The 60,729-nt window shown below is 51.8% G+C and overlaps 1 protein-coding gene and 1 pseudogene across 1 annotated transcript; both read right to left on the bottom strand.

The window, feature by feature from the left end:
* Window positions 1-6,907: 6,907 nt before the first annotated feature.
* On the bottom strand, window positions 6,908-43,397 carry GYG1 (glycogenin 1). Its single transcript, XM_066347394.1, has 7 exons — window positions 43,257-43,397; window positions 40,901-41,036; window positions 38,870-39,044; window positions 38,274-38,436; window positions 24,221-24,347; window positions 9,496-9,715; window positions 6,908-7,690 (listed from the first exon to the last, which is right to left on the bottom strand). The coding sequence occupies exons 1-7, from the start codon at window positions 43,261-43,263 to the stop codon at window positions 7,517-7,519; spliced, it is 1,002 nt and encodes a 333-aa protein (XP_066203491.1). The 5' UTR covers window positions 43,264-43,397; the 3' UTR covers window positions 6,908-7,516.
* A 6,380-nt stretch (window positions 43,398-49,777) lies between these two features.
* LOC136379771 (elongin-B pseudogene) lies at window positions 49,778-50,182 on the bottom strand (annotated as a pseudogene).
* Window positions 50,183-60,729: the final 10,547 nt, after the last annotated feature.

The raw sequence follows: 60,729 nt of genomic DNA, 5'->3' as shown, positions 1-60,729 counted from the left end.
AAAAAATATGTTTTTGTATAGTTCTGTTCAAGAAAAAACAAGTTGAATTCATCCTGAGAACATATATAAACCACTGGAATGAAAAGCTCACATTATGATGCTGTACCGTTAATTGTTTCATTATTATGTAGAATAACAGCTTTAGAAATATGTTGAAGGTATTGTATTCCCAACTTGTGGTTCAAACAATTTTATTTGAAATTTAAAAATCAATAAAGATTTCAAAAATTTATTAGCTTTGTCAGTGCCATAATTTTAATGACTTTTCTTTACAGAAAATTTAATCTTTCATGAATATTAAACTTCTATGAAGATGTCTATATTACAGAATTACTTGGTTTTTACTGACTATAAATAAAATATGATGAGTAACATATTCCTACCACCTTTTTTTTCTTGCTCAATTTAACTGGATAAATTTCTTGTTCAGCAGTCATAATTATACAATTTTTTAGTTTATGCTAAATGTCTTGATCTTCTAAAATACTAGTTCCAGTTATTTTTATGTCTATGATACTACACAGAGGTGTGGTGGTATCATGAAGTCACATGTACTCTGCCTTGTAGATTTTGCCCTAATGACAGCTCTACGGTGGGAAATAGTTAATCAAGAAAATCTGGTTATTACCAGTGAGTACCAAGGAAATTATCCTTCAGAAGTGCTTGCTTGTTTGTTTGTTTTTGAGATATCAAAGGCACTGGTGTATTTTTTCTTTGTTTTACTCATAATACTACTCACTGGGATTTGGAAGATGCATTAAAAACACAAGGACAAGTTTTATGTTTGGCTTATTAACAAAAACTCACATTTTTAATCTGAAGTTTTTAATTATATTAACTTTAAAATATTTGTGAAATATGTAATGTAACAGTTTACCCTAATTTAGTTCATTGAGGCTATCATCATCTTTCTTACATATTCTGGATTCTGGGTTTCGTACCTCATTTGTGTGGTACTTCTGAATAAAAAGCCAAAAATACTGGTGGCTGCATGCAATTGGGGCCTGCCCTGTGGTGACACCTGCTTCAAAGGGACCAGGGTTGGAAGCCCTGCTGTACGCAGGCATATCCAGCAGGCATGTCGTCTTTGATGTTAACACATTTCCACTTCTTGTGCAGTAATAAGAGGGAGCAGTCTTCTATATAAAATCATAATTTTCTCCTTTCAAATGTTGACTCCTGCCTGACCTGTGGTGGCGCAGTGGATAAAGTGTCGACCTGGAACACTGAGGTCGCCGGTTCAAAACCCTGGGCTTGCCCAGTCAAGGCATGTATGGGAGTTGATACTTGCTGCTCCTCCCCCCTTCTCTCTCTGTCTCTGTTTCTCTCTCCGTCTCTCTTCTCTAAAATGAATAAATAAATAAAAATAATTCAAAAAATAAATAAGAAAATGTTGACTCCTTTTACATGATTTTTTTTAAAATCTGGTATTTTAATTGGTAAAAATGGGATATTTTTCTCCCATCCAAGTACTAACCAGGCCCGACCCTGCTTAGCTTCCGAGATCAGACGAGATCGGGCGCGTTCAGGGTGGTGTGGTCGTAGACGGGATATTTTTCTCTGTTCCAGCTCTCAACCTTCCTGATAAAGAATGTTCTGACATTAAAAAAAAAAATTAAATTCATTTCTTTTAAATTTGTAAATTGATTTCTATGTGAAAAGACAATGTTAATGATAATGACATACATAATTTAATGTACATGGTTCATTAACCTGAGCCAGGTATCCAAAATTTGATAACTAGGCTACATTGGGACTTCTTTACATTTAGAACAACAGATGTCAAAATGATTTCTTAGACTGGTAGTTAAATTCTAGGGTGTGTCTTTGCACATTTGAAACCGGTGTGATCAGAAGTGATATGAGTTATCAAAGAGATCCATGGGTAAATGTGTGCTCTGTTGGCTAGAGCAGAGATGCTGGTCTAATGTTTTAGGGAGGTATTGACCCTTTTTGTTAGGGGAGGGGAGGGTTCCCTAATAGTACACTAGGTTTTTAAAATATTTTGCACTGGTATCAATAGTTGATAAAGGAAAGTTCAGTTCAATAGTTCCTGAGAAAAGGTCTAATGCAGGAGACTTAATATGCTTCTTGCAGATCCGGGTGTAAGGAGAATTAAGATAAACACTTCTGGAGGGGGGAGTGTGTCTCATGGAGCGAAAAATACTGTAAATACCTAACAAATACTTGTTCCTCTTTTGGCTTTCTTACAGATTTTTAGTTAAAGGAGGTTGCATTTTACTCTCTGAAACTCAGAGAACAGTTATCAAATAACATACCCACGTTTCAAGTCGATTGTAACCCACTTTGTATCTAATAATCAGAGGAGAAAAGCAAACCATGCAGTGTTCTAGGTCAGGCAAGTCTTCCTTAGCTTAATGCCCCGTTTCAGTGAGAAAGGTCAACAGTGCACGGTTCATTTGTAGATGTTATTTAGGATGTTTCCTGTATCGCTCAGCTGAGACTGCCTTCTGTAAAGCCTTCATTCATTGGAAGTTGAGTCCCCTGGTATGCAACAGGCAACCATCTTACCTCTTCATGCACCTGCTGTAAGCCTGACTCCCTGCTGTAGTCGGTGTAAATGTCTCCTTAATGCATCAAGTGTTCTCAAATGTCCCTGCAGTGCTTGAGAGTTACTTGGAGTGGAGGTTCTGTGACCTCAACTCAAGCTGTTGGCTAGACCCTGTTGAGGCAAGCCCCAAGGAACTGTACTTACAATTGGGTCTGATGTTTTTAGGAGCAGCCAGTTGGGGCCTCGGGCCCATCATCTTCCATTGCTCCCTTTTCCTCACTCTTCACATCCAACCAGCAGCAGCTTTACCGCTGGCACCCTGGTGAAAGGCATGCTGGGCCACTGTCTCTTTCCAGGACCCCCGTCTCTTTCCAGGACCCCCTCAATAAACTGGCAGGCCATCAACTCTTGTCCTCACTCAAACTATTTCCCACCAGCTGCGAAATGCAGTGTTCTTAAAACGTCTCGGAGGTAAAAGCAATCAGACCGTCTTTAAGAAAAGCCGCAATGGATGAACAAAACAAGACTGAAACTTACTACTTCATAATGGCACTATTACAAAACCCCCTTAAACTACTATGGTCACCTTTGAAGAATGCTAGGAAACCAGTTCCTTATTTTGCACACCTGGGAATGAAGGGAAAGAACCGAGCATTTATATAGAAACATTTCACCTAATCAGAACATCACCATTTTGAAATCCCTGATGAAATAATGTATTTAGGTTAGTGGTTTTCAACTGCCAGTCCATGGATCAAGTATGTCTGTGAGTGTAGACGCTATCATCTATTTTTTTTTTAATTTTATCTTTTGTGACAGAGACAGAGGGACAGATAGGGACAGACATACAGGAGAGAGATGAGAAGCATCAATTCTTTGTTGTGGCACCTTGTGTTCATTGATGGATTTCTCATATGTGCCTTGACCGGGGGGCTACAGCAGAGCTAGTGACCCGTTGCTCAAGCCAGCGACCTTGGGGTCAAGCTGGTGAGCCTTGCTCAAACCAGATGAGCCCACACGCAAGCTGGTGACCTCGGGGTTTCGAACCTGGTCCTCCACGCCCCATTCTGATGCTCTTAACACTGTGCCACTGCCCCGTCAGGCTAGATGCTATAATCTTTATGTAACATCATAGTGGTTAATGCTTTTGTGGACTGGCTGTTGTAAAACATTGTTCTAGGTAACGATTATCAATAGTTAGTATCAGGTAACCAGTGACTTGGAAGTAGCTAACATCACTACAAAGTATTTCTGAGAAACACATTATAGAGAAGCATCGAATTCCAGTCAACAAAATGCAGATGTGGGTGACTACAGCACAAATAATCGGGTTTCTACAAATACACGGAAGAAGACAAGGAACGAAAGGTTAAGGTAAGGAAATGAGATTCCACTAGAGATGTGTCAGCCAGTTGTACCGTATGGGCCTTACTTGGACCCTGATAACAAAGTGGAAATAAAACAAAAAATAATGGAAACCTTTTGGCATAGATAGCTTTTTTGGTGTGATGATTTTCTGAAAGATATATATGGAAATAGTTTGTGTGAAATTTCTTCCATGGGATTTGCTTCCAAATAGTCTGGTGGTGGCAGGTGGGGGAAGGGCTGATGGGTATAGAGATGTAACAATGTTGAAGATGGGTGAGGGGAGTTCTTTCTACTCTTCTGTTTACTTTCACGTGCATCTGTCATTTCTCTTTCATAAAAAATTAGATGTATGCCTGACCAGGCGGTGGCGCAGTGGATAGAGCATGGGACTGGGATGCGAAGGACCCAGGTTCGAGATCCCAAGGTTGCCAGCCTGAGCGTGGGCTCATCTGGTTTGAGCAAAGCTCACCAGCGTGGACCCAAGGTTGCTGGCTTGAGCAACGGGTTACTTGGTCTGCTGAAGGCCCGCAGTCAAGGCACATATGAGAAAGCAATCAATGGACAACTAAGGTGTCGCAACGAAAAACTGATGATTGATGCTTCTCATCTCTCCCCATTCCTGTCTGTCCCTATCTATCTCTCTCTCTCTCTCTGTCTACATCTAAAAATTAGATGTAGATTACATGAAAGAAAGGTGAATTGCTATTGAGTTTAGAAGGAAGTCCAAACACATCCCGTCCCTTGGCCTAGGAAACCCCTTCCTACCTCTCCATCCCGTCTCGGAGTCCTGTCCCTGAGCAAGTTCTCACCTGCTCCAGGCCTCTGCCCACGGGAACCTCCTTCCCTCCTCTCTGGTATCCCAGCACCTCTTTCTGGGTCATTAGTATTTTATATAGGAGGGCTTGCTTGACCACCCTGAGGATGGCTTTTGCCTGTTAGCGTCATCAGTGTCCTTTAGCATAATTTGTAATCACGTTGGGTTTCTTTTTGGCCTGTGTTCCCGACTAGACTGTAAGGAACTATCTGGTAGTCCTGTGTTTCTGCTGCCTACACTCTGACCTGGTAAGTACTTAGTGCTTGTTGAATGAAGTAGTCTGTGGTGTCCGTCTTAAGCGTGTAGTGAAGCCACGGTGACTGAATACTTTGGTAGCTGTTACTTCTGGAATAAGCTCGGGTACTTGGTGGGAACCAGATGTCTTTGACCGCTGGGATTATGAAAACAGAGCTGAAGTGAACTTGGAAATCATACACAGACTGTCCAGAAATAAAGGCTCGTTTGTATGATTTGCAAATTACTTGTAATGAACTTAATTTCCATCTTTTCTCTCACTGGATTCCCCTGGAAGAGCTCAGCCTGCCCACAGTGCTGAGATCCCCAGGCAGGAGGATGCTGGGTCCACGGGGCACAGCCTGGCGGGGAGGCGCTGAGCACTCCAGACGGGAGGGGGCGGGTGCGCGGGGAGGCACCAACCTCTTTGGACTGGCTGGGGAACTCGAAGGGAGGCACCAACCTCTTTGGACTGGCTGGGGGAACTCGAAGGGAGGCACCAACCTCTTTGGACTGGCTGGGGGAACTCGAAGGGAGGCGCTGAGCTCTCCAGACGGGAGGGGGCGGGTCCGCGGGGAGGCACCAACCTCTTTGGACTGGCTGGGGGAACTCGAAGGGAGGCACCAACCTCTTTGGACTGGCTGGGGGAACTCGAAGGGAGGTGCTGAACTCTCCAGACGGGAGGGGGCGGGTCCGCGGGGAGGCACCAACCTCTTTGGACTGGCTGGGGGAACTCGAAGGGAGGCGCCGAGCTCTCCGGACGGGAGGGGGCGGGTCTGCAGGGAGGCACCAACCTCTTTGGACTGGCTGGGGGTATTCGAAGGCCGCAGCAGCTCGCTCTCTACCAGTCCACATGACTAGCTTTTCTTCAGAAATAACTAGATTTTACAATTTTAGGTGAATCCACAGGTTGAGCTTTCTTGCCTCCAGGACTCCCTACCCTTGTGGTTATCTACACACCCAACAGGGCTGCCCTGTGTAGCCAGTGGGGCAGTGTGGACATAAAGGAGGCTGACCTTGAGGATTAGGTCATCAAAACAATTGCAACTTTTGCCCAATTAAACTGCTGGAGTTTCTTTTTTTTATTTTATTTTTATTTTAATTTTTGTGAGAGGAGGGGAGGCTGAGACAGACCTGCATGCACCCTGACCTGGATCCACCCAGCAACCCGTCTGGGGCTGATAATCTGCACATCTGGAGCCGTGATCACAACTGAGCTATTTTTAGCACCTGAGCGGAGGCTCCATGAAGCCATCCTCAGCACCCAAGGTCAACTCACTTGAACCAATTGAGCCATGGTTGTGGGAGAAGAAGAGAGAGAGAGAAGGGGGAGGGGTGGAGAAACAGATGGTCGCTTCTCCTGTGTGCCCTGACCGGGGATTGAACCCGAAACATCCACATGCCAGGTCAATGTTCTACTACTGAACTAACTGGCCAGGACCAAGTTTCTTCTTGCAATGGTCTGTTTTCTTCAACAGAGGGATTTCTGCATAGTCACTTCAGCTTTAAAAGGTCACTGATTCCTGCCATTCCCAACTCTGCCATCCTTGCCGCCTAGAATCACCTCTACATCTAATAAACGTGCTTTTAAAAGTTTTTATAATTTTTTCACAGATAAACGCACTAGGAGATACTGGGGCCCAGTGCTGAGTCTAGCAGCCCTGAAAGATGACTGTGTATGTTCAGACTGACCGTGAATTGAGAATTGAATGGCTCTAACATTCTAAGTCTGAATAACCCATGTAATACGAGATGCGACGTGGGTGACAGGCGAGAGAAATTCGATGTCACTTTTATCTACCAGATCTGTCCCCGTCACTGCAGATCACCAGATTTAATCATCCTGAGCTATCTGGACCCCAATCTTTAAAGCCAGTATTCCAGTATCAAGTTTCACCCTGGTCTTAAAAACACTGGCAAAGTCCCCACTACGTTCTTTCACGGGGAGCAGGAGTCCCTGACGAAGCGAGACACGGAGCTGCAGCAGTACGTCTTTATTATCCATACAGGCGCCACGCAGGCGGCCGGCGGGGGCACAGAGCTGGCACCGCACTTCCCAGGCCGCCCACGGGGCAGGAGAGCCCGTGAGCAGCTCCCACACTACGACTACGGAGAGCACGTGAACGCCGTGTGCTGACCTGTTTGTGGACTGCGCGGCGCGGTGGCCGGCGGATCCCCCGAGGCAGGACTGCGGTCGCCCCGGCAACCCCGGCACAGCTGTGTGGGGCGGGCTAGCGCGGGGACACAAGTGAGCTGGAGACAGGCACCGCGTCCCATCTGGACACCGACGGGCTTGGTGCCTGGCTCTGTGCGTTCTAAGAGCTGACAGAGCCACCACAACAGCGTGAGACTAGGCTTCCCTGACTGCATAGCTCGGCCATCGGCATAACGGAGCATTCCTGAAACGTGAGCTGCGGGAGTGCAGGTTAGAAAACAGAACACCGTGCCTGGGACAGGACCGCTGCCCAGCCCTACCCCCTGTCTACAAAACCCCTCTGCCGGGTTCAGTGAAAGCCTCTAGCAGCTGGAACAGACCCAGCGAGTGTCGGGGCCTGCCACGTGGGCGTGTCCACGGGAAGGCAGTGCTTCTACTGGAGGTACGTGTCCAGTTTCCTCTTGATGTTGTCAAAGGAGTCTGCGCCCATGTAGTCAGCCTGGCCCTGTTCCCAGCGCTCCTTCCGTTCTTCTGAGGACACAAAAGGCTGTGCTGTCGTCGGGCTCTCCCCAAGGGACAGATGTGACATGGCTCCTGAGACACCTTCCTGGAAAGGAGAGCAAAATCAGACTCCTTGAGCGCTGACATTCAGACTGTTCGGAACGCAGCACACTGAAGGCGGCGAGCGCAGCCAGGAGGACTTGTCATGCAGTCGCAACAACCGAAAAGCATTACATCAAACAGACGAACAAAAAGACACAGAGACACAAGGGTCGGTGGGTTTTTTTCCTAACAAAATGAAGACGTCTTGACTCGGTGACAACGCTGGGGAACAGTGACTGGGTTGATGTTGAAGTTCTGCGTACCTCTCTCTCTACAGAAGCCACAAGGGGAAGCCAGGGCACAGACCAAGTCTGAGAGCTGCGAACAGTTCATTAGAAAGCGTAAGAGGAGGGACACGCGAACACAAGCCTCACGATCAATTCTGTCTGTGTGGGCTCAGGAGGACTGAGGACGTAAACCGAACGTCCCTTAGAGGCCCAGCTCCAGGAAGAACCTAACCAGAGAGCCGCCCCCCACAGCTGTCCCACTGTAGGAGCGGGAGCGACACTTTCAGACCTGGCGTCCGTCTCATCTGCCTGTCCAAGCTGACCACTACCATGGAGCATCTGGTCCCGCAGCTTCTGCTAGTGTCACCAGCTTAGCGTCCCGCCCGCACCTTCCTTGGTTCCTAATTTTCAGTCTTTGGGTTGTGGAAGGCACGAAGGAAATGGAGCACCCCACCCTCAGTAGACTCTCATCACATGTAGACATGCAATGAGCTGGAACTGGACCACAAAGCAGCGGTCGACAACCCTTTTACACTTGGGGACCCCTGAAAATAGGAGCATAAGCGAATTCGACTAAGGTCACTGGGTCTGTCACCTTCATACAGCACCAGGTGGCTAACTCTTGCAGACTGGCACGAAATTTCTGGCGGACCAATCCGCAGAGGCAATGAGAGTAAGAAGGGAGGCTCTCTTCCTGTCTCCTTTTCATATTTTCTTCCAAGTGCCAATAAGTGAAATGGCTAAAATCTCCACCAGAGCAAAGAGAACTATCTCTTATAATCTTCTAGTCTCTTATAGCAAGGTTATTAACTGATCAGTTAGACTTGATTATATTTCACCCATTAAGCTACTTTTTACAGCTTAACATGGAATATAAAGGTTTACTTTTAAAAACATTTTTATTGAACTTACTGGGGTGATGTTAGCTGATAAAGTGATGCAGGTTTCAGGTGCACAGCTCTCTCTCTCTCTCTCTCTCTATATATATATATATATATATATATATATATACACACATCATCTGTATTGTGTGTTCACCACCCCAAGTCAGGTCTTCACCTTGTTCCACCTCCCAAATGTTTGATTTCTCATCCCTTTCCAATTCTTTCAAAAGAACCAACCTCAGAGGGAGGCCGTCAGAGAAGACACTACGCAGTTTGCTACTGTAAATTTTACTGTCATCTTTTTCTAACAAGACTTCTTTTTCAGGATTCTATATACGGTGTAGAGTACACAAACATCGGCCAAGTGTGTTTATATGTCACGTTGTTGTAACTTTCACTGGAAGCACATTCTTCTGAGCAGACGGCAAAAATAAAGTAGGTATCTTGAAACGTCTGCAGTTCCAGAAGCACGAAATGTGGCATTCTGTATTTTTATGACTCGTCTCAGGACGCTGGGCTAAGAATGTCCGCTTTGGTTTTTGCTGGTGACGCTTCTCCGTTCGGAGATGGACACTCTTTCCTATCCACAAAATCTATTTCTTTGTTTAAAGTGCCACCAAATACCCAATGACTACTGGCATACCAGGTTTTGGGAAAACACAGCCTTCAGTTAGCTGGAAGAAGGCGGCCAAGCTTACCAGGGTGAGCGCGGAGGGGGACGCCCCGACGAGTCCGAGCTCCTGCAGCTGAGGCAGGGCGCCCGTGGTGAAGGTGTCCCACCACAGGCCGAGGAACGCCGGGTGGCTCACGGCGGGGTCCTGGGGCTCGCCCCTGACGCTCTTTGTTTTAGGATCGTAGGTGTAATTCCACGGTTTGATCTGCCCCAGGAAATGCACCACTTTGGCATTTGCGCCAAACCTGCCGAGGGACACAAGGCGAGAGAGAGGTCAGCAGCGCTCTGGCCGGGGACCGGCTGTGCTCCTGCCCTGCAGTCGGGCTGCCCAGGGAGCCGAGTTCCCTGAAACACTACCTGTGCTTTATTTATTTATTTCTGTATTTTCCAAAGTGAGAAGCAGGAGGCAGGCAGACAGACTCCCACATGCGCCCGACCAGGATCCACCCGGAAGCCCACCAGGGGGCGATGCTCCATTGCTGGAGCCATTCTAGCGCCTGAGGCGGAGGCCATGGAGGCATCCTCAGTGCCCGGTCAAGTTGCTCGAATGGGCCGTGGCTAAAGGAGGTGAGGGGGGTGTGGGGGGAGGGAAGAGAGAGAAAGGGGAGGGGTGGAAAAGCAGATGTGTGCCCTGACTGGAATCCAACCTGGGACTTCCACACGCTGGGCCGACTCCCTACCACTGAGCCAACCAGCCAGGGCCTACGTGTGCTTTTTAAATGATTCCACAGTATGTTAAATATACACAAAAAATTAAGAAAGTATCAGTGGATCAGTGCAGTGACCAAAATACCGCTTCGCTGTGGCCAGTAAAGGCACGGCCTCTTAGAAAAGCACTTGGTGTCACCTACTCTAGTAGAAAGTGCTCACACTCTACAACCCGGAAGCTCGGCCCCTGGGCACCTGCTCTGCAGAAACTCTTACACGCGTGACAGGAGGCGCGAGCAAGCCGTTGGCGGCAGCAGCACTATCTGAAAGGGCATGAAGCACCCATGACCACGTGTGAGGGGAGGACCTTGCTGAGCACCTCTGCCTCACGGGCACTGGGCCTGCTCCCCGCCAGCAGGCCGTGGGCAGTGACGGCGTGCCGCAGAAGGGCGGTGGTGTCTGTTCACCTGCTCTGAGAAGCTGTGACCTCTGTGGGCAGAGAGGCCTGGGCAGCCGGCCGGGTGCGGAACAGGGAGTGTGGAGCGGAGTAGTCACCCCGCCCTGCTGCGGACCAGCCAGGGCAGCCAGTGGTCACCCGCGCCTGCTGCGGACCAGCCAGGGCGGCCAGTGGTCACCCCGCGCCTGCTGCGGACCAGCCAGGGCGGCCAGTGGTCACCCCGCGCCTGCTGCGGACCAGCCAGGGCGGCCAGTGGTCACCCCGCGCCTGCTGCGGACCAGCCGGCAGTCACCCCGCCCCTGCTGCGGACCAGCCAGGGCGGCCGGCGGTCACCCCACGCCTGCTGCGGACCAGCCAGGGCGGCCAGTGGTCACCCCACGCCTGCTGCGGACCAGCCAGGGCGGCCAGTGGTCACCCCGCGCCTGCTGCGGACCAGCCAGGGCGGCCAGTGGTCACCCCGCACCTGCTGCGGACCAGCCAGGGCGGCCAGTGGTCACCCCGCGCCTGCTGCGGACCAGCCAGGGCGGCCAGTGGTCACCCCGCGCCTGCTGCGGACCAGCCAGGGCGGCCAGTGGTCACCCCGCGCCTGCTGCGGACCAGCCAGGGCGGCCAGTGGTCACCCCGCGCCTGCTGCGGACCAGCCGGCAGTCACCCCGCCCCTGCTGCGGACCAGCCAGGGCGGCCAGTGGTCACCCCGCGCCTGCTGCGGACCAGCCGGCAGTCACCCCGCCCCTGCTGCGGACCAGCCAGGGCGGCCGGCGGTCACCCCACGCCTGCTGCGGACCAGCCAGGGCGGCCAGTGGTCACCCCACGCCTGCTGCGGACCAGCCAGGGCGGCCGGCGGTCACCCCACGCCTGCTGTGGACCAGCCAGGGCGGCCAGTGGTCACCCCACGCCTGCTGTGGACCAGCCAGGGCGGCCAGTGGTCACCCCGCGCCTGCTGCGGACCAGCCAGGGAGGCCAGTGGTCACCCCGCGCCTGCTGCGGACCAGCCAGGGCGGCCAGTGGTCACCCCGCGCCTGCTGCGGACCAGCCAGGGCGGCCAGTGGTCACCCCGCGCCTGCTGCGGACCAGCCGGCAGTCACCCCGCCCCTGCTGCGGACCAGCCGGCAGTCACCCCGCCCCTGCTGCGGACCAGCCGGCAGTCACCCCGCCCCTGCTGCGGACCAGCCAGGGCGGCCGGCGGTCACCCCACGCCTGCTGTGGACCAGCCAGGGCGGCCAGTGGTCACCCCACGCCTGCTGTGGACCGGCCGGCAGTCACCCCGCCCTGCTGCGGACCAGCCAGGGCGGCCAGTGGTCACCCCGCGCCTGCTGCGGACCAGCCAGGGCGGCCAGTGGTCACCCCGCGCCTGCTGCGGACCAGCCAGGGCGGCCAGTGGTCACCCCGCCCCTGCTGCGGACCAGCCAGGGCGGCCAGTGGTCACCCCGCGCCTGCTGCGGACCAGCCAGGGCGGCCAGTGGTCACCCCGCCCCTGCTGTGGACCAGCCAGGGCGGCCAGTGGTCACCCCGCGCCTGCTGTGGACCAGCCAGGGCGGCCAGTGGTCACCCCGCGCCTGCTGCAGACCGGCTGGACGTCAGCTGTCCAGGCCCACCTACCAGTGTGGGAGCAAGGGGAACATTGCTGAGGTCTTACGGTTGTCCTGTGTTTTTCATTCAAAAAATACTGAGTATCAGTTATTAAGTATTCCCACTTGGTAACTGCTCTTTGGACTTTTTAGGTTTCTGTCATTTCTTCTCTAGAAACAGACCCACACTCTCAGCTGGCTGCAAGGGGAGGACTGAGAGGGGGGCTTCTCTGTCTGCATTTACATCTTTCTCCTGCAAAACATTTAAAGCTACTATTCCACATGCAATTTGAAAAGCAAATGTCACTCTTCAAAGCTTGAAATGGCTCTGTGCCTCTCCTATGTAATGAAGTCCTCATTACATATATGACCTGGTCCTTCACATTCTATGGTTTTACTTATTTTTATTTTTTATGTGAGAAGAGGGGAGATAGTAAGACAGACCCCCACATGCTCCCAGACTGGGATCCACGCAGCAATCCTCATCTGGGGTCGACGCTCAAATCAACTGAGCCACTGGCTGTGGGAGGGAAAGGAGAGAGAGAGAGAGAGAGAGAGAGAGAGAGAAGGGAGAGAAGGGGGCAGGTGGAGAAGATGATCACTTCTCCTGGGTGCCCTGACCAGGGATCGAACCTGGGACATCCACAGGCCAGGCAATGCACTATCCACTAAGCAAACCGGCCAGGGCCACATTCTATGGCTTTAAAAGGGTAACTTCTGGTATATTCATTTCATGGAATACAATACAGTGATGAACCGAGTGAACTACATATACACAGTTACATACATTTGTAGCCAATAAAGGAATTTTTAAAGTATGCTTAAAAAAAGAAATACATCCGAATTCAAATAGGAATACATATGAATCCACTTATGTAAAAGCAGAACAAAACCAAGTACTTTGAAGAGAGCAGGAAACTGTCTCAGTACAATTTCCCAGTACTGGGTCTCGGGGCGGGGAAGCAGGGGAGCCGCAGAAAGGGGCTCGCAGGGTCCTAGCTGCGCCCCACTCCTGAGTGGCGAACACTTTAAAAACCGCACGTCATTCGTGTCCCCTCTGTGGCATGCACACTATACTTCACAAGAATGACTTCAAGTAAGAGTGGTCGTGCTCCAGCCTGGAGGGAGCCTGTGCGCAGGAGACTGAAGAATACAGGTGACTACCAGGGCTAACAGGAAGGGGGCGCAGTGCGGGCCCCGGGAATCCGGGGGCGGGGTGGGGGTGGGGTCACTGAAGAATACAGGTGACTACCAGGGCTAACAGGAAGGGGGCGCAGTGCGGGCCCCGGGAATCCGGGGGGGAGGGAGTCTGTGCGCAGGAGACTGAAGAATACAGGTGACTACCAGGGCTAACAGGAAGGGGGCGCAGTGCAGGCCCCGGGAATCCGGGGGCGGGGTGGGGGTGGGGTCACTGAAGAATACAGGTGACTACCAGGGCTAACAGGAAGGGGGCGCAGTGCGGACCCCGGGAATCCGGGGGCGGGGTGGGGGTGGGGTCACTGAAGAATACAGGTGACTACCAGGGCTAACAGGAAGGGGGCGCAGTGTGGGCCCCGGGAATCCGGGGGCGGGCGGGGTCACTGAAGAATACAGGTGACTACCAGGGCTAACAGGAAGAGGGCGCAGTGCGGGCCCCGGGAATCCGGGGGCGGGCGGGGTCACTGAAGAATACAGGTGACTACCAGGGCTAACAGGAAGGGGGCGCAGTGCGGGCCCCGGGAATCCGGGGGTGGGGTGGGGGTGGGGTCACTGAAGAATACAGGTGACTACCAGGGCTAACAGGAAGAGGGCGCAGTGCGGGCCCCGGGAATGGGGGGGGGGAGGGAGTCTGTGCGTAGGAGACTGAAGAATACAGGCGACTACCAGGGCTAACAGGAAGAGGGCGCAGTGCGGGCCCAGGAATCCGGGGGCGGGGTCACTGAAGGCGAGGTGCCCAGGGCAGGGGGTGTGACCTCAGGTTCGTACACAGACGGGAGCCAGCCGGGTGAGAACGCGTAGTTCTAGCAGACAGCAGCTCTGGGGTGACAGTGCCTGCGAGCAAGGAGGAAGCTCTCATGGAGAAACCGGCAACACGGGGCGGAGCCTCGCCTGTCGGGCTGGCTGTTAGATTTTAGTGGATTTATCCCACAGAAAACTGAAGGATTTCATCATAACATACAGATCAAAATGCACTCTTCAGGTAACCTTTCCTAGCTCCTCAAGTTTATTTATGTATCTATTTTAATGTCAGAGACCTGTTATATAGCCACTGTTATCTCAGAGTTTGCTATGCTTAGGGCCAAAATTATTTAAGCACGTGATTGGGAGTAAGAGTCCTGCAGAGAAGCTCCCAGAGGGGAGGCGGAGTGCCCAGAGCTATTGGGCGGCAGAGGCAGCGTCTGGCACGGCTCGGCCTCGGTCTCAAGCCTGAGCCCCCGTTCTGTGTGACCATGCTGCCAGTCCAGAGCTGTGTAACGAAAACAGGGCCTATTGTAAATGTCCTCCTAAGGGTGACGACCCCACAGTGCATTTCTTCTGAAAATGAAGTGGATGCCTGATATCCCCAAGCTAGCTCTTCATTTTTTTTATTTTTATTTTTTTGAAGCTGGAAACGGGGAGAGACAGTCAGACAGACTCCCGCATGCGCCCGACCGGGATCCACCCGCACGCCCACCAGGGGCGATGCTCTGCCCACCAGGGGGCGACGCCCTGCCCCTCCGGGGCGTTGCTCTGTTGCAACCAGAGCCACTCCAGCGCCTGGGGCAGAGGCCAAGGAGCCATCCCCAGCGCCTGGGCCATCCCCGCCCCAATGTAGCCTCGGCTGTGGGAGGGGAAGAGAGAGACAGAGAGGAAGGAGGGGGGGGGGGTGGAGAAGCAAATGGGCGCCTCTCCTATGTGCCCTGGCTGGGAATTGAACCCCGGTCCCCCGCACGCCAGGCCGATGCTCCACCGCTGAGCCAACCGGCCAGGGCCTAGCTCTTCATTTTATACCGAGTGTATCAAACACAGACACACAGACACACAGAGAAACACACACTGTCACACCGATAACTTGCAATTTTATCCTTAAATCTGTTATGTGTAAGGTGTCATGCTCAGTGCCTGGTCACAAGAAGCTTTTGTCCAAACGGAGATGAGTCATCCAATAAAAGTAATGAACAACGGCACAAGCCAGGCAACAACTCGGGCCACCAGGGCACGCAGACGCTAAGGACCATGGAGGTTCCAAAGCAGCAGCGCGATGGGGACTTTCAGAAGAGGCTTTGTGTAGGCAAGCTGGGCCGGACAAGGCTAGGACAGACGGGCAGGATTAAGACAACAGCCTTCAACAAATGTCCAGTGACAGCAGGGGAAACCATCCCAGCCATGCAAACCCTAAGGCGAAGGCCGGACAGAGCACAGGTGACGGGGCGCGGCCTCCGCCTGCTCAGACACGCACTGCTCCTAACTCGACCTCCCTCCTGGCCGGGAGCCCGTGCGCCCTGCCGGCCTGCCCTGACCCGAATGTCTCGGCCTATGATTCGCTTAGTCCTGATACGAATGTCATATACACAGTCACGACAGGACAGGTAGAATACTCATTAAATTAAAACATGGACTATATTCCTATCTGAACTACTCTCCTGACACCTTGCAAATAATTAAGCAAGTGACAGCTAACACACAGGATGGGCAAAAGCTGGTTTACAGTTGTTTGCATGGAAATCAATACAGTAGTGAGTAATAATACAACAATAAACTGCTGCACATACTCCCGACTGTAAGCCTACCTTGCCTCCGAGTACCGAGTGCTCACTCACACCAGACCCCGGGTAATGTCTGCTGACCTCCCCAGTGAATCCCCAGACATCTATGCCTGTGTACACCAGAGCACAAGGAGTTAAATCACCTGTCAGGATCACAGGGCTGGGGGCCCCACAGTGCTGGGTTGGAGCCCCAAGACTCCACCAGGCCCACTGGCTCCCAAGCCCAGGTTCTCAGCCACAACCAGGCTATTTTAATGCACTCCCAGAAATATAAGAACATTTTCTGAGAGTGACGTCTGTTACTTCATGGGATTAACTCCATGCCTATAGATGGCCAATCTGAAAGTTGGAAAAAATATGCCTAATGAATTCCAAAAGAACTCCAAATATAAAAGAAAGTAACTGATAGGAAAGAAAGTGACAGAGAAATCCACGCAGCGCTGGTGCAGAAGCTCCTTGCTGAAGGAGGCAGTCTGCATCCGGTTCAGAGTGCAGGAGGGAAGGGAGCAGACTGCATCCGGTTCAGAGGGCGGGAGGGAAGGGAGCAGACTACATCTGGTTCAGAGGGCAGGGGAGGGAAGGGAGCAGACTGCATCCGGTTCAGAGTGCGGGAGGGAAGGGAGCAGACTGCATCCGGTTCAGAGGGCAGGGGAGGGAAGGGAGCAGACTGCATCCGGTTCAGAGGGCAGGGGAGGGAAGGGAGCAGACTGCATCCGGTTCAGAGTGCAGGAGGGAAGGGAGCAGACTGCATCCGGTTCAGAGGGCGGGAGGGAAGGGAGCAGACTACATCTGGTTCAGAGGGCAGGGGAGGGAAGGGAGCAGACTGCATCCGGTTCAGAGTGCGGGAGGGAAGGGAGCAGACTACATCCGGTTCAGAGGGCGGGAGGGAAGGGAGCAGACTGCATCCGGTTCAGAGGGCGGGAGGGAAGGGAGCAGACTGCATCTGGTTCAGAGGGCAGGGGAGGGAAGGGAGCAGACTACATCTGGTTCAGAGGGCAGGGGAGGGAAGGGAGCAGACTGCATCCGGTTCAGAGGGCGGGAGGGAAGGGAGCAGACTACATCCGGTTCAGAGGGCAGGGGAGGGAAGGGAGCAGACTACATCCGGTTCAGAGGGCAGGGGAGGGAAGGGAGCAGACTACATCTGGTTCAGAGGGCAGGGGAGGGAAGGGAGCAGACTACATCTGGTTCAGAGGGCAGGGGAGGGAAGGGAGCAGACTACATCTGGTTCAGAGGGCAGGGGAGGGAAGGGATGGATGGTGCCCCTGCCGGACACTGTGCTCAGTGTCCCAGGGTCTCCCCAGCACCTCCCTCCCTGGGCTGATCCTTCAGAGCTCACGTGGGGGAGGGGCACAGCGGTCCCACTGCCCTCAGAAGGCCACCTGGTGCTGTAAAGGCCCAGTGAGAGTGCCCAGGCTCCGCTGGGCGGGACTGCATACCTCAGCCTGGGAATGTCTGGCCGCAGGTGCCTCAGGGCTTCTGCCACCTCCCTGAATGCCGGGGTCATGCTGCTGAGAGACCTCAGGTGGCCCTGGCACGGACAGTCCGCACTGCATTTCACTGTGGCTGACCTTCCTAAAGCCGGGTCTTCCACTGCCTTCTTAATGCTAAATCAGTGTTACCCTGTGGCCAGAGGGAAGACCCCTCGCCCCAAATTACCTCCTTTACCTGTTCTACCCCAGCAACGGAAAACCATCTCCCCCAGAGAGGCCTTCCACAGACATGCAGTCCTGGCTTTAGGACAGTTTCTGAGAAGCCTGTGATGGAGGAACTAAGGACTTAAGGGGTCCCGAGGTGGCTGGAACGGCCCTTCCCGCCCAAAGGTGAGGCGCCCTTCGGCTGCTGGAAGACGGGGGTGTGGAGGGACACTTGGTGAGCAGGATGGTGGACGGCTGCCTGGGGTGATGGACCCTCCCAACAGCTACCCAGCAGCAACAGAATGAATCACAGAACGCACGGATGACCTGAGTAGGCACCTGCAGGGCAGGGCAGGAGCGCTCACGAGGCTTCAGAGACGCAGGCAGGGGAGGAGAGCGCTGCTGGGCTAGAGGCCCAGGCAGGTACCCCGGCTCCGGCACAGGAAGAGTGGGCACTTTCTTCCAGGAACATCTGACGTGTCCATGGAGATAGACGGGAATAGCAGGAAAACACACTGGGGGTCACACCTGCCTGCAAAGGGCCTGGGTGAATCCCTGGACACAGGGCGTGGGCCAGCCCAGCCAGGGCCCCGTGAGGGTGGACGGGTGGGGGCGGGTGAGGAGTACCGCAGCGGCCACACGGGGAACACGGCTGGGGGCTCTGCACAAGGTGGCAGCCCAGGGTCATCCCGGGCAGGGGGTTAGGGGGCCGCTGGGCCTGCCACGGGCTCCCCGGTGTGCAGGGCTGTGGCGGTGCCCTTAGAACTGTGTCCCTGTGCACTAACCGTGCAGACGGGCCAGGGTTCCCGTCACAGCAAGGGGCCTGGAGGGCTTGCCCTGTTGGCTTCCACAATAAAACACTGTCTGCAAAACGACAAGCAAAAGGTTTTAAATGCTGTTTTTGCATCTAGAGTTTTAATGAACTGAGAGATGAATTTCACGCAATCATTTCTGCCTCAGCCATGTCACCTGAGGAATGTTTTCAAAAATCATTTTCTATTATTTTTAATCAATTTACTCTTCAGTCATTTATGAAAATCCAAAACAGCCATGTCAAAATAGGAGTACAGACCATAAGTATAAGAGGAAACTACTTATTTAAAATAATATTTTAACCTAAATGCAAATTTGGGAGTCTTCCTTATAGAAGGGTAACCCATGATATTTTTCTGGTTTTCTCTCTCTCTCTCTAGTCAGGTACCTGTTGAGATTGATGTCATCCGGCTAAAAGCAAAATAGCTGATGAATAAGAAGGGGAAATGTTGATGGCAGGAGAGAAACTCAACTAACCTTGCTTGACCCAGAACAAGGATATCGGAAGATTCACTGACTCACTGCCTGATTTATCCGCCCAAACACCAGCCAGGAACAATTTAAAAAAGTTTGGAACATATCACAATTGTCTCCAAATTACTGACAGCCATTCATTCTGACCCAATAACGGGGATTTGTCTCAGCTTGCACACATCTCCTAAAATAAGTGTTCTAATTTTAACTAGCCAGGATCTCACAAGAGACGTCCAGATCACAAGACGCAGCCTGCACCCCAGCCAGCAGTAATACTGCTTATGTTAGCCGTTAGAATAATCCCAGTGACCTGACGTTGCCAAAGGGTCAGGGAGAATTTTCACGACGAGTTCAGCGGCTGAGAAACGCAGCCAGGAACCTGTGGCCCAGACGGACTGCCAAGGACAGAGGGCTGACCCGTGACAGCGCACACGGGCGCGGCCGTGCGGCGTTCAGTTCGGCACCGAGAACAGGCGCAGCGCTGCTCGTGCGACCCTCCCCGGGAAGCATGGCGTCCGGGCAGACGTGCTCTCATGGATCCCCAATGGCCGCCGCGTTCTAGGTCCAGTGCCAGGTCCCCGCTGTCCTCTGTCCAACCTCTCGCATCTGACGCCACGAGTCAGTCCCCCCCTGCAGAGGGTTCCTCGGCCTGGCTTGGGCAGCACCTGGCCTCGCTGGGCCTCCTTCAGTGAGGCTCTGACCCGGGTCCCCTTCCCAGTCCCCGTCCCTCGTTTCCCACCTCTGCTGCGCCCTCAGGACTCGCCGCCATAACCACGGTTCTGGTCGCAGCGCCGGGCTCCCGGCTGCGGGCATCACTCCCACGCTGACAGCTCCGCTCCTGCAGAGATGTCTCACCCCTGTCCCCAGCTCCCGTCCTCACGTCTGTCCCGCTCAGCTGCAGAGGCCACCTCTGACATCCTTCTTCCACACGGCACCGAACAGCTGACTGTTTCATAAGAAGCTGGACATCTGGGTTTCATGTGAAATTCCTTCACTTCTAAGCACTGACAACTCAGGAAAAGCCACCATGTAAGAGACACAACAGGTGTGCGGCACAAACAGCGGGCAGCCCGCTGGTCTGTGGTCGAGGAGGGGCAGCAGCCCCCCCCGTGGGCGCCCCTCCTGTGGAAATGGCGCGGGCACTCGTGCCCCCAGCCTGTGCTCAGAGCAGCCTCTGGAGGCCGCCGGCCGGGTGGAAGCTGCAGCTTGGGGGGGACCAGGCAGGACGCAGAAGAGCAGCGGTCGGATCTGAGGGTGGCCACCGACAGCAACGGGCAGTCCCAGGGATGCTGGAACGGCCAGACTGCCACGCTGGTAAATGGCACACCGCGGCCCCACAGCATCACCAATGCCCAGAAAGGGGGAACCGACATCCACGCCACCCCCTCGGGGCTCTCCAACACTCAGCCACGATGGACTCAAGTATGAGGACCAACAAAGAGCTGAGACAAGAAAGGTCTACATCCACAGCAGCAGCCAGGGCTCCGGGCGAAGGGGCAGGGTGGGGAGAAATGAGCACAGAAAGGCGAGGCTTTCGTGCTGGTCGCAAGGGCACTGGGGACCAAGGTGTCTCACGGATCAAAACCGCAGTCGCAGACACACAGGAACAGAAGTCAGTGCGCTGCAGGTCCACTCCTTCATGGAAAGACTGATCTTGCGTATTCAGTGAATTAGCCACATCCGTTACAGGTGGTGAGGAGCTCGGATGGGCTCAGGAAGGGGAGCAGTGCGCAGGGACAGGAGTCTTCGGGTTTCCGGACCTGGTGAGCGGGCCGGGCCGGGTCAGAGCTCGGGTCACACCCTCGCACAGGCACGAGGGCAAGGTGAAACGCTCGACTGGAAATTACTTGGTAAATCAAGCTCCATTTGGTAACTAATTTGTGTGGCCGTGGGAAGCCACACCAGGACCTTCTTGAACTTCGCGTGCGGCCTGTCTCACACCCCACGGAGAGGCACGCACGCTCAGCCAGCCGGCTCGGCGGGACTTACAGGGCTCGTTTTAAAAAGACTAATGATATTCTGGCTAACGCTCTGCACAAGCCGAACTCCCCGCTGCACGATGAAAGAACAGGCCCTCTGGACGGAGCAAACCTGGAGGACACGACTCCGCCCAGAGCCTGCTGTCTCCCAAACGGTGGGCGAGGCTCCTCCAGAAACGTCATCTCCCCAAGAAAATGCATTTACGATTTTGTCTCTCAACGCCTACCCTACAAGTGACCTTAAAAATGACTAAACCAAGCCATGCGGTTCTCAAATTATTCTGTGTTAAGAGGGTCTTCTGTTAAAAAAACCTGGTTGAATCTGGTTTTCAGTGGCCTGACCTGTGGTGGCGCAGTGGATAAAGTGTTGACCCGAAACGCTGAGGTCGCTGGTTTGAAGCCCTGGGCTTGCCCGGTCAAGGCACATATGGGCGTTAATGCTTCCTGCTCCTCCCCCTTCTCTCTCTCTCTCTCCTCTTTAAAATGAATTAAAGAAAGTCTTTTATAAAAGAAATCTGGTTTTCAGGAGCTACGTTTGCGTTTTCATTCCAAGTGCTAAGACAATGAAGTGCGTCTCCTTCACATCCTCTCCCACCCGCTGGTTAGAGACGCTCCTGTCATGGCCCCAGTCTCCTTAGGTCTGCTTCCTGCTGGGCTGCCCCTCACTCGCCAGCAAGGCCACGCTGTTCTCCGACGCCCCTCGCGCTCCGGGCCCGGGCACCCGAACACTGCATGGTGACCTCACAGCACGCGGCTGCAGGTAGCTGGTAGGCTGTTCTCCACCCCTCCCAGGACGCCCGAGTGGCTCTGAGCCCCCCGAACCCCCGGTTTCTCACGCTACCTGTTGTCACCATGCTGCCCCGGGGAAGGCCAGCCCACCACTGAGCCACTCGGTCCTAAGACCCCGGAGGCTAGTCTGAGCCGGCAGGGGAGCTGCATTCAGACCGGGCTCTTCGCGGAGCACACAGGGCAAGTCTACTCCAGCTCAGAGAGGGAGCGGCACCATCTCACATGAACTCAAAACGAAAGAGAAATATAGCTATCTGCCTTTTCAGTCCTTCTTAACTGTAAGAAAATGCAGAGAAAGTGTCTCTGGAGATGGATCTCGGCAAAAAGAAACAGAACCAACAGCAGCAGTCTGGGCGGGGGGGGGGGGGGGGGAGAGCGAGTTCTCTGAGCCCTTTCACACTCCAGGCAGGGAGGTGCCCAGAGGAGACAGCACCTAGCGCCGACCCCCGAGGGGGCGCGGCACAGACGGCCACATTCCCTCCTGTCGGCCCCCGGCCAACTGACGTCCGTCTGATGGACGGAGCTGCTCCCAATCTCCCAGTGCGTCATCCATGCTGCGATCATGCCAACGAACTAAGAGATTTCCTAAATTAGCACGGATTTGTTGAGCCAGGAGAGGGAACAGTCCTAACCATTTTGGTAACTTAGATGTCAAACTAGTTGTGTCTGAGAGATTCCCAGAGAGCACATTAAAAACACTGGGTTCCTGAGAGAGGGGCCAAGGTTCTAGCACGCAGGTCCCCCCCCCCCCCCCCGAGAACGCTGCCCCCCCCCTCGTTTTTCTTTGTCAGAATAAATGCAAGCAGTGTCTGCGAACCAGCCGTCAGGGACAGGTGCCGTGTGTTTTGTTTTGTAGTAAGAGGAAATCGGATGGACTCCAAGCGAACGGTAGCGTAGGGGAGACAGGTGCCAGGCCCCGGGGCCAAGGGACATGAAAAACACGAGTCGTTAAATGCCAGGATGAACCTGTTTGAGAAGTGAGACCACCTGGAAGGATGTCAGAGTCACGTGTGCCCAACATCCTCCCCCCCTCCCCAGGACACGTGCTCCCTGTGAAGAGCCGTGCAGGGCGGGTGAGCTGCTCCCACGGTCCACGCTCTCCCCTGCGTCTCAGCTTCTTGCCTGCCAGCTGAGTCCAGTCAAGCCAACTGCCGTGTTACAGACAAATTCAGTGGGGGGTGGGGGTCAGCTGTCAGTCTGCAGGGACACGTCCACCCTGGCAGGGTCAGGAGGCAGCCAGGACCACAGAGAATCAGACCCAAATTTGCAAGCAAGACAGGCTTGTTCTTTATGAGGTCAAGGCCGAGGGGTGGAGTGTCTTCTCACACTCCATCACCTGACAGCGGCTCCTGCTCTGTTTGCTTTGCTGGACCCACGGCGTACAGAACAGGGAGAGACTGCCTGCTTCGTGCTGGAAAGGGGAGAGGACCCCGAGGCTGTCTTGCCCTGGAGGCCAAGGCCAAGAGGACAGTTAGGGGAAGCACACAGATGCCTACAGTCCTCGTCCGGGGCCAGGTGGAGTCTGCCCAGAAAAGGAAGCACTTGTGCCACAAACCTCCAGGCACGCTGGCTACTGCGGTGCAGGCCCAGAGAGCACGCTGGGCAAGGGCATACGGGGAGAAAGGCCCTTTGCCTTCGGGTCGCCCCGGAGTGCCCGGGGCACAGACTCTGCAGAGCAGGCCCAGCTCCAGGAGCTTCGCTGCCCTCGCCGCGTCTCAGCACCCAGCTGACAGCGGCCTCTGCTCAGGGAACCTGACTCACCGTCTCGGTTTGACACCAGAGCGTCAGAGGCTGGGGGGCGGCCCGGGCGCCCACCGCGAGGCCAGCGCTGCAGCTCAGCTGTGCGAGCTGATGAACTGGGACAGTCCCAGGGGCGGGGCCGGACGAGCACGGTGCCAACCACACAACCACAACAGTGTCCCGAGCCCCCCCCCCATGAGCTCCTTCCTCTCAGGACAGGCCCTCCAGGCAGGTTGGTCCCTTGTTTTGCATGTGGGGACCTGGGGCACAGAGCAGCCCACAGGCAGAGCAAAGGCCGTGCCCCACCCTGTGGCTCAGACACCACCAGATGCACCCCACCTCTCAGACAGACGGACTGACAACCTGACGCTCTCGGCAAGCTCACGGTGACCTCTGTGGGGCTCCGAGGCAGAGAGGCCCAGCCTGGACCGAGCTAGAAGCTCAGTAACTGGTAACCACGCAGGGAGTGGCCACTCCAGGGTGGGCACGAGGGAGCCCAGCTCCACGCTCCCACACTGCGCACCACACTGTCAGCATCTTGTTGGACCCCCACGACCACGCGGAGGGAGCCATTCACACCCTCACTTAGAGGTGAGAGCACACACTCAGCGGCTCGCCCGCCCGAGCCGGAGCTGGGTCTGGACCCAGTCTGTGCTCTGGACCAGGAGGCACAGCGGACTTCTGCGAGGTGCAGGCAACCGGGAACCTACAGCCCCTCCCCCCACGGGGCAGTGAAGTGTGCTCCGGGCACAGAGTGAGGACTGGCCACTCGCCTCTCCCCTCACAGCCACGCTTCCTGTAAGGGAGAGGCTCCCCTCAAAGCCTCCCACCCGGTCCTGCCCTCAGACTGCAGCACACCCCGAGATCCTGACCCCACTCCCCGTCTTCACCACCCTGACAACAGTGAGTGAGTTCCCACTTACGCTTTAAATGCTGGGAGGTAGGAGTACATAGAAATGCTGCTCAGGTTATAAATAAACGGCAGGTGCTTTCTGATATCTGCTGTCGCCCAGCTGCTAAAAAACGTGTTCAGTAAACCCTGGTCCCCACCTGGAAGGAAAGAAAAAAAAAAAGACCAGTTAAAGCCACAGACCACGGAAGCTCAGTAACTGTATAGGAATATATGCACAGACCTGTAGAAACAGGTACCAGTTCCATTTCTAAAACAAGAAATTCCACGTTAAACCTACTAAGGACACATTGGGGGTGGGCGTTTCTCTGAGTTAACTCATTAATTAAACACTTCCTGAGCAGCCTGGCGGGCAGGCACGGCACAGTCCCCGGGAAGCGGGACATGGCCATCGTCTCCAGGGGCTGGGGAGGGGTGGCAGTAGGGACAGCGGCAGACCGAGGACCAGGAAACGGCCGGGAAGGGGAGGCCGGCCGGGCAGGAGCACAGGGACCACGAGGGCACGTGCAGCGGCCACGCCCTCGTCCGACGGGTCAGGGGGTCAGGGAAGGCTTCCACGGGAGGCTGTGCTCCAGCCGAGACCTGAGGAGTGTGCGGCGGTCCTCGCCAAGCCGGGTGGACAGCAGGCTGCGGACGGGCTCCGGGCAGGACAAAGCACACACCAAGGCCCTGTGGTGGGGGAAGGCCAGGAGGCGAGGGCACTGCGTGAGTCTCGGGGAGGAAGGCGTGCACTAGCACGGGCTGGACGTGACACTCAGTTACAGACTGAGACATCACGACAGGAGCGCTGGCACAGAGAAAACACGTAAAAAGCAAATGAGCGCAAAGGGGGTAACGGGACCGTCTCCTGCAGCCCCAGCTGCTGGGTCGAGAGCGAAGGGGGTAACGGGACCGTCTCCTGCAGCCCCAGCTGCTGGGTCGAGAGCGAAGGGGGTAACGGGACCATCTCCTGCAGCCCCAGCTGGTGGGTCGAGAGCGAAGGGGGTAACGGGACCGTCTCCTGCAGCCCCAGCTGCTGGGTCGAGAGCGAAGGGGGTAACGGGACCGTCTCCTGCAGCCCCAGCTGCTGGGTCGAGAGCGAAGGGGGTAACGGACCGTCTCCTGCAGCCCCAGCTGCTGGGTGGAGAGTGAAGGGGGTAACGGGACCGTCTCCTGCAGCCCCAGCTGCTGGGTCGAGAGCGAAGGGGGTAACGGGACCGTCTCCTGCAGCCCCAGCTGCTGGGTCGAGAGCGAAGGGGGTAACGGGACCGTCTCCTGCAGCCCCAGCTGCTGGGTCGTCAGAAGGCCCCGCAGACGTCCCCAGGGGCACTCGCTGGGCATAGCCAGGTCAGTCACCGCTGGGCATGGTCAACCACACCACAACCACAACCACACCCACGATGCTCACCCGGCCTTCTGGGTGCCTGGACCTCACGCCTCCCTCAGGAGGCAAGGACTCCACCGTTCATTCAAAGGAAATAAAAACAAAGATCTAAACATGCGTAACCAAACAGATCCCTAAGCTACCGCACAACACTGCTGCCCTACAGAGCCCAGACGCCTCCTGTCTCGGGCTCATGAGAGAACAGCACAGAAGCAGTCCCCCCTGCGGTGGGCGGCAGCAGCTCGGGTGAGTGGGTGCGCGTGTGTGTGTGCGGGGACAGAAGTCCGAGGCCGTACTGACCGTTCCCTCCTCACGCTCTGCCCAACACCCAGGTTCCTCTCTCTGCACACGGCATGTCCACTTGGCTGTCACTATTTGGTTTTCCCTGGTTTTGAAAGAAACTTGAAGAGTGTGGAGATTTATTTAGTACTTGGAGTTAAGTAGTAAGACCAGGGTATTTGGTTTTCAGTTCAACTGTCCCTGGGCCATCCTTTCCAAACAGTCTCTCAGCTCGACGGGCCCGAGGCACTCGCTGAGGGGTCTAAGCAGCAGCGTCTCTGCACAGGGAGCCTCCACAGGCCCCGTCCTCATGGACTAACAGCGCAACACAGCGCTGTGGTCCCCCCGTAAGTTCTACAGCCAGCAAAGACGGCATCAGGACCTGCTTCACTGTCTCACGAACCAAAGAGGATTTCAGCTGTACAGAGTCATGCATTTTGAGATGAAAACTATGAACCAAACACTCAACACAGGTTCACTCTGGTCTCTGTAAACACCCGGATGTGGACACAGACTCTGTAGTGGAGGGACAGAGGCCTGAGCTTTACTCATTTCCTTTAACACACGATAATCCAATAAACGACAAACGTACAGGGCTAGAGAACAGATTCGAGGTTGCCAGGGGTTGGGGCGGGGAGCGGAAGGAGGTGGGCGTGGCTACGACGCGTAGCTCGAGGGGCCCGTGACAAAACCGTTCTGCACCTTGACTGGGATGGTGGTCACTGCCACCTGCACGTGATGACACGGCACAGAAACACACACACACACACACACACACACACGCCAAAGTGTGCGTGAGAAACACACATGCACACACGCCAAAGGGTGCATGAGAAACACACATACACACACGCCAAAGGGTGCGTGAGAAACACACATGCACACACGCCAAAGGGTGCATGAGAAACACACATACACACACGCCAAAGGGTGCGTGAGAAACACACATACACACACACACACACGCCAAAGGGTGCGTAAGAAACACACACACACACACACACATGCCAAAGGGTGCGTAAGAAACACACACACACACACACACACACACACACACACACACACACACACGCCAAAGGATGCGTGAGAAACTGGTGGAATCTGAATGAGGCTGGCCAATTCCTGGTTCTGGGGTCCCAGTCACGGAAGATGTTAGCACTGGGGGAGACTGGGGGAGGGGTACAGGGGTCCCTCTACACCAGGGGTCTCAAACTCGCGGCCCGCGGGCCGCATGCGGCCCGCCCAACAATTTTGTGCGACCCGAAGACTAATCCACGAAGTTCAAAATATTTTGGATAAAATTAAATAAGCCCGTGGATTAGTCTGCAGGCCGCACAAAATTGTTCGGCGGGCCGCATGTGGCCCGCGGGCCGCAAGTTTGAGACCTCTGCCACTGTTTCTTACAACTGCATGTAAACCTACATTCTTCTTAAGTTTCATTTTTTAAATCTAAGAATTATGTGGTTAAAATGAGAAATACAATCAAGAACGGTTAGTTAGCGCAGGGGTCGGGAACCTTTTTGGCTGAGAGAGCCATGAATGCCACATATTTTAAAATGTAATTCCGTGAGAGCCATACAACAACGACCATGTACCTTACGCATTATCCAATAAAAATGTGGTGTTGTTCCGGAGGACAGCTGTGATTGGTTCCAGCCACCCACAACCATGAACATGAGTGGTAGGAAATGAATGGATTGTAATACACGAGAATGTTTTATATTTTTAATGTTATTATGTTTTTTATTAAAGATTTGTCTGCAAGCAGATGCAGCCATCAAAAGAGCCACATCTGGCTCGCGAGCCATAGGTTCCCGACCCCTGCATTAGCGTCTAAATGCCACAAGGACAGAGATTACGGCTTCTCCTGCTTAACACTGAGAAATCTAACATGCCTCACACATAAGTCAGTTATTTGTAGAATGAATGTAAGAACCTCAAAGATATTCTGTAACAGCAGCAAAGCTGAAATAACTATCCCACCATAGAGGAATGGTCAGTACACTGTGATTCTAACCACTCATAGCAATATTATTCAGCCATAAACTGATGGCTATAAAGATCCTCATCCACCACGTAATATAAAAGTATGTCATGACATACATTCTGAATATAACTAAGAACAAACATTCATATTGAAAGAAAAAGAAATTATGTAAGCAGAATGTTATTACAGATGTCCCCTTCCCCGACTTTTCCTTAATATTGTTATATTTTGGTAATTTTAAAATAAAAGGACAAGGGCAAAAATGAGAATTGTGTTAAGATCTTATTTTTCCTAAATATCTTTTACTTGTTAACTTATATTTGTTATAAGGTGTGATACTATCAAAATAAAAATATGTGTGTGAGTTATCAAGCATAAACTCTCTACAACCAACATCACCAGCAGGCTCGAGTCCAGTGAGGGCTCCCGACCCAATCTCGCTAATCATGGGTTTGGTTTGTAATTGTCCTGCTTTCCTTTATTTTACACGCATGTATGTGCCCAGTGACATACACAGTTCTGCTGGTTTGTGAACTCTGTAAAACTGGGTGTCAGTTTTTCTACTTCTTTTCTTATGCCACATGGCAGGACCTTTTTTATTTATTTATTTAAATTAATTTTAATGGGGTGACATTGATAAATCAGGGTACATATCTTTGGAGAAAACATGTCTAGGTTATTTTGACATTTGATTATGCTGCATTCCCATCACCGAAGTCCAATTGTCTTCCGTCACCTTCTGGCAGGACCCTCTTAACATTAAGCTATGTCACTTAAACTGACGATTTCCTACCTGGGAGGCAGCGAAGAGACCCATTTCCTCCATGGGGGTCAGAACAGCCACTGTCAGACAGAAACCCCAGGCCCCGGGGGAGCCCAGGGCCCTGCCCGTGTCCACATGCCCTGGGCACCGGACGCACCCAGGAGGGGACACAGGCTGGGACACTGGCAACCCACGCTGCCCTTCACGAGGCAAAGCCCTGGCACTCAGCAAAGGCCCTGCCCCCAGAGGGCACACCACGGACAGCGCAGCTCCCAAGGCCACAGACCGCATTATGTGACAAAGAGTCACCTTTTGGCCAAAAGCTGTGAATTAAGAATAGAATTAAATACCACCTAGAAGTCTGTGGCTTCCTAGGTAATTCTTACACTTAGTGCTCTGTCTTCTTCTAAAGGACAACTCCCACCTCCAAGTCAGACAGACGTTCCGGCTTCATCAGAGAATCTCCGTCTGGTGCTATCGACATCCTGGCTTTCCAAGTCCCCAACCTAGAGCACAGCGCAGACCTGAGCGCGTCGGCCACAAAGCATACAAGGGGGCAGGAAACCTGCTGAGTCCTCACTACAGAGCACTCCGGGCCTTAGTCCAGTGTGTTTAGGTCAAATGCCCAGAGGCCACTCATTTATTCTGACAGGCTAAGACTTTTTTACTCTCACTCATCTTGGAGCCCACCACGCGACCAGCAGGCATGTTGGCAGCTGGCTCCAGCCGGCCGGGGCGGGGCGTCCAGACGAGACAGAGTGGGGATGGAGCGGGGGGGGGGGGGGGGGGGGGGGTGCGGGCGCCCAGGCCGCAAACAAGAGCAAAGGTCTGATTCTGTGGCACCCTTCCACCAGGCTGCCCAAGGGTCAGTGGCGTCCTTACCACCACCCGCTATTTTCCAGGGCTCCCGACCAGGTCATGAACCTGGTAACCGTGGGCGCACACCGCAGAAACCGGCCTGTTGCTCTGAAAGACAGAAACAGCACCGAGCCCTGTAGCTCCTGACTGTGTGCTCTTGTTAAATGCTGTGTGATCGATCACAGTCTGCTGGCGGCTGGCTTGCCCACGGTGGGCAGCAGGAAGGGCGGTCTACTCTGGTATAAAGATGACGCCCAGCATCTCAGCCCGAGGAATGCCCCCCGAGAATCCCGCAGTGCTGGTTCCAGCAGCGCGAGCACCACCCAGAGCTGACGAGACACACAGGACCGGGAGCCCCACCCGTTCCCACAGAACCGGAGTCCACAGTTACGTCTTCAGGGAGTTTGCCTGCAGATGGAAATGCAAAAAGCAAAGAGACTTCTAGGCAATAGCTCCTCTTCCATTTTATCACGTCAGAAAATGGAACTCAGACCCGTCACTTCTATAGAAACTGAGTCACATCAATGAGGTACAGGCTTTATACGCAGCATGACGGACCAGCTATGTTCCGGCTCTCAACAGTCCCCAGTCTGACGAGGGGCAGAGGGCGGCTAGCAAGCACGCACGGGGCCGTGCGCCTGACACCACAGGGAGGCCCACGGACACGCTGAGAACTGGGACGTCCACACACGGGGCCGTGCGCCTGACACCACAGGGAGGCCCACGGACAGACGTGCTGAGAACTGGGACGCCCACACACGGGGCAGTGCGCCTGACACCACAGGGAGGCCCACGGACAGACGTGCTGAGAACTGGGACGTCCACACACGGGGCAGTGCGCCTGACACCACAGGGAGGCCCACGGACACACTGAGAACCGGGACGTCCACACACGGGGCCGTGCGCCTGACACCACAGGGAGGCCCCCGGGTGCGCTGAAAACCGGGACGTCCACACACGGGGCAGTGCGCCTGACACCACAGGGAGGCCCACGGACACACTGAGAACTGGGACGTCCACACACGGGGCAGTGCGCCTGACACCACAGGGAGGCCCACGGACACACTGAGAACTGGGACGTCCACACACGGGGCCGTGCACCTGACACCACAGGGAGGCCCACGGACTCACTGAGAACTGGGACGTCCACACACGGGGCAGTGCGCCCGACACCACAGGGAGGCCCACGGACACACTGAGAACCGGTACGTCCACACACGGGGCCGTGCGCCCGACACCACAGGGAGGCCCACGGACACACTGAGAACCGGGACGTCCACACACGGGGCAGTGCGCCCGACACCACAGGGAGGCCCACGGACACACTGAGAACTGGGACGTCCACACACGGGGCAGTGCGCCCGACACCACAGGGAGGCCCACGGACTCACTGAGAACTGGGACGTCCACACACGGGGCAGTGCGCCTGACACCACAGGGAGGCCCCCGAGTGCGCTGAGAACTGGGACGTCCACACACGGGGCAGTGCGCCTGACACCACAGGGAGGCCCCCGGACACGCTGAGAACCGGGACGTCCACACACGGGGCAGTGCGCCTGACACCACAGGGAGGCCCACGGACACACTGAGAACCGGTACGTCCACACACGGGGCCATGTGCCTGACACCACAGGGAGGCCCACGGACACATTGAGAACCGGGACGTCCACACACGGGGCAGTGCGCCCGACACCACAGGGAGGCCCACGGACACATTGAGAACCGGTACGTCCACACACGGGGCAGTGCGCCCGACACCACAGGGAGGCCCACGGACACATTGAGAACCGGGACGTCCACACACGGGGCAGTGCGCCTGACACCACAGGGAGGCCCACGGACACACTGAGAACTGGGACGTCCACACACGGGGCCGTGCACCTGACACCACAGGGAGGCCCACGGACTCACTGAGAACTGGGACGTCCACACACGGGGCAGTGCGCCCGACACCACAGGGAGGCCCACGGACACACTGAGAACCGGTACGTCCACACACGGGGCCGTGCGCCCGACACCACAGGGAGGCCCACGGACACACTGAGAACCGGGACGTCCACACACGGGGCAGTGCGCCCGACACCACAGGGAGGCCCACGGACTCACTGAGAACTGGGACGTCCACACACGGGGCAGTGCGCCTGACACCACAGGGAGGCCCCCGAGTGCGCTGAGAACTGGGACGTCCACACACGGGGCAGTGCGCCTGACACCACAGGGAGGCCCCCGGACACGCTGAGAACCGGGACGTCCACACACGGGGCAGTGCGCCTGACACCACAGGGAGGCCCACGGACACACTGAGAACCGGTACGTCCACACACGGGGCCATGTGCCTGACACCACAGGGAGGCCCACGGACACATTGAGAACCGGGACGTCCACACACGGGGCAGTGCGCCTGACACCACAGGGAGGCCCACGGACACACTGAGAACCGGTACGTCCACACACGGGGCCATGTGCCTGACACCACAGGGAGGCCCACGGACACATTGAGAACCGGTACGTCCACACACGGGGCAGTGCGCCCGACACCACAGGGAGGCCCACGGACACACTGAGAACCGGTACGTCCACACACGGGGCCGTGTGCCCGACACCACAGGGAGGCCCACGGACACACTGAGAACCGGGACGTCCACACACGGGGCAGTGCGCCCGACACCACAGGGAGGCCCCCGGACACACTGAGAACTGGGACGTCCACACACGGGGCAGTGCGCCTGACACCACAGGGAGGCCCACGGACACACTGAGAACTGGGACGTCCACACACGGGGCAGTGCGCCTGACACCACAGGGAGGCCCACGGGTGCGCTGAGAACCGGTACGTCCACGCACGGGGCCGTGCGCCTGACACCACAGGGAGGCCCACGGACACACTGAGAACTGGGACGTCCACACACGGGGCAGGGCGCCTGACACCACAGGGAGGCCCACGGGTGCGCTGAGAACTGGGACGTCCACGCCCCACTTGGCAGGTAGCCCCACCCCTGCCTGTGGCCAGCGTGCCCCGGATAACTGGAGGTACCACGCTTGGGGATGTTTCTGTGAGGGTCACCAGGGGCCATCAGACCCACCCAGGCAGCTCAGGGAAGTCCAGCCCTCGGGGCTCGGGCCCCAGTGCCTGTGAATCTCACGGGCTGCGACCCCTTCAAGCCAAGAGCAATGGATGTACTTTACCATTTCGGGGTCTCGCCCTTTTTTTTTTTTACCTTAAAAAAGATTCTTAATAATGAAGCTATTAATTAATTATATGAATTCAAGGAAACATTTATTCTTGGCTTAATTTTCAACTTCTCAGTTGAAGGCAGGTCTTTCTGGTCTAGATTCCCTTAGTGCTCTGAACTCACCACAATCATAATTACATAATTAATTGTGTAATTAGTTAAGTGTCTGTGAGCTCTCACAGACTATAAGCTTTCGAGAGGGAGAGAGACAGTCTATATTTCTAGCCAGGCTATTTCTAGCCCTTAAAAATTAGCGTCTTGCCCAGATAGAAGCTAAACTATTTTCTGAAATACCGAATAAATGAACTATAGAAATGTAGGCAAGAGTCATATTTCCAATACTTCCAGATGCATAAAATAATACCAAACTGTGTCACTGATTTTAAAAGACCAAGTAATTCTAAAGACTGTGGCTCAGAGAGAGAGGTTTAATCACTGTGGCCAGAGAGCAAGAGAGATCATAGCCTCTGTCTCTTCATGTGGATTAGCATCAGCTGCTCTCAGATCCATGAATGTTAAGTGATTAAGCTTTAGAAAGGCCGATGGTACAGAGATTCTCCTCCACCCGCATCATCCACAGGGTGCATCTTCCTGAGTGCTGGGTCCGGGGTAACTGGGAGAAAAGAAAAATCACACGTACAACCAGCCACAGAGCTGCAGACGTCTCTGGTTCGAACCTGGTTCTGCTGCCAGCTCTGTCCTGAGCTCTAAGGAAGGCCGACAGACACATCAGGCCCTCAATACACGGCTCAATAAGACCGTTGAAAGACAGTGAAAAAGTCAGTGAACGATGAACATAAGAGCCTGCACACACGGAACACCCGAGCCCCTTCGTCCTCCGTTTCTCACGGGGCTCACCACCTCTGCTGGGTACTAGGCTACAGACAAACAGATGGCTAAATAAAAACCTCACCGTACAATGAGATAAAAATAGCTCTAAGGGGGAAAAAACCACCTGTGTGGGTTAATTTATTCTGCTACTAACTACACCTCATAACTTGCTTTTCATCTTTACTTATTCAAAATACTCATTAGCCAAACTATCCCTTAAAGACATAAATACAAGAGAGCCCAGTGACTTCTAAGCAGTTGGTGAAATGCCCGCTGGGCCACAGGCAGCTGCATTACGGCGGCTACAGGGGCGGAACGGAGTCAGGAAACCGAGGGAGGCGGGCCTCAGTTTCTGAGCTCGCTCCATTCGGACAAGTCCTATCTGGAAACACCTCTTCCCTTCACTCCTTCTTTGGGCAGGTCCAGCCTGCAGCCTCACTAGCTACAAAGATTAGGAAGAGAGTCGCTGGGGTCAGCTTTGCACTGAACAGAACTCAGCACCACATGCTGTTGGAAAGCGTTTTGAAACCTTATGGCTCTCTCCTGGCTCCCAACACCTCCAAGCACAGAAAGAGTCCCCGCGACCACTCAGAACTAGAACAGGGAACGCGCTGGTACAACGTCCTCACGGCGGAGCCGGGATTCTGCTGAAAATAAAGCTGGGTCTGACATTCTACCATCAACTTGTTCTCGCACACTTTTTGAAAATTCAACCATCGACCAACATTTCATTACTCTAATAAAAAGTTTAGCATATTTAGGGTAGGGTGATTAAAATGAATCCCAAAACTTTTTTTAAAAAGCAATTATCAAACTGGAAAATATGAATTGCTGTTTTTAATTTAGGTTTTTGAAACTAACATGTACAGATGATATTAACAGACAGCAATTCTCAAACATTGAACCCTTGTCTTTAACTGATAAGCACCTTTAATTTAGATACTCGGAGTCACAGGGGAAAAAGAAAATAAACAACTTGCATTCAGATTGATTTCTTCAAATGAAGCCTCAGTGTATCAGTTTTACTGCGCCTGGGGGTGTGGCCACAGGACTGCTGGTCAGTATGTATGATATCCACCCGGGGGTGTGGCCACAGGACTGCTGGTCAGTATGTATGATATCCGCCCGAGGGTGTGGCCACAGGACTGCTGGTCAGTATGTGTGATATCCGCCAGGGGTGTGGACACAGGACTGCTGGTCAGTATGTGTGTGTGATATCTGCCCGGGGGTGTGGACACAGGACTGCTGGTCAGTATGTGTGATATCCGCCGGGGGTGTGGACACAGAACTACTGGTCAGTATGTATGATATCCGCCCGGGGGTGTGGGACACAGGACTGCTGGTCAGTATGTATGATACCATGACCCCCCCCACCCCCGTCACTGCTCACAAGTCCTGACCTAACCTTACCGTGTCACCTTTCATAACATGTTAGTCTGCATCTATTTCACAATAGCTATTGTCCAACTGTCAGGAAACGTGTGACTTCAGTCGTGAAGCAAGAGCGCAGTTTGCTAATGCAAACAGGACAGGAGCTGAGACCCCTCGCTACAGGAGGTCGGACGCAGGCCACCCACGCATCAGGCGGGGAAGTCACCAGCCCCGAGCTCTAAGTCTGAATGCCGGGAGAAGACCTGGAGGGAAGCCATGGAGCATGAGTTGCCATTTTAGGGCTCCTCTTGGCCAGAGGAGGTGACAGCAGGGCGGGGCGTGACTAAGGACCAGCGATTAGGAGAGTGACAGCCACATTCTTTCCCCTGGAAGAGCTGGGAGAGCAGCTGCAAGTGCTCGGCCACCAGCCGCCCGTGTGGCTTGTCCACGGCCACCAGGCCCCATCAACTTTGGTTGAACTTATGCAAGACATTGAGCAGGACTCACAAGATGTACCGACATAGATACAGTCATCGGCGGACCATTCCTCTTCGATACCAGTCTAAGGATGCTGGGACTTAAGCCCCTGATCCGTGAAGCAGGGGATGGCGGAGGGGGCGGGCAGACAGCTGTGGACAACGGAAAACGCACAGTGCCGTGACAGGGACCGACTGAGGATGCTCACCTCGTGTGGGCCTGACACAGACCGGGGCAGGGTGTGAGCAGCCCACGGCACAGCAAGCGTACCACCAACGAAAAGGTGGAGCTCACAAGGAAATGTTTCTCTGCAGGGGAGACACTGCAAGACCCCCAAGTGGATCCCTGAAACTGTGAATAATACCAAACCCTCTACATGTTCTTTCCTGCACTTACACACACACACACATGCACACACACACGCATACACACACATACACACACATGCACACACACACGCATACACACACACACACACACACACACATGCACACACACACACACACACATGCATACACTTTATAGCGTGGCCCTGGCACATCTGAGCTGCCAGCATCCGCTCCCCTTGCCCTTTGGAGCCACGTTAGGTAAATAAGAGCTCCCGGAACACAAGCGGTGATACCGGGACCGTCACCTGGTAACCAGGATGCCAATGAGAGACTCACAGGCGGTGACCCAGCCCATGTACTGGATGGACACCCCAGACGTGGTCCACACAGGATGCTGACCCGGGTGGCTCAGTGAGGAGCAGCACAACACGAGACCTCACACTACTCAGAATGGTGTGCAGTGTACACTGTATCAACTATCTCTTTCTGGAATTGTCCACATTCAGTATTTCCAGACCACGGACAGTTGAGACTACACAGGCAAAAGCGTGGACAAGGGCAGGGATGAGTATAAACCCTTCCGGGAGGAGCAGGCTCCCACCCATGGAGTGAACTGGCTTTGATGAGTAAAACTCACCACACAGCAAGTGCAAACCACCTTTCACTAGAGAGCTCCTACTTTATCCTTCTGTCAGATTTAAACAACATACTGAGCATAACTCAAAGTTCCCATCTACACGGTTCAATTTTCAACTCTGTCAATCAAGCAGCTGTATGAACAGAGAAAATTCAGGCCTTCACCACCGAAGAGCTGGGACACAGAGCACCTTCCAGGCGGAGGGATGGAGCGTGCCAGTGGCCAAGGCCGCCCACGCTCGGCCTCCAGCTCTGAGTCCGGCCACAGGAGCGGACAGTGCCTCCTCACTGAGCATGTCCCCTGCGTCCCTGCCTCCAAACAACACACGCCCACTCCTCTAGGCCCTCTTGACTTCCAACAGGGTAGATGATCCACGCTGGTCCCTACCAGTTACTTCGCTGTATATTCTAAAACCGTAGCCATGACCCTGTCCTGTTTGGTATCCAGACCTCTCATCTCTCAACAACAGGAGCTAACGCGCTCCTCGATTAGAAACGGCTTCTCTTCATGTTCTTTCCCATCATGCGGTTTCAGGCACTGGGCAGACGTGAGAATGGGACTCGCTTACTGGAACTGAGAATTTAACCTGAATTTCTGGCAGGGTTACACGACTTCCTTCACATTTGCCGGGAGGAGGTGAAGAAAGCTACACACTCTTACAGGAAGGTGAAGACAAACAGTGGACTTCTGCTAAAAACACCCTCGTCTTCCTTTTACGCAAAGGCAACTGCTGTATTATCAGTCAGAATGAGGAAGGCAGGCTTTGAATTCAAACACTAACACAGCTTTCACTCCTGACGTGGAGGAAAACAGTGGGAGCTAAGAATGAAGCGGTCACGGGAGAAGCACAGGTGGCCCTGACCGCGACCACACTCAACACACTCCGGCCTCTTCAGAGGATTAGCACCAGAGGCTGCCGTGGGTTCCGGTCCAGCTCTGCCCACTCTTCCGGGGCATGCAGGTCCTGGCATGGAGTGTTTCTCAGCCCCGTGCTGCGGCACCTCCGCCTGCTCCCCCTTTGCTGTGCGGCCGGCTTGGGCACCGCAGGGCGGCCAGCAGTGCCCTCCCCTCTTCACCAGAGGCCAGCAGCGTCCTCCTGGATGCCCTGGGCCTTTCCTTTGTTCAGAGGGTCCATCGACATTGTTTTAAAAAGCTGCTTCTGCATTTTAAATACTCGTTCTGTCTTGAGTATGAGCTTTGTGGTTAAAAATAAGCAGCAGCTTATTATGTATTTATGATGTCAGAGACTGCCTTAAATAGAAGCACACCTACAAACTCACTCGATCTAAATTCTCGCAAGGACGTGAGGTCCTGCACCGCAAGGAGTTGGAGCCTCTCTGTGGGTAACCCTGCGACGGAACACGACCCATTAGGGAAGTGGACGCTGACTTGGCCAGTGACGTCTCTGCGGTTCTGCAGCAAACGCTCTCTCCGATGCAAAGCCTTACAGAGAATAAGAATGTGGTGGCAAAGGTTACTCACATCAACTTTCTGTGTTCTGTTTTTAATGTCTCCCAAGAAAACAGAGCCAAAAGATTAGGTTTATTCCTCTAATTTCCAGGGAGACAACACTGGGTCCTGTTAGGTCTGTTCCCATTTAAAGATGGGTGTTAAAAGGTTTCTGTTTGTCTTGTAGTCTTTGGGATTCTTGAAAAACCCACAGTTCATTGATCATAGTCTAATTTAGACACAGGAAAGCCAATCAATGGCTACTCTGTAAACTGCCTGTTGTAGGTTAGGGTACCCTTATGTACTCATAGAAAAAAAAATGCATGTGCTCACACGGACACACAATAGTATTTCCAAAAGTGCACAACATAAAACACTCACTATGTCTCTCGTGAGGCTGTCTCCCAGCCACAGCAACTACATCCCCGAGAAGAGCTGCCCCCAGAAGTTTCTAACGGCTTCTCAGATATCAGGATGACGGATACGTACCATCAAAACTGCCCTGCTCGGCGGCCATGCGCAGCAGCTGACCGTACGTTTCCATGGAGGGCCGGTAAACAAAGACTCCGGAGTTGAAGCAGTCGGGCCAGCCGGGGTCCGGCGCCGCCGACAGCTCCTCCCTCTCAAAGAGGTCGTCGATGTTTGCCAGGACCTGACCCAGAGAGGGGAGAAAGCATTACAGAGGTGGATTTGCCAGGACCTGACCCAGAGAGGGGAGAAAGCATTACAGAGGTGGATTTGCCAGGACCTGACCCAGAGAGGGGAGAAAGCATTACAGAGGTGGATTTGCCAGGACCTGACCCAGAGAGGGGAGAAAGCATTACAGAGGTGGTCCGCGCCCCCTCGGAGCTGCCCGAGTCACCCAACACCGGGGATGCGACGTGCTGCTGGTCTGAACTGTTCAGATGACAGCTGGCAGGGCCAGGGCCTCCTCTCCTTCCTCACCTGACACGTTTTTTTAAAATCTGAACTTTACTGTTAAGTCCTCACAGCGTTCTTCGATGGCCTCACTGATCTCAGTTACTACAGGCATCTTTTTTTGTGTTCTTAATACACATCTTTTTAGCCATCAAGGCCACACTCACCAGAGTGTCCGCATCCATGAACACGCATTTGGAGTATTGTGTCAGGGACCAGCAGTGGAGTTTCGTTAACGTGACGCCCAACTCGGGCCTCTTCATCAAGGTCAGATGAGCAGAGTCTCCGCTGTCCAAAACGTCGACCACGAGGACTTCATCAAAGACGGTCTCTAAAGCTTTTCTGTCGGAACAAAATTCAAGAATGGTGGTCAGCAGCTTTTCAGAACAAGGGACAGCTAACGTAAGACCACATTCTTATTAGCCTATCCGTCCGTGAGCAGAGCCATCTGTTACTGACACAGTATAATCCTTCAGTGTGTCCTGATTTCCTTCAGGACAAATTATGTAAATCTACACGTGAAGTTAATGTCACTAAAATAGTAAGAACTGCTTCTGGTGAGCATGAAGCACTTGGTTTAGTACACTATGACAGAAGTTTTCTATCTTCTTACTGTACCACTGAATACCGGGCAGAATGTGGCCACAGGTTGTAGAAGTGTGGCTCACTCGTGGTTACGAGTACATCTCTGCAGCAGCCTATTTAACAATGTATCTTATTAGAACTGATTCTGACTACCACGTTTTTACCAATGATGTTGAGTCAAGTGCATGTAATGTCTGTAACGAAGCCCGTAACTATGTAATTGTTTTTGCTAAAGAAGTTGACAGAGAACTGTCTAACTCAAAAGAAGTTAGAGGACTGATTCGGCTGCTGTTTTTTTTTAGAACAGACTACAACCAGCATTTACTACGTGCATCCATCGCACTGCTGGCACACAAAGACCCGCTTCAGTCTGTGAAGGACAACACTCTCTCTGCCCAGGTCAACTAAAGGTTTATTTCAGTTTGCAATCTTGAGGTGGGTTAAGAGAGTAGACTGAGGTAGACACTAAATGCAGTGTTAAGTTAAAACACATGGTAAAGACAGATGTCACTGAAAGTTTACAATATCAAACATGCAGAACAAAGCTGGCGTTCCTGTGCTGTCTGTCTGCAGAGCTGTATAGAACTATGGTCGAATTCACACAGTAAACTTGACCTTTTTGAAAGGAAGTGGTTAAAGACACCACTTACCCCAGTCCAGGTGTGTGTGGGGGGACAAAGGAGGGGAACTAAGATCATGTCTGTCTTCTTACACACATCCTCACTAAACAGACCACAACTAGTACATACACATTAGGAGATACACTCTTTGGCATTTTCCTAAATTATCCTTTAGAAACAAGGTTGTTTGTGTACATGTATATATGTAGGTATATACAGACACAGATTGATACATTGACAGACATACTCCTTTTCAGAGGTCCTTCGCATGTGTGTACATATTTTGAAGAAACTCACAAAAAATGCATTTCAAATTTCTAAGAGGGACAGGAGAATGCAATAGAAACACCATACAGAGCTGGTAGTGTGCCCGGGCATTTTTAAAGCTGGCATTAGGAATCGGGCAGCTTGTTCAGATACTTCAATACTTAATTCAAACAGATCAAAGTAACCAATCGCCAGGCAGCTTGTGCCCCGATACGGCGCTCTCCTAGCATGACCCCAAATTCAGAAAGCCTTTTGGCAAATACAGTAATCTATTAACTTGTAAACAAAGATCTTTAGGTTATAAACGTCCAGTGGCAGTGGAGACCCCTGCCATTCTCTTCCAGATCCCTGAGCTTCCCCTGGTTGGAACCCGGGAAAGTAGCCCCTGCTGCATTCTGGAAAAGGGGTGCATATGAAGTGTGACCTCAGACAGGGCGCGCATGGAGACCCTCACGCAGATCACCCTGAGTGCACCTGTTCAGGGAGAGTCCTGCTACTTCCTCAGAGAGACTTGGCAGAGCATGGGGCGGACCACCATGTCACCAACAGGACCTTGGGTGTCCTAGCTCCCCAGAGCTCAAGGAGGCTTCAGACCCTGGAATCCTGCCCGGGCATCTCTCATCTCCCCACCTGGGAGCCCACCCCTGAAAAGGGTACGCCCACTGCTGCCAGAAACGGGAGGGATGCGAGCACTGGCCCGACCAAGGGCGGCAGCGCAGTCCTCACCTCATGCAGTCCGACACCTGCGGCGTGGTGAGCACGGCTAGCCTCCTGGTGGTCCTGTGCTGCTTCAGGGAGGAGCCCAGCACCAGGGCTCCTTTGGCATAGGAATCGTTTGTGGTCAGAGTCACAAAGGCCTCATCTTAATACACAGGAGAAAAGAAAAGAACACTTGTTAAAATTCCTACCTTGAAAAAGCCAGGATCCTTGGTAACCAACAACTGGGCTTTAAAATCAGTTCCTCTCTCGCCTGACCTGTGGTAGCACAGCGTATAAAAGCGCTGACCTGGAACACTGAGGTCACCGGTTCAAAACCCTGCATTTGTCTGGTCAAGGCATATATGGGAGTTGATGCTTCCTGCTCCTCCCTCCTTTCTCTCTGTCTCTCTGTCACTCTCTCTCCTCTCTAAAAAATGAATAAATAAAAAAAATTAAAATCAGTTCCTCTCTCAATCTGCCCTAATTGAGAAGCCAAACAAGCTACATTCTCAGACAAGCTTAACACTCAGACTGTGAACGCGAGTCAATTAACAGGTGGCCATGAAGAGACCAGGAAGTGCTATTCCTGTCTTTCCTATAAGGTCCCATCGCCAGGATTTTCAGCTGAGCACAAACCCAGCAGACAACCCCAACAGAGAGTGTCTGACAGCGGACGTCACATTCTTCAATCTGGACTCACACTTCTGCCAAGCCTCGGGCTTTTTATACTGTATTCTCCACCTGGACCAGAAGAGTCACTCTGAGTGTCTGCCCAAATGTCATCTCCTCAGACAGGCCTTCTCTAAATGATTCTATGTGAACAGAGGCCAATCACCGTTAAAAGGAATTAGGAACCACCACAGTAGCTCTAACCAATGTGCCTTATTTTCTTTGGAGAAACAAGCAATACCCCTACCCTTAATATACTCATTTGCTCTCTCTCTCTCTCTCTCTCTCTCACACACACACACATACACACACACACACACACACACACGTGTCTCTGATAATCAATTGCCGGGACCAAAGGCAAACAGAGGGATTCCTCTTCCTACTGAACAAACCCCACCCTGTGAGACTGCCAGCCCAGCCACCAGGTCAGTCCCTCCCCGGGATGGATGATTCGGGGACACACTTTGTTTCTGAGGGGATTTAAACCTTAGTTGGCGGGCATCCAGGTGTACAAAGATACATAGGCTCAAGCCTGGCAGGGGTCCTGTGGGGCACTGTGGCACACGCAGGGAGTTGGGACATTCTGTCACAAAGTCACTCCCTGTCTTAGGTTTCCTCATTCTCCCTTTGCCCATTTTCCAACCTGGAGGCAAGTAGGCAGTGGACGTCCCATTGGGCAGTGCGACAGAACTGCAGGTTGTCTGCTGGACCAGAGCATCCCCTGGCCTCTGACCTGGGGGCCACCTTCACACAGAGCGCTGGGCTCTCCTTCCGGGCAGGCCCGTTATGAGTTTGTAGAAAGGCCCGTGCTCCGGACCCCTGCAGGGCCACCAGCTTCCCAGCCAGTCACATTCGAGGAAGGCTCAGCGCAGAGCAGTGGCACCTGTCACTGGACATGCCCATCGCCCTCTGCCCTTGTTCCTTCGCACTCCCCCATCACAACATGGCAACATTTCAGCCTGTGCCCAGGGTACTTGAAGTGAGGCGCAACATAGATAATGTTACCACTCAAAACCGCCCAGGGTCCAGGGGGTCCGTTAGAAAAGTCCAATAAGGTCAGTGGGCTTCAAAGACTTCAGGAAGCAAGGATGTGAGTGATTTCAGAGACGAAACCCGGGCAGGGCCAATGCTTGGGGACGGAGCCCGACTTAGCAAACATTACAAAGGACCAGGAAGGACGGACGGAAGACAGCCGGGGAGGGGCTCACCCTGCGCGGCCACTCCGCAGTCGGAGTGTCAGGGCCGCCCCGCTCTCCGCCTGAACAGCAGGGGAAGGACCCGTCACGCAGAGCCCCCACCCCGGGCCGGGTTCGCCCTGCGGCCCCGACACCTCGCAACAAGTGGGCCGGCGCCCTCCCGCCGCGGGGCCGGGCTCCGGCTTCCCGAAACGCGGCCGCAGAGGCCTAAAAATAGGCTCGGCATGCCCGCCAGCGCGGGGCGGGCGGCCGGGGAGCCGGGGCTGGGAGCCGGGCCGGGGCCCCCCGCGTGCCCGCCCGTGGACGCCCCTCCGAGGTCCCAGCCCGCGGGCGGCCCCGGGTGCCGCCCCGGCCCGGCCCGCGCGGGGACAGCGGGAGGAGGGGCAGCGGCCGGCGGCGGGCCGGGGGCTCCGGCGGGGGCCCGGCTCTGCCCCGCGCCCCTTCGCGGCGGTCCTCCCGCGGGGTTGCGCCGGACGGAGGCGCGGGGACCGGGGCGGGGCCGGCGCGGCGCGTACCTGCCATGGCGCGGCCGGGCGCGGGTGACGCCGCAGCCCCAGGCGGTGGCGGGGAGGAGCGGGCGGCGGCGGGCACGAGAGCGGCCGGCGGGGAGGCGCGGCGGGAGCCGAGCGAAGGCCCGGAGCGCTCTTATAGCGGCCGTCACGTGGCCGCGCACGCTGCCCGCGGCCTCCCGGCTCACCGGCCGCGGGGCGGGGCCTGGAGGGCGGAGCGGAACCGAGGGTGGGCGGGGCCTGGAGGGGCGGGACGATGCCGAGGGCGGGCGGGGCCTGCAGGGGCGGGGCGGGACCGAAGGAGGGCGGGGCCTGAAGGGGAGTCTGGGGGCGGGGCCGGAGTGGAGGCGGGCGGGGCCTGGAAGAGGATGGTGAGCTCCGAGTGGACGCCATCCCGGTCCTCTTCCAGGACCCTGGGCATCCACGCACCTCCGCGCCGGACACCTGCCTCGGCCGCGCGCTTTCGTACCCCTCGACGCCTGGGATGTGGGTGGCGACTTGCGGGCGGAGGGTTGGCATCAGCCTGATTCCCAGACAAGCCAAGTGTTAGGGAAGCCTTATAAAAACAAACGGACGGACCAACAAAATAATCCACATCACTTGAACTAAACCTAAAGTGTAACTCCCCTTTTATCAGCTAGAATTCCAGATCAGCCTCTGGAAGCATTACTTACAGTTCTCCCAAAGGTTTTGTGGCTTAGACAGAAAAAAAAAAAATAGAATGAATTTTAAGGGGATGATTTAGATTGTGGGGGCCCTCTGCATCCATTAGCTAGTTAAGTGTTTCATTTAATCCTCATAGAAAATAAGGGAAGTAGGTGTTATATCTTTATTTTTACAGATGAGGAAACAGGCACAGAGAAGTTAAATTAGTTATCTGTGGTCATCTCAGGCGAGCGGAGAAGGTAGAATTTGAAGCATGGCAGTTTGGTGGACAGAATTGACCATGACATCTCTGCTACTGTGGTGCCCTAAAAAGGTTAGCAAATAATAGTAACTGTGATTGGGTAACCTGTTTCACAAATGATGGAACGGTGAATGCCACTTTTTTTTTTTTTTTTTTAAGGAAATTGAGAAATAGATCTCCAATGTGATCAGAACCTTCTCCTCTCTATCCCTTCCACCCAGTCCAAACCCACCAGGAAAGCAGCCGGTAGTGCAATTCTCTGCAAACCATAGTTCGCACTCAGTAAATGTGGAGTGGATGACAAACAGGAAGTTGACGGTGTCAGTTAAAAACGTGAAACAGATGCTTAAGACATAGTGATTTCTTTGCAGAAGTGGTATTGTGATTCTCAAACCAGCTATATCACTGTTTCCTGGAGAGTAAGCCTGCAGCTTGCAAGTTAGAATTGCGTGGGGCACTTTTTAAAATGCAAATAATTTGGTTCTAAGCTCAGACCTTCTGAAACAATCTTGAGGGCAGAACCCAAGAATCAGCCTTATCGATGTAACCCTCCGGGAGACTCTCTATCCTTCCTTCCCTTTCCTCCCAACCCCACTACAGCGTGAAGACCACTTGTTTGCTTGGGAAGATCTTCTGGTGACTTGGATTATGAACCACCTTTGCAGGAAGTGGGAATGTGGGAGCAAAGGTGCAATGGAGGGGTTCCCACCTAGTTAACCTGTGGCTTTAGGAGAGCTGGAGCTCTTGAAGGAAGATAAGGCTGTACTTGAGTGGTACCCACCAGGGAGAGGGAAAACAGAGCGATGTCTCCCGGTCTGAGTTGTTCCTTTCCATGCTGATATAGGTGAAGCCGGAAGGAAGGTTCCTGGGTACGGTTTCCATCTTTCACCCACAAACCTTCCTGCCCATCACTGACCCTTCACCACCTTCTGCTTGAAGCCTGAGTATGTAGGCTGGTCTTCCACAAGGTGGGGCGCCGGAGCCATATGGGCAAGCTAAGAGGCGGGGACAGCTAGAACAGCCGAAGTTCCCTTAGGAACAAGGGGCTGTCTTTTCCACCCTCAGGGTGTTGAAGTAAAAGTGGTCCCGTAGCCTTCTCTCCCAGGTTTGCTGTTTCCTACATATTTACAGAAACAGGACGGTGAACGCTTTCACCACTTTGAATCAACTACGAACACATTGAGCTTACTACATCTACTCTTACTTGTCAATTTTTAAAAATGTTTCCTTGTTTTTATTTTTCAGGAGAGTTGAGTATGCTTATAATACTTTTAACTAAATAGGCTGACTACGAAATAGGTTGGATTATCACAAATAAGTACCTATTGAAATGCCACCCCAAATGAAAGTGCAGTGATTCTGCTGAATCATTGAACAGAGGACCGGCGTTATCTTCCAGGGAATCATGCCAGAGAACACGAAATTGTGGGAACTGACTCATGAATAGTGGTCTTTCTAGAGTGCATGAGTCAGCAATGTTTAGGCATAATATTTTTGTTCCCTAACTTTTTATAATATCTTCTTTCTTTCTCTCTCTCTCTCTCTCTCTTTCTTCTTTCTTTCTTTCTTTCTTTCTTTCTTTCTTTCTTTCTTTCTTTCTTTCCTTTCTTTCTTTGTGTGACAGAGACAGAGAGTCAGAGAGAGAGAGAGACAGATAGGGATAGACTGGAAGGGAGAGAGATGAGAAGCATCAGTTCTTTGTTGTGGCACCTCAGTTGTTCATTGATTGCTTTCTCATATGTGCCTTGACAGTGGGGCTACAGCAGACCAAGTAACCCCTTGCTCGAGCCAGAGACCTTGGGCTCAAGCTGGCAAGCCTTGCTCAAGCCAGATGAGCCCGCGCTCAAGCTGGTGACCTCGGGGTCTTGAACCTGGGTCCTCCGCATCCCAGTACGATGCTCTATCCACTGCACCACCGCCTGGTCAGGCAATATCTTCATTTTTCTTTTCTTTTTTTAAAATTTTTTTTATTTTTAAATTTTTTTATTTATTTATTTTAGAGAGGAGAGGGAGAGACAGAGACAGAGAGAGAGAGAGAGAGAGAGAGAGAGAGAAAGGGGGTTCATTTTTCATTAACCCATAACCAGACGAAAAATCTTATGGATGTCTGGGAACCAAAGAAACATGAAAACTTGCAGCCTACAGCTTCCTAACAGAAAGTAATTTCAAATAACTTTAAAGTATATTGTTTTTACCAGGAGGAAGTCATTGTAACCATCGGCTGTGCAGTATTATTCTTACTGGGATACTTGTGTTGTTGGCATGTAGCTGTTGTACAACCAGGCATTTTACTGCTTTCACTAGACTTTTTTTTGGCGAAAATATACATTCAACTTGGTTTTTACTTAGAATTTACCAATACCACCGGTAAGGGCAGATCTGAGATATTTATCATGTAAATACAAAAAAGAATCAGTGTATTAATGAAGATATATTACAAAAGGTTCATATTAAAACTGAATTGTGTGGCTTTCAGAAATAGAAATGAAAACATTTTACTCTAAATTAGAAAAATTGTCTTGATTTCAGAGTTCCAGGTAATAATTGTTCTAGTATATACAAGTTGCCAAAATCTGAATATTTCCCCATATTTCTCATATTACCGCTTTTTTTATTCATCGCCTTCCTTTCATATTCCCTGCCAGAGTGACACACCTCCCACCCAGTTGTTTTATCGACACACCTAGGAATCATCCTTACCTGTTACCTTAATCAACGTTACCGACAGTGACCCGCTGCTCAGTTTTCCTAAGGCTGCCCTGCAGTGAGCTTCAGCTGTGTTAAGAGAGCCCGGCTGCTGAAAATTGTATGTGCACACAGATTGCCTGGGGAGCTTGTTAAAATGCAGATTTGGGGGGTGGGTCTCATGGGTGACGTCTAGGCTGTGGACCAACACTGCATTGCAAGGCGTTCTGAATTTTCGGGCTTGACGGCAGTGGACGGACAGTAGACATGCATGTCGTAGTGAGACAAACACGGACACTTTAACTGGTTAATCTTCTTGTTTGTTTTTTAGGTGAGAGGAGGGAAGATAGTGAGGCAGACTCCCACATGTGCTCCAACCGGGATCCACCTGGCACACCCCCCGCCCAACCTCATCTGGGGTTGATGCTCAAGTATTGAGCTATTTTAGCACCCAAGGCTGACAGCGTTCAGACCAGCTGAACTACCTCTGCACCCAGGCCATGCTCGAACCAATCGAACCAGTGGCTGTGGGAGGGGAAGAGGGGGAGAAGGGAGAGAGAAGCCGAGGGCTGTTTCTCCTGTGGGCCCTGACTGGGGATTGAACCCGACGTGTCCAAACGCCAGGCTGACTCTCTAGCCACTGAGCCACTGGCCAGGGCCAGGTTAATTCCCCCCCATGAAATTTGAACTGTCAGAATTTATGAATCCTAAAGGATAGATTTACATTAAAAAAAGAAAAGAAAAGCTCTATTCTATGTGAGTATGCCTATCTGTTAACCCTTTAACCCTGTGCTAAATGTGTATATTCAGCATGGTTGGTCTGAAATTTGTTTTTAATTGGCTTTGGAATGCATTATGTAATTTTTTGGCAGGATTCTTACCTTCCTAATTATGTTTTGTTTAAGATAATGCTGAAATCAGTTTGCATTCCACTGAACACACACACTAATTGACTGTGGAAGCAACTGACCTGGAAAAATATTCCAGAGCAGAGGACCAGCTGCTGGCCTGAGAGGGGAACAGTTCCCACGGACAGTTCCTGAAACAGATAGATCACATCTGGCCAGACACAGGAACTAACTAGTTAACTAAGGGCTCAAAATTTTACCCTTAATAGATAACAGACAAACTCTGTACCCATAATTGTTCCCCGTGATCACAACCTTGTCCAATTCTGATCAGAAGCTTAGTTTCGAGGGATATTATCCTTGGAGGCCTGAAGTAGCTCCCACTTCAGTCCTGAGAGCTGGAGTTTCAACCTCCACAAATTGCAGGGACCTGCGGACGAGTGACATTACCTTAAAGAATACTGATTGAGATAAAATTGACATACCATAAAAGGCATCCTTTTAAAGTAAACAATGAAGTGGTCTTGTGTATGTCCACAGACGTGTGCCAGGATCACCCCGACCTAAGTTTATCATTTTCATCACCCCCAAAGAAAGCTATGCACCTCCTCCTCCTCTCCTTTCTCTCAGCGCTCACTGACTCCTCATCTACTCTTTGTCTTTAGAGGTTGGCCTATGGGTGGTCTTTCGTGCTTGGCTTCTTTCCGTAACACTTGCATGCTCCTTCTTGCTGTGGCATGTATCAGTATTTCACTCTTTTTTTTTTATTGTCAGATAGCATTTCATTACAGTAGACAGAGAGATGACATTTTGGTTATCCGTTTCATGAATAAACATGTTAGTAGATATTTGGGTAGTTTCTGCTTTTTAGCTGTTGCGAATAATACTGCAGTGAACATCTGTGTTCAAGTTTTTATGTGGATATATACCTTTCTTCTTCCTGATATGGATACCGAGAATGGATCTGCTAGATCATAGGGTTACTCTATGTGTCACATTTCAAGGCAGACTGCCTTTCAAGGTGTCTGATCATTCTGCATTCCCACTAGCAGGAGAACTCCAATTCCCTCACTTCTTAGCCAAGACCTGTACTTGTTTTTCTTTCCGTACTATTCATCCTAATGGGTCGGTGTGATATCTTACTGTTGCTTTTTTTTTGGGGGGGGGGTGTAGAGACTGTTTATTTGGGGTAGAGAGGAGCAAGGAGAAGAGCTGCCCTTTCTATTGATTGCAACCCAGGAGCTATAAGCCCCACATAGAAACCACTCAAAAGCCACACACTGGTTCTATGATATTCCATTTTTGCTCTTGGCCTGAGAGCCATGCCTGGGGCCAGAGTGCTAGGGTAGAAGGTGGGGGGAGGGAGAGCAAGGACTGAATGAACAAAGCCTCAAACCTTTTGTCCCCAGACTGGAGCAGATTGAGAAGACCGGCCTGGGGCTCTGAGTTCTGCCCAGTTCTCTGCCCGTGGCCTTTGAGGGGCAGGCCGGGCTGGGGGTGGACTGCTAGGCCCAGAGAGCCTGGGGACCAGCAGCCTCGCAAGAGGAGAGACTGAAGAACCTCGCAGGGAAGGAACCCCATCCAGGTGAGGGTGGTGCCTGGAGTCAGGAGAGGGTGCGCAGAGAGAGGCGGCAACCAGGAGAGGGTGCGCAGAGAGAGGCGGCAACCAGGAGAGGGTGCGCAGAGAGAGGCGGCAACCAGGAGAGGGTGCGCAGAGAGAGGCGGCAACCAGGAGAGGGTGCGCAGAGAGAGGCGGCAACCAGGAGAGGGTGCGCAGAGAGAGGCGGCAACCAGGAGAGGGTGCGCAGAGGGTGTGCAGAGAGAGGCGGCAACCAGGAGAGGGTGCGCAGAGAGAGGCGGCAACCAGGAGAGGGTGCGCGGAGAGAGGCGGCAACCAGGAGAGGGTGCGCGGAGAGAGGCGGCAACCAGGAGAGGGTGCGCAGAGGGTGTGCAGAGAGAGGCAGCAACCAGGAGAGGGTGCGCAGAGAGGGGCGGCAACCAGGAGAGGGTGCGCAGAGAGGGGCGGCAACCAGGCAGACACCCAGATCTTCTATTGGGGGGGTGGGGCACGAGGGGGGGGGGGGGGGAGGTGGGCCCCAGGCTCTCTCACTGCACTGCTTGCTCATTGGCGCTGCTTCCTGAGTCCTGCGGCTTCATCACCTCAGGCAACTCCGGAGGGCTAGAGGAGGGCTCAACGCGCAGGGCTTCAAATGCATCATCTGCCCGGAAGGCCAGCCCCACAGTGGCTGGGGCCTGCGGCCGCGCTGTTTGACTGGTGAAGCCACGCTCGCCCAGTGTCTTGCCGTCATCCAGAAGTTGGTCATCCTTGTACAGTCGCTGTTTGTGGGGCGGCTGCTTGAGGATGTTCTCGATGATGCGCGTCAGCTCGAACAGGGTGCTCGACTCCTTGGCGTCCGTGAAAATGGTGGTCCTGTGGCGTCGGGTCATTAGGAGCACGTCCGTCTCAGCGGCTGCCTCTCCCACCGACGCGCCGGCGCCTCTTACTGGGGCTTTGATTTGCGTTTTCCTAATGACAAGTGATGTTGAACATCCTCTCATGTGCTCATTTATTGGCCATTTGAATATCTTCTTTGGAGAAATGTGTATTCAAACCCTTTACTCACTGTTTAAAATTGAGTTGGTTTTTAATTATTGAGTTGTAAGAATTCTTCATAAATTCTGGATATAAGCCCTTTATCAGATACATCTGACATGCATATAGATGTGATTTGCAAATGCATCCTCCCATTCTGTGGGTTGACTTGACACTTGCTTGATAGTATTTTCTTTTTCAGCTTCGAACTTTTAAAGTTCTACCTTGTCTGGTTTATTTATTTTTCTTTTGTTGTCATATTGAAGAAACCACTGCCGAACCCAGGGTCTTGAAAATTCACCTCCATGTTTTCTCCTAAGAGACTTATACAGTGTGTCCATAAAGTCATGGTGCACTTTTGACCGGTCACAGAAAAGCAACACAAGACGATAGAAATGTGAAATTTGCACCAAAGAAAAGGAAAACTCTCCCAGTTTCATACCTATTCAGTGCAGTTCGATGTGGGCTCACGCACAGATTTTTTAGGGCTCCTTAGGTAGCTATCCCGTATAGCCTCTACAGACTCATCACTGACTGATGGCCTACCAGAACGGGGTTTCTCCACCAAACTTCCGGTTTCCTTCAACTGCCTATCCCACCCAGTAATGTTATTCCTATGTGGTGATGCTTCGTTATAAACGCGCCGATATTCACGTTGCACTTTGGTCACGGATTTGAATTTAGCGAGCCACAGAACACACTGAACTTTCCTCTGTACCGTCCACATCTCGACTGGCATGGCTGTGGGCTGCTCCGCTGTATACATGGTGTTACGTCATCATCTGCGCATGCGCACATGCTGCCACATCATCCTACAGAAACTGGGAGGGTTTTCCTTTTATTTGGTGCAGATTTCACATTTCTATCATCTTTTGTTGCTTTCCTGTGACCAGTCAGAAGTGCACCATGATTTTACAGACACACCGTAGTTTAGGCTCTTACATTTAAATCTATAATCCGTTTTGAGTTGACTCTTTGTGTGCGGTGTGAAGTAGAGCTCCAGCTTCCTGCTTTTTCAGTTGTCCTAGCACCCTTTGTTGAAGAGACCAGGGCCTGCCCATTGAATGGTCCTGGCACCTTTGTTGAAAATCCCTTGACTATGAATGTAACAGTTTTATGTCTGGACTCAGAATTCTCTCTCATTGGTATATATGTATGTATATCCTAAAGCTAGTTCCCTAATATCTTGACTTCTGCAACTTGGTAGCAAGTTTGGAATTGGGAAGTATGTGTCCTTCATTTTTGGTATTTTTTTTTCCAAGATTGTTTTGGTTATTTTAGACCCTTTGCATTTCCAGAGGAACTTTAAGACCAGTTTATTAATTTCTGCAGTAAAGGAAGCTGGAATTTGGGCAAGGATTGAGGTGAATTTGTATATCCATTTGGGGAGTATTGACAACAACTGAAGCTTTCTGACCCATGAACATGGGATGTTTTCTCATTGATGTAGATCTCTAATTTCTTTAAAGAGTGTTCAGTAGTACACTGCCCGTTAAAAGATATAAAACTCAAACAAATTAGGTTTGTTAGCTGCATAAACACCATATGCAAGGCAGCTGATTTTCATATTTGCTAGATAATCTAAATTTATATTCTTTATAAAAAAATTTTTCTGAAGTTAGAAGTGGGGAGGCAGAGAGACAGACTTCCACATGTGCCTGACCAGGATCCACCTGGCATGCCCACGAGGGGGAGATGCTCTGCCCGTCTGGGGTGTTGCTCTGTTGTGGCCAGAGCCATTCTAGCACCTGAGGCAGAGGCCAAGGAGCCATCCCCAGCACCCGGGCCAACTTTGCTCCAATGGAGCCTTGACTGCAGGAGGGGAAGAGATAGATAGAGAGAAAGGAGAGGGGAAGGATGGAGAAGCAGATGGGCAGTTCTCCTGTGTGCCCTGGCTGGGAATCAAACCTGGTAAATTGATATTCTTGACGGAACTCTGATTATCATTGAGGTTTTTACACGGAACAGCCTTGTTTTGTCCCATTGCAGGACACCTTTGCAAAACCGCACTTCGGCATTGTCATTAATAATAGCTAACACTTACCCGATGCTAAGCTGCTTATACACATTACATCACTGATCCTTCCCAATAACCTCATGAGGCAGATCATCCTCATCCTGACTTCAAAGGTGAGGTCTGGAGCTTGCTCAACATTTTACAGTCGGTAATTGGTGGAGCTGGAAAATGAACCAGATAGCTTGCCTCCCCAGTCTATACACGACCACTGTGTGACAGTGTGTGTAGGGTGTACGACTCAAAAGCTGCAAAAGAACATCTGTACAGTGCCAAGTTATCCCCCGCAGGGGAGGGATACCACCGTCCCCCCCCCCCCCCCCCAGCTACCATGTTCCTCTCCCTAGAGTGGCATTATGCTGTTGGCTTTTTCTGGGGCTTTAAGGCTGCCACAGAAGACTCACTGCTGTGTCTTTTCCTATGAGCAGTTGAAGATACTTGTGATATCGCACAGTTTCTTCTTTTGAAGCCTCCGTGGGAAATTTTTTTACATTGGCTTTGGTATCAGGAAGGGTGTGTCTCCTTAATATTTAATTCTTTCTTTATATTTTAGACATTTTGAGTTGCCTATCAGGACGAAATTTCTCCATTTCGGGGGCTATAGCTTTTAGACTCTGTTTACTTGTGCTTTAACTTTTTACCTCATTATTATTACCCAGGCCTGACTTATTGATGAGGTTGCTTGGGAACCTTGGGCAGTGGGGAAGGGATGTGGAATTAATTAGTAAATAATTAAATGAGAAGAGGTTTCTAGTGGGAGTAGAACATGGAAGATAAAATTTCAGCTCAATTGGGGTGACTCTGGAGGTTTTTGTAGTGGTTCATCAGTGAAATGAAGATTTCGTAAATTAGAGAGGCCGGGTTACTGATCCAGGCATGAGAATAACCTTCTGTAATTAGTATAACATCTTGAAAAGAAGGTAATTGCTTGATTTTTCAATCTTACTTAAAAAAATTATTGATTGATTCTAGTGAGAGAAGAAGGGATATATATAGAGAGAAACATTGATCTGTACCTGTATGTGCTCTGATCGGGGATTGAACCAGCAACCTCTCTATGCTTCAGGACGATGCTTTGAGTCTAACCAACCGAGCTATCCGGCCATGGCTAATCTTACTGTTATTATTTATTCTACATTACAACAACATGATAGTGGCCAAAAAGGAAGGATAAAATTGTCCAGAGTTTCTAATTCTGAATATTTCAAATATATTTCACCTTTCAGATGTTAGTCACTATATTCGTGATCCCTCGGTTGGTGGGTTAGATCACTTGAATTAGCTCGCTTTCTGACCCACGACCACGGGATGTCTTTTCCTTGATGTCGATCTCTAATTTCTTTAAACAATGCTTAGTAATACATTAAAAAAATAAAGAGAATCCCTTTCCCAGTGACCTTTTCTTTAAAATCAGCTTCATTGTGGCATAACTTGTGCGCAATATAATTGACTTTTTTAAAATTATGTAATTCGGCCCTGGCCGGTTGGCTCAGCGGTAGAGCGTCGGCCTGGCATGCGGGGGACCCGGGTTCAATTCCCGGCCAGGGCACATAGGAGAAGCGCCCATTTGCTTCTCCACACCCCCCTCCTTCCTCTCTGTCTCTCTCTTCCCCTCCTGCAGCCAAGGCTCCATTGGAGCAAAGATGGCCCGGGCGCTGGGGATGGCTTCTTGGCCTCTGCCCCAGGCGCTAGAGTGGCTCTGGTCATGGCAGAGCGACACCCCAGAGGGGAAGAGCATCGCCCCCTGGTGGGCGTGCCGGGTGGATCCCGGTCGGGCGCATGCGGGAGTCTGTCTGACTGCCTCCCCGTTTCTGGCTTCAGAAAAATACCAAAAAAACCCAAAACAAAGACAAAAAAACAGCCCATCAGGTCATCCAGCTGCATATGTGATATTTTCACAAGGCTGCTGGGATGCTAGCAATGATTTTATTATTCTTTTCCTTTCAAAAAGCATTCAATTTACAGCTTAAAAAAAAAAAACCCAGCTCAAGCAGATACACCTTCACCCACCCTGAGCGCTCTTCACATCTCTGAACCCCCCGCCCCCCGTTCCCTCAGGCTCACGGCATCTGTGAGTCCAAGCCCAGCCCCGAACCTCCAAGTTGAGGGTGAGGGTGAGCCCTGTCTATTGGGTCCAATGCTTGGAGACAAAAAATAAGAGTTTTGTTTTTTTTTTTCCTTTTCCACAGGTGGAAATGACTTTCGTTAGTTCACACAGAATTATTGTCCCTGTGTGACAGATGGTGTATCAAACTTGGAGAAGTCAGAACACGGCTCACGGCTGTGTCTCTAGACCGTGGAGCGTCTCAGTCTTCTTAAACTGTGTTCTTACACTTGAAATTGGAGTGGGAAGCGGAGTGTTTCCCAGCAGTTAGGACCTCAGAGACAGTTACAGCTAAGTCGACAGTCAGCGTGTCAATGAGCTCCCGCCATTTGCTTCTCCTCTTGAGATGGAGGACGTGGAGGAATGAAGAGCCATTGGATTTTTTTGCAGAAGGGCATCTGTCGAAGGAGAGAAAAAGGGGGCAGGAAGGAGAAGAGAGATGAATGTCCGGCGGAGCCCTAGAGATGTCTAGCCCCTGGGCCGATGGAGAAGGAGAGAGGGTAGGGGTGGAATAGAGCAATGAAAGCGCCTGGTCCGGAAAAATCTGAATGCAAAGGACGTGTGTAGCCTCACTCCTGGCCCTTCCTCAGCAACTTCGAGAGTAGGTCCGACCACTTTACAGGTAGCGGCCAGCTGACAAAGGGTTAATGATTTCTTAGAGTGCCCCAAACTCCTGAAATATCTCCGCTTGTCTGCAATTCCTTTTACAGATCACAACATAGTTTGCCTACAATTCGAGAGGAATACAAGTTCTGGTTGAAGGAGAAGAGACATTTATTTTAAGAGCTAATTAGTATCAGGTGCAGTAAGGAGTAGGTTTTATATATAATCTCATTTACTCTTTCTAAAAGCCCTGTGCAGCAGATATTATTAGCTCCATTTTTTTTACACAAAAATGATGAAACTGAGAGGTTAAGAACTGTTTACTTTCAATGTGTGAATATGCCATTTATGGGCCAGTGGCTAGCCTCTGTGTCCAGAGGTATTTTTGTCATGCATGTGTACATATAGTGTTCCTTGAAATGATTACTGATGATTTTTCAAAGTAAAACTTCTAATAAAGCAACGTTTTTCAGAAGATGCATTGATTGAAATGTCACTATTTTGTACATAGAGCAAATTATGGTAACATATAATTCTTGCGATACCTAGTGTTGTTATTTATAAATTGAAGAGATTCATATAGAAGTAGAAATTTACTCAGTCCTGGTACTGAAACTTTTTAAGGGATATTTAAGGCTCTCTTTCCTGTATATGTATTTTAAGCATTTTTTAAGAAGGTAAGACAAAAACAAAGGGCTTGTTACTGTTCCACACAGATCAGTATGGTCCCTGTACTTTATACTACTTCCTCACTTCTGATTTGCATATCATGGCTCTTAAATATACAGGGGTAGAAATAAACAATGCAATTATTAATAATAATACAAGAATAAACTGTGTTTCATGTATCAGTACAACTGAAAGCCTTCTTCTGCCCACCCCGTATGCTTCTGGTTGCTTTCACTTCTGCTTCTGATGAACTTCCAAGTTAATTATTTTTGGGTTTTCTTGTAATGACCAGATAAATGATTGGTTCGCAAAATATTTCAGGTTTTGTTCAGTTGGATGATTGAGATAGTTTTTTTTTATTTGGATTTATACAGCTTAAAAATTTTATGAAACTACCCACTGTGTTGCACTTAGTTGGCAAGATTTAGGAATTCCAGGCCCTGGCCGGTTAGCTCAGTTGGTTAAGAGCGTTGTCCCGAGACAACAAGGTTGCGGGTTCGATGCCCGGTCAGAGCACTCATGGGAAGCAACCAATGAATGCATGACTGAGTGGAACAACAAATGTTTCCCTTCCTCCTCCCTCTCTCTCCCTTCCTCTCTCTCCTTTCTTCTCTCTGTCTCTGAAAATCAATAAAAATCAAGCCCTGCCCAGATAGCTCGGTTGGTTGGAGCGTCCTCCCAGAGTGCAGAGGTTGCGGGTTCGATTTCCCGGTCAGGGCGCCTACAGGAGCAGCTCCATCGGTGGGACTCGGTGGGTTCGCACCGGTTCGGTAGAACCGGTACCTAATTTTTTGTTGTGTTCAGTGAACTGGTTGTTAAAATGGCCCTTGTCATCAGGCCTCTCTAGGTGGGCGCCTGGGAAGCCGCCCAGTGTGGAAATCACAAGTCGACATTCCTGATTCGTTTTTAATGTTCATCTGAGCAACAGCATGTTCTAAGCACCTGTAGGAATGTTCATTCTGTCCAGAGGCGAAAAAAAACTTGCAAGTGAGGATGCCAATCAAGAAGCAATATAAAAATATCTTTTTTTTTTTTTTTTTTTTTTTTTTTTTGTATTTTTCTGAAGCTGGAAACGGGGAGGCAGACAGACTCCCGCATGCGCCCGACCGGGATCCACCCAGCACGCCCACCAGGGGGCGATGCTCTGCCCACCAGGGGGCGATGCTCTGCCCCTCCAGGGCGTCACTCTGTCGCAACCAGAGCCACTCTAGCGCCTGGGGCAGAGGCCAAGGAGCCATCCCCAGTGCCCGGGCCATCTTTTTGCTCCAATGGAGCCTTGGCTGCGGGAGGGGAAGAGAGAGACAGAGAGGAAGGAGAGGGGGAGGGGTGGAGAAGCAGATGGGCGCCTCTCCTGTGTGCCCTGGCCAGGATTCGAATCCGGGACTTCTGCACGCCAGGCCGACGCTCTACCACTGAGCCAACTGGCCAGGGCCAATATGGAAATATCTTAAAGAACAGTTTTATTGCTTTTTGTCAGGTGTTACTTAATATTTCTTTCATGAATATTTAAAAGTTCTTATCATCTAGTTTTGTGTACCTCCTTTATTCTTGTTTAATGCATAAAATAATAAACTACCTTTTAGTATCTCTTTTTTTATATATACTTAAAACGGTCGTTAGGGAAGAGAACCAGTTGGTAAATTATTTGAATCCCACCCCTGAGCAACTCAATGTTTCTGTCTCTCTCTCTTTCTCTCTAAAAAAAAAAGGGGGGGGGAATTCTAGTTTGTCACTACCTGTATTCCTGAAATAGATTTGCAATCAACAGTTTGAAGGCTTCTGGGTGGACTGACTCTGCGTGGCCCGGACTGCCCGTGACCTGGTGATGTTTCTCTGCCAGTTCGCGTCAGGAAGCCCCTGCTGCAGCCCAGGGTCTCCCTTGAATACTACAGAGCGGAGAGCTGTCTCCAGAACTTGACACTGCACCTTGCCATTGCCAAACAAGGCACTGCAGCCAAAACAAGCTGTCATGTGCACCATTAGGGCGCACCCGGCTTCTGGCTGGGCCAAGTGAGCTTAGGAGGGGTAATAGTATCTAATTTATCAGGCCTATCAAAAAATCAGCATGTGACCTCTTTGGCCTGTTTTGCTGGTGTCAGCTGAGGGCAGCCGTTTCTGGAGGCAAGTGAGTTCTCCCCAAGGGAAGTGAGGCCAAGCTGCCCAGCCACCTGCCCTGAAGTGAGACTTATTTACGATTCTGGTCTATTAGGCTAGAATTGAACTCATCAAGGGAGCGTTTAACCACCAAATGTGACACCAGGGATGTCTGTACGAAAGGTATTACCTACTCAGGGACAAGCAGAAAAACAGCTTTTAACAAAGACATCGCTTCTAGTAATTTGTCTGACAGACCTCCTGGATAAATAGACCTTTATTCTAACCCTAAAAGTGTGATTGTCTTAATTTAAAAAAATGTGGAAAATAATTTTTTGGGGTAGTATTTCAAGACTGAAGTGGGTTTTTTAAAATTGACTTTAAGAAAGGGATAGAATAGGCTCTGGCTGGTGGCTACATGGATAGAGCATCGGCTTGGCGTATGGATGTCCCAGGTTTGATTTCTGGTCAGGGCACACAGGAGAAGTGACCATCTGCTTCTCTTTCCCTTCTTCTCCCCCTTTTCTCAACCAGTGGCTTGATTGGTAGGGACATGGTCCTGAGAACTGAGGATAGCTGGGTTGGTCTGAGCACATCAGCTTCAGGTGCTAAAAATAGCTCTGTTGATCGGCCCAAGACAGGGTTGCCAGGTAGATCCTGGTTGGGACACATGCAAAAGTCTGTCTCACTATATCCCCTCCTCTCACTTAAAAAAAAAAAAAGGCTCTGGCCAGTTGGCTCAGCGGTAGAGCGTCGGCCTGGCGTGCGGGGGACCCAGGTTCGATTCCCGGCCAGGGCACATAGGAGAAGCGCCCATTTGCTTCTCCCCCTCCCTCCCCCTCCTTCCTCTCTGTCTCTCTCTTCCCCTCCCGCAGCCGAGGCTCCATTGGAGCAAAGACGGCCCGGGCGCTGGGGATGGCTCCTTGGCCTCTGCCCCAGGCTCTAGAGTGGCTCTGGTCGCGGCAGAGCGACGCCCCGGAGGGGCAGAGCATCGCCCCCTGGTGGGCAGAGCTTCGCCCCTGGTGGGCGTGCCGGGTGGATCCCAGTCGGGCGCATGCGGGAGTCTGTCTGACTGTCTCTCCCCGTTTCCAGCTTCAGAAATAAAATAAACAAAATAAAAAAAAATAAAAAAATAAAAAAATAAAAGAAAGGCATACAATAAACTATTTTTTGTGTCCTTTTAATTATTTTACTTAGTTTTTGAATGTTAATTTTTGAATGGTTCAAAAATAAGTATAAAAAGGTTAATAGTACCTTGAGATACGAACAGACCAACATATGGATTTTTTTTTTTTTTTTAAAGATACAAGCTGCGACTCAGGAAGCTGCCGCTAGTTGGCGCGTTGGCACACGGGTCCAGTATCGGCAGTTTGATATACAGTTGACTGACTTACGAGCTCGGTTACAGAACGAATTAAATTTGTATCTCAAGGTACCACTGTATAGTGGAAAATCCTCTTCCAACCCCTGCCCTGCTGCCCACAGCTATTTACATAGACATTTAGTGCACATGTAAGAAAGATGAACACATCTGTAATCCCTCCATCCATTTTATGCAAATGCTACTCCCTGAACATCTTGATAGCTGGTACTCTGCCTTTTAAAAATTAATAAACTTTATTTTTTAGGGAAGTTTTAGGTTCACAGCAAATTGAACAGAAAGTGCAGAGATTTCCCATAGAGCCTGTGTCCGCCCCCCACGACCCCACCCAGACACACAACCTGCCCACCGTCAGCGTCCCTCACCACAGCGGAACATCTGTTCCAATCAGCGAACCTGCACGGGCACATGGTCATCACCCCAAATCCATCGTTTCCCTTGGGGTTCATGCTTACTGTACATTCTATGGGTTTAGGTGAATATATAATAACGTGTGTCCATCATTGTAGTATCACACAGAAGTGTTTCCACTGCTATAAATTCCTCTGTGCTCTGCCTATTCACCCCTCCCTTCACCCACTTTTGTTATTATTTTGTTGTTGTTGTTAGAGAAAGGCAGGGAGAGAGAGACAGAGAGGCAGGAACACGGAGATTCCTGTCTGTGCCCTGACTGAGGATCAAACCGGCAACCTCGGCAATTCGGTTGGAAGCTCCAACCATCGAACTGTCTAGCCATCCAGGACTAAATTTTTATTGTTTGCTTAATTTTTTTTTTTGAGAGAGACAGCAAGAGGAAGGGAGAGAAGGGGAAGGGGGAGGAAAGCATCCATTTTTTGTTCCACTCAGTCATGCACTCATTGATTGCTTCCTGTGTGTGCCCTGACCGGGGATTGAACCCACAACCTTGTTGTTTCGGGATGATGCTCTGATGCTCTAACCGATGGAGCTAACTAGCCTGGGCTCCCCAACCCTCTTCTTCCACTGTCTCCAGAGTTCTGCTTTCTGCAGGATGTCCTATAGTTGGAATCACCCAGGATGTAGACTTTCAGACTGACTTCTTTCCCTTAGTAATCTGCACGTAAGTTTCCTCCGTGTCTTTTTTCAGGGCTCAATGGCTCATTTCTTTTAAGCAATGAATAATATCCCATTGTCGGGGTGTGCAACAGATTATCCATTCACCTACTGAAAGACATCTTGTTTGCTTCCAAGCTTGGCAGTTATGAATAAAGTTGCAATATATACACTTTCCTGTGCTGGTTTTTACAAGGACATACGTTTATTTTTATTTCTTTCTTTTAAAAAACTTCTCTATTGATTTTAGCAAGAGACGAAAGGAGAGAGGGAGAGAGTGACAAGAACATTGATCTGTTTCTGTATGTGCCCTGACCGGGGATCGAACCGGCAATTTCCATGCTTCCGGACGACGCTTTCACCAACTGAGCTATGTGGCCAGGGCATGGATATAAGTTGTTAATTCCTTTGGGTGAAGCAAGGTGAGCAATTGCTGGATCATATGGTAAAAGTGTGTTTAGTTTTGTAAGAGATCACCAAACTGTATTCCAAAGTGTGTGCACCATTCTG

Source organism: Saccopteryx leptura, chromosome 8, assembly GCF_036850995.1.
Source record: "Saccopteryx leptura isolate mSacLep1 chromosome 8, mSacLep1_pri_phased_curated, whole genome shotgun sequence".
Classification (NCBI taxonomy): domain Eukaryota; kingdom Metazoa; phylum Chordata; class Mammalia; order Chiroptera; family Emballonuridae; genus Saccopteryx; species Saccopteryx leptura.
This window is presented reverse-complemented; position numbering and strand designations above follow the sequence as displayed.

What these genes read in the sequence shown, in the direction of transcription:
- GYG1 (XM_066347394.1), bottom strand. An exon ending in TCATGGATGCGGACACTCTG is followed by an intron (nt 38,437 to 38,869) that starts GTGAGTGTGGCC and finishes TCTCTGGGTCAG; the next exon opens with GTCCTGGCAAACATCGACGA. An exon ending in CCCCCTCCGCGCTCACCCTG is followed by an intron (nt 7,691 to 9,495) that starts GTAAGCTTGGCC and finishes TCTCCTTTCCAG; the next exon opens with GAAGGTGTCTCAGGAGCCAT.